This window comes from Quercus robur, chromosome 6 (genome assembly GCF_932294415.1).
Source record: "Quercus robur chromosome 6, dhQueRobu3.1, whole genome shotgun sequence".
NCBI classification, from domain to species: Eukaryota; Viridiplantae; Streptophyta; class Magnoliopsida; order Fagales; family Fagaceae; genus Quercus; species Quercus robur.
The window spans coordinates 33293490-33365578 of NC_065539.1; the positions used below are offsets into that span (position 1 = coordinate 33293490).

A 72089-nucleotide genomic window follows, 5' to 3' on the forward strand; every position below is an offset into this window, starting at 1 on the left:
AAATATCTTCATATAAGTATGCTTTACTTTTAATTTTCCTGTAGACAAATTACTGCGATATGCATTTCAGCATCACATATATTTGTGAATATTGCATGGTCTCTGTTTATATTGGCTTTCTCATATATGGACACTGTTATCCAAACCCATGGAAATGTTGGTATAATATTTATTAAATATACATAAAATTCTGGGAATAATGAATTTAGAAATTAATTCTAATTCTGTGATGCTCATGAATAATAACAAATTAGTGAGATATAAGAAAAAAAGTGTGCTAGTTTATGAATTGTTGGGATTCTTAAAAAGAAGTTTTATGAAATCCGGTATAGAGTTGTTGGGATGTGCTCTTATTGTGATCGGAGGCAATTGGAGATAGTTTTATTTGGTTGTGTATGTGGAAGGCCATTACCTTGGTGTCTACAGGGAGGGCTGTTGCTAATGGTGTCTATTTTAATATTTTAAATATGTATTACACTCTTATTTAGCTCTTACTGCAAGTTGCTTTTGGGACTTAAAACTGATGCTAGTTATAAAACACACTATCACAAGGTCTTTCTTTTTAGTTAGGGGTAAATCTCCAATTTTTCTTTTTATATTTTTAGGTAAATAGGGGGGGGAGGGCTCTTGGTGGGGGTTCGAACCCTAGTGCCCAGGGACCACAAGAGGTGCTGGAACCACTGGGGTATCCCTTGAACCCTTAGTTGGGGGTAAATCATAGATTTATTTCAATTGAAATGTTGAAGTGGACCTCTCTTTCTCCTAATGCTTTGGGAACTTTTTTTCCTCTTCATGTGTGGTAAGAAATTTGATGGGTTTCCAGAAATAACGATTATACTGAATAATTTTGCAGAAAGAAAATGACTAGCTTAGAGAAAGATCGCCAGGATTTGCAGTCAACTATTGATGCTCTTCAAGAAGGTGTGAATGTGTTTGTGTTTTTCTGTGCAGATTCTTATTATTTATCTTTTGATTTTAATATGTAGTTTATTTTATCAGAAAGGTGGGTAGAGTGGCCTTCATTCCTATATGGCTTCATTTGTTTCAGCATAAAACGTTTTCTTTGGCAGAGAATATTTTCATGAAAAGTGATCTGTTTTCCGTTCTTTGATTGTTACGCTGAAAATAATTTTCTAGTATTTGGTTGCATTGAAAATTTCCATATGTATGAAGTGGACTATTTAAAGGGAACAAAATCAGTGTACATATGAAGATGCGGAGTGTACGGGAGTCTGTTGTTAGAAATTTTTTTAGCTCTTTATTTGATTGGTCTCATGGATGGGGCTTTGCACATTGTGATTCTATTGCAACGTTTTCAGACTTGTATTTTCATACATAATCTTTTGTAATTTTTTTGGCTCCTTCATGTCCTTTGCTCATGAAGTAGTCTTTTCTCAATAAAATTTTCTTTTTTTCTTATCAAAAATAAAAAATAAAAAATCCATGTCAAAACCAACAAAAATTCACAAAAAGTCTGGAGGCAGTAGTGGTTTTGGCAGCGATGGTGGTGATGGCAGAGGGGAGGAGACAGGTGATGGTGGCAAAAGGGGTGTGGGCTTGGTAGGGAAAATGGTTTACACTTTCAAAAAGCGTAAACCATTTTCTGTTTAAGGGTGGTGTGATTTTCTGTTGATGATATAGTTTTTTTTTTGTTGACTAGCAGGTTTCATCAAATATCTGAAAACATGGAAATCACTTTTTGGAAAATTTAGGCCATGTTTGGTTCACTACTCACTCAAAACTCTAACTGATATCTCATATCCTCATTTCATATTTTTCTCTAAACTCACTCCCATTGTGTTTGGCTCAAAACTTGGCTTTCATTTCCAACATCTTTAACTCAAAATGGTGGAGCCCACTAGTTTGATTGGTTCAGAACAGCTATAGTCCTCTTGCCTTAAGAACCCGTATGAACTTCTCTCTCCCACACTCCTCTTCCATTTCTCTCTCTTACACTTTTCAGAAGAAAGAAGAAACGAGGGAAGAAGCTCAAAACCCACAGACCTCAAATAGCAAACAAACCCAAATGAACTGAAGGAGGAAGCCATTGAAACCCACAATAGCTCATCGAATCTTCTGTCCCAAACCCAAAGATCTGCAGCCTCTCTCTCTCCCTAGACTGGCAGCCCTTTTTCTCTCCCCTGTAGTGTGGATTTCCTCAAGTGGGTACTCTCTTCCTTCCCTCTCTCACGCTCTCTCTTGTTTAAGGGGTTGGTGGGTTTCTTACTTCTGGGTCTTATGTGTGTTGGGGGAAGAAATTTGTGGATTTATGAGTGGATGAGCATGGTTGTGGGTTTGATCAATACGCATGTTTATGGGTTTGATCAATGCACATGTTTATGGGTTTTCTCTGATCTGTAATATTGGGGTGAATTCAATAAACAAAAAAGAGAACACCATGAAAACATGAGTATTTTATATGCAAATATGTAAGCACTTCAAGGTTCATAACTTGGTCAAGACATCTGCACGTCCATACCCTTTTTGAATGTCACTTAGTGTAAGGATATAAATAATAGTGCTAATACGCATCTCACTGCAAAGAAACTGGCGTGCTAGTAATTACTGTATAAAGGAGGTTGACTTGAATTTTGAACTCATATCAGGTAAAAGAGAATAGAAAGGGTCATGTTTTAGGTGAAGAATATGAAGAAATGAGATAGGTTTGATGTTTTATAGAGGCAGTGTGTTAGTACAAGTTAAGTGCTGCATCTGCTGCCCAAAGAGCCGTTGGTGCTCATTTATTTCACCTGGCATGATGGAGACGACAATGGAGTGGGTCCCATTGGTGTTGAGTAATTACAAAAATGCCACTTAACTTTCCTAAAATTTGAAGACTCCCAAAAGTTGCTCTCATATCTCATTACTCATTACTCATTTTCATTTTTTGAGTAATGAGTTATTAGAATTGAGAACAAAAATCAAACCAAACAATAACCCAAGTGGTGGGGCCCACAAAATTTGAGTGATGAGTGATGAAAACATAGCAAACCAAACGTGGCCTTATTACACATGGAACAAACAAAACCTAGAATAATTTGCTTTTGTGCTCTTCTTTTTTGGGGGAATGAGGGGGCTGGGGGGAGGGAGGGGGTGTTGGGGATGATAAGGAAGCAATTGGATCATTTCAGTAATCTACAATCTTTGTGTCTGAACTCCCATTTAACTGTTACTACTTTTTTTTTTTTTTTTGATGATTCGATAGTGACAATGGCTTATGGCAAATTTAGCTTTTACTACTAAAACCCAATTAAGAATTTGTGCTTTAGCTTGTTTGTAAATTATGGAACATCTGAAACTTTTCTTCAATTATTGTATCATTTCTTGCTCTGCCGACTGTCTTGAAATCCAAGGAGCAGAAATTCCAGTTTTTTTTTTTAGTATTATTTTTATATGGTCCAAAAGCTTAGTAGTGCAGGTTTCTGATTTTTGATTTATCAAACTTCCAGAACTCTCATAACTGAAACATGACTAAATTGTTCAAGTTTTTGTTATTTTGTCTTTGAAAATTGGTGGTGAGATAAATTGACTTTGTCACATATTACGTATGTGGATATCAAATATGCTTCCAATGTTTGACTCTAATTTGTTTCTCTGACACAGAGAAAAAGCTGTTGCAGTCTAAGCTGCGGAAAGCTTCCACAAGTGCAAAGTCTATTGATATTAGCAACAGTCCTCTTATCAAGAGAGATATGTCTACCTCTACAGAAGACTTAGGTAAGATCAATTTGTGGCAGCTTTAAAAAAATTTCAATAATGGTCTTAATAAAAAATATGGTGGCCAATGAGCCACTAGCTCAAAGGCTTTTCCTCACATAATAATGTGATGAAGGGTGAGATCAAGTTTAAGACCCATTGGGTGCGTAACTTACCAATAAACTATATCAGGCCTAGTTGCCATCCCATTCTGGTTCCCGTAAGGTCAGGTTACAAATCAAGAATTGTTCTTAATGGTTACAGTTAAAGTTGTTTATAATTTGTGTAGATGCCAACTAATTACTTTTTCCTCACTGACAAATTTTTGATGTCAGAAAATTATGTAATTATACTAGTGATTATGGGGTACTGTTCTAGATTGGTTCTTAAAATACCGTTCATTTTAAATGATATTTAGTTTTCTCTTTTTGGGCGTTCCTACATTAATTTAATTTAATTATATTACAGATGCTTCCATCCATGAAACGCATGAAGCTGCATCTTCTCTTGAAAGTGAGGCCTCCAATATTTCATTGCTGCCTGATAATGGGCAGTCAACTCTTGAATTTTCATCTGTGAATATTCCTTCTGATCAGATGAGAATGATTCAAAATATCAATGCACTAATTTCTGAGGTATTATCCAACCCTCATTTTTGGAGATGGTCAATTTCTTGCTAGTTATTTGTGATTGTTTTTGAGATCCAGTTCTTTCATTGGATTTTGTCAATCTTTTTTTAATAATCTGTTTAGACCTAACAAGAGCATGGGATTTTCTTGCTGCAGGTAGCATTGGAGAAAGAGGAATTGATGCAAGCTTTGACATCCGAGTCATCTCATTGTTCCAAGCTGAAGGTAAATAAATTTTTAATCTTAATTGGATTTATATATTGCTGTTTGCTAGGTATTGAGTGTTATTTTGGTGTCTTCAGATAGAAGTTTCAGAATGTTCTGGATTGTAGTCATATTGTTGGATACTTGGTAAAACAACTGCAGTGTATCTGGATTAAATCTCTAAACTTATTTTGAAACTCCCACCCCCCCCCGAAGCTATTTAACTTATTTTGAAACAAATAATGTAAATCACGGTTCATGCGTATAACACTCGTAAGTCTCAAAGTCAAATCAATAATCTATCGAAGTCCAATAAACATTAGTTGCTTGGTTATATAAATAGAACATGATGGGGAAAAGGGGGGGGGGGGGGGGGGGGTGGGGTAAGGTTTGTTAACATGGCGAATTTTCAAGAAGAAAGGATGTGGGGGAGCACATCAATTCATTACGCATACATGTAACACATTACATAATATGTGCCACTGTGCTTGTACGTGTCTGTCTAATCCTTTGATGACTGTACCCCACTTTCTTTTCAAACTTTATAAAACCCCTTACTGTCTTATCCCTTTTATCGGAATCATACACACACATCTCTCTCTCTCTCTCTCTCTCTCTCTCTCTCTCTCTCTCTGTGTATATATATATATATATATATACACATATATCTAAATAATAATTCAACTTATTTAAACATTTTCTGTCATTGGCTTGGTATTGGCTAAGCTTATCCTTTTTTGTCATCCATATCATCGACGCTTTTGTTCTCAGTTAGAATCAAGGGTCATTACCAAGTTCTGGTCACACCTAAATTAGGCCCCAGATGGGGTGCGGTTTCAAAGCCTGAGTCTTTATTTTCAATTAAAGTGAATGCAATAATTTCATAATTAATCTGTTACCTGATTACGGATTGCTGTGGCACGCTAAAAGTAGTGGTTTTTTTTTTTTGGGGTGGGGGGGGGGGGAGAGTTGTTGGCTAATACTCGTTTAATATATCAAATTGCTATTTTGCCAAATAATTCATATCCTTCAAGGTTTCAAGTCATTATTTTCAAAACAACTTTTAAAATGGCATAATTTATGTTTTTAAAGTTTTCTGGTAGAAAATGTGTTTAAAGTTATATTATTGAATAAGTATTCAGTTAGTTTTTCATACCTATACCTAAAATCAATGTCTTGTTTAGGTATTAACTGAATATTGTGTATTGAAAACTTATCATTTCTGTTTTTCATGAATGAAGGAGTTGAACAAGGAGTTGTCCCATAAACTTGAAGCTCAAACTCAAAGACTAGAGCTTTTGACTGCTCAAAGTATGGCCAATGAGAATATTCCTACTAGACAACCTGATTCTCGTATCATGCATGAGAACACACCATATGCAGATGAGGGTGATGAGGTACCTCTCTCTCTCTATAATTTGATTTGTACCCTGTTGGCTGGTTAAGTTTGTGTGTGTGTGCACCTATGATTATTTATTTATTTCTATTCTTGGGCCTCTATTATCCATATTTGAGAGCTTGCTAACTTCCTCTTAATATTACAAGAGCATTGTTACAAATAAGAGGAATATAAAATAATTTGGCATTGCAGTAACTTTTTATATGTTATTGAACAGTTCCCTGGCATTTTAATTGGAAGCTAAAATCTCATGTTTCTCCTTATTTATTTATTTATTTTTTCTTTTAATTTTTTTTTTTTTTGATCTTTTAGGTGGTGGAAAGGGTCTTAGGATGGATCATGAAGCTCTTTCCTGGAGGGCCATCAAGACGAAGAACCAGCAAGCTTCTTTAATATGCAAGTCCGAATAGCTGTTGGTAAAGTCCTTTCAGCTCTGTTTTTGTCATCCCTCACCCGCCCACCAGCCATTGTTTTTGGTTATACATCAGAGGTAGTAGTCTGTATATTTGAGTCAATATAAAGCCATTCTTTATAAAAGGAAATGAGGTATGTTTTGAGAGGCCTTCCATTAATTGGTAAATTCAATTGTCAATTGTTTGACTGATGACAATAAATAATGTCCCTTGTTGCTATCATTGCTTTATGTTTCTATCAAAGGTTACTGGGACATTTGTTGGATATGAAATTAAAGAAAGATGTTGGTACAGACAAATATGAGAGGTTGTAATGTGCATCGGTGGTTTTTCAGTTTATTACTGGCCATATCTATTGTATTTGAGATCAACAATTTGGGGCTTAAGCCTGAGAAATGAAACAAATATGATTTTGGCATTTCAAGAATTGTTCTGCTTATGGTGCATTTACCCACATGCTTTAGGGATAACTTCTTTCATGTCATTTTTGTAGACATGTTACCCTTGGCAACTTGATGGACATTTGAGTGATGTGATTATACAATAATGACAGGCGGTTTTTTGAGTCGGTTACACTCCTCTTTTCTTCCCGTCCCCCCTTAGATTAATAATTTTTTCCCCTTACATCTGGCACAAGATTTTAAAAGAAAGGAAAATGAAATAAACATTACTCTAGACATGTAAAACATTGAGGCAGAGGCTCTAAAAGAGTTGAAATTAGCTGAAATTGGTTAGATAAATGTTGGGGACTTTGGGGTAGCATTTGGAAAGCTGGATGGAGCAGAAAGCTAGTTGCAGGAGAGGTGAAAACTGAAAAGGGTAGGACTTGTTTAAGACAGTGGGTTTCAGTTCCTGTACTTGGTAGTAGGGAAGCACCCCAAACGTTCTTATAACTGGTTTGCTCTATTCCACAATAAAGTATTTTTGGGCTAGAGGAAATTTTTCAATCAAGAAGTATTGTTAGGTCTTCTCAGAAGTACAGGCTGCAGAAAGGGGATTCTATCTAGTTATGGAATGATGATGGGCATCCTCCAGGTCAGGTATAAATATGAGCATAGTCTTTCTGGTTCAGCAAAGCTTAATGCTAGCCAAAGTTTCCAACAATTTTTGAATTTCCTTCCATTTTGGCCAGAGTATTCTGTTTTGTTATATAAACAGGTGCACTTAAAGACTAAACCATCTATCATCTATTCCGTCTTGGCTAAATTTTTTTTTTTTTTTTTTTTGGGTTAAAAGGAAGCTTCCTTAACAAAACTAACCGGCCTCAAAAACAGAGGGAACAAAGCGATTGTACAACATTCCAGCCGAATCAAGGCTGAGCAGGAGAGTTACATCAGAAGGGGGGGCAAGAAAAATGATAAAATCTTGACTAAGGAGAGCACCTCGTCTAGCAAGGGTGTCGGCACATTTATTCGCCTCTCTATAACAATGTCTAATCCTAACTTGAGGAATATCTTTCAAAAGCTTCCTACAATCAGCCACCAAAACATCAATACCATTAGGATGATCTAGTTCCTTCTTCATAAGATCCACAACCAATTTTGAGTCAAGCTCAATTTCAACCGCTGGAAGTTTAAGAGTAATACACAAGCGAATGCCATCACGAAGGGACCAAAGTTCTGCAGCAACACTTGTTGTAGACCTGATAGCTCGTGCAAATCCTTTGACCCATTCTCCCTTATCATTCCGAATTATACCACCTCCGCCAGCCAAACCGGGATTCCCCAATGAAGATCCATCTGTTTTCAACTTGAACCAGCTAAGAGGAGGAAGGTGCCAACGAACCTGAATTTTTGTTTTAGCTCTAATCAGCTTCCCATTAATTCCTAGGTGAAGAAATTCAGCTGCTTTGGCTACTGCTTCAGTTTTGGAATCTTTTTGGAGACGAGCTCTTCCAAAGACAGTGTTGTTGCAATGAAGCCAGATAGTCCAAAGAGTGAAAGGAAAGAGTATACCCCACTCCATACTCGAAGAGCTGCTGGACTTGGAGCTTTGACAGTTAAGTTTCAGCCACTCCACCACATTAGTATCATAAAATAAGCTTCTTTGGATCAGAGGAGAAAAGGAGTTCCAATACCTTTGTGCCATGGGGCAGTCTCTTAAGGTATAAATAATAGTTTTAGGAGCATTATTGCATATAGGACATAGAAAAGAAACATCCATACCTCTCTTTGCAAGAATGGCCCGGACTGGTATGATTTGGTGACAACATTGCCAGAGAAAATGTTTTATCTTCGGAAGGGATTGCACTTTCCACACCCAATCTCCTCTGAAAATTTGATTCGCTGTATCGTTGCCAACCAAATTTGCAAGGTGATATGCCTCCCTCAACTTGAACTCGCCATTGGGAGAGGAGAACCAAGAGAGCCGATCCTCACTATGGTTTGAGAAAGGGACAGGGGTTGCTTTTATTTCCAAAAGAATTGAGGCAGGGAGATCAAAGGATAATCCCGCCCATCTCCATCCAAGGAAGCTAGCAATATCCATCACCTTAAGATTTTCTTCACCTTTGTTCAGAGGTCCAGAAATCAGACTTCTCAAAGGACCTTTGTTCAGCCACTTATCAAACCAGAGAGATAAGGAGCTATCCTTCCCAGCTATCCACTTGGAACCTTTTGAAAAAATTTCCTTGCCTTTTTTAAGACCAACCCAAGTAGATGAGCACGAAGTAAGGGTTGTTGTGCTTCTAAAACTTCTACGATGAGCTCGGTACTTGTTTGATAACACTCTTACCCATAAGGAGGATTTTTCCAAGTGAAACCTCCAATTAAGCTTCGCAAGAAGGGCAGTATTTTTCGGCTTGGCTGCTTGAATACTTAGGCCACCTTCCTCTTTTGCTTTTGTGATTTTGTTCCAACCAATGAGATGGACCTTTTTCTTGTTCTCAGATGAACCCCAGATAAAATTTCTGTTCAGCTTATCTATTCCCTGAAAAATTTTAGGAGGTAGAGCTATGCATTGCATCACATAGTTAGGAATTGTGGAGGTGACCGATTGAGTAAGAACGACTCTGCCTGCAGGAGATAAAAGGTTGGCTTTCCAACCAACCAACTTGCTTTGAATACGGTCCAAAATAAAACCAAAATCTTGTTGAGAACCTTTATGTTTAATGGGAAAACCCAAGTATTTTCCAAGGGAGGGGGTAGACCTAAATCCCAGCACATCACCTAGCTCAATCCTTGTATTCTGATCTACATTGGGAGAGAAAAAGACACGAGACTTCTTGCCACTAATTTTCTGCCCCGAAATCTCACAAAAGGAGTCCAAAACATCCTTAATGGCAACACAATTTTTCCGGTCAGCTTTGGTGAACAACATGAGGTCATCAACAAAGAATACATGTGAGAAACTTGGACCCCCTTGAGAAGCTTTAATTGGATTCCAAAGATTCTCTCGACATTTCCCCTTAATCAAAACCCCGAGGACTTCCATACATAAGATAAAAAGATAAAGTGATAGAGGGTTACCTTGACGAAGCTCTCTTGAAGGTTGAAAAGCATCCAATGCCCCTCAATTAAACAGAATAGAGATAAAGGTGGTGGAGACGCAGCTCATGATTAGAGAAATTAAATGATCAGGGAAGTTGAAAAGATTCAAAGTATCTCTAATGAAACTCCATTCAAGGCGATCATAAGCCTTCTCTAAGTCAAGCTTAATTGCCATAACACCTGTTCTACCCTTTTTCTTAGACATTGTGTGGATTAACTCTTGGACTATAATTGCATTATCTAGGCCCTTCCTTCCTGGGACAAATGCTACTTGGAGTGGAGAAATTAAACCAGACAAAAAGGGACGGATCCAATTAACAATAATCTTGGTCACTATCTTGTAGATTGTATTACACAAGCTAATTGGCCGGTAGTTGGACAAAGACTCAGGGCTTCTGCATTTAGGAATGAGGGTAATGAGGGTTTGGTTTATATAGTCTGGAATAACCCCTGAAGAGAAAACCCCTTTAACCTCCTCTCTTACAGAGTCACCAACAATCAGCCAGAAATGCTGGAAAAACCCCGCATGGAGACCGTCTAGGCCGGGAGCTTTAAAGGGTTTAAGTGCCCTAAGACCCTCAGAGATCTCCCTGTCTGTGATCGGAGCATTCAGAATGAGATTAGCTTCTGTATTAAGGCGAGTTTTCCAGACAGGGGGGGTCCCATACAGCCAGGAAAGAGCTGGCCTGACCTGAGGTGAAGAGATCCAAGAAACCTTGCTTGATAAAATCTACAATCTCTGTTTCCCCATTTAGCCAATTGCCCATTCTGTCCTTCATACAGATAATTCTATTCCGCTTCCGGCGCACAAGAGTTGAAGTATGATAGAAGGAAGTATTTCTATCTCCCTCCACCAACCAAAGAATCCGAGCCTTCATAGCCCAAAATTCCTCCTTGATTTTTGCCACCTTAGCATATTCAAATCTCAGCTTCCTTTCCAGATCAACCAGGAAATCATTAGGTCTTAGAGACAAACTAACTTGAATCCCTTTAAGTCTGGCTAGGATCCTTCTCTTCCTATGAAATAAGTTGCCAAAATGATTTTTGCTCCAGCTTTGCGCCTTGGAAGAGAAAATTGACAAAGCTTGATGCAGAGAAGGAGAATTATTCCAAGCTTCCCTTACCACCCTCGGAAAACTTGGATCCAAAAGCCACATAAGTTGGAAGCGGATGGGCTTGGGGAAGGGAAGACCCCCATCTTTCTCAAAACATAATTTAATAGGGCAATGATCTGAGTGAGTTTTTTCCCAAATGAAGAACAACTGCTTCAGAAAATAGGGAATTCCATTCAGCATTCACAAAGACTCTGTCTATTCTCTTTTGAACCAATTGCAAAAGTGGGCGATGGTTGGACCAAGTAAAGCGAGGCCCCGAATAACCAATGTCAATCATTCTACAATTGTTCAAGCAATCCTGGAAGCGAAGAGCTCTACTTATGTTGACTGAACATCCACCAAACTTATCTTCCCCCATAAGCACTTCATTAAAATCACCTGCTATTGCCTAAGGCATGGAATGAAGGTTGGCCACAGACTCAAGATTTTCCTAAAGCAGCCGTCTCTCAGCATACCTCGGACTAGCATAAATGGCTGAGAGAAGCCAGGGAGGCTTCGCTGTGGGCGTGAAAATTACATGAACTTCTTGCTTAGTGGAAGCTAGCTCAGCAACTTCAACTTGGTCAGAATCCCAAAGAACCCTCAATCCTCCAGATAGGCCAATTGAGTTTGCAAAAATTGCCCCATCAAGATTTATTCTATCCGAGATCCTCTTAGCTCTCTCACCACTAACTTTGGTCTCACTAATGACCATAATAGCAGGGGAATGCATTTGAATCAAATTATTAACAACATCACAAAAAGTGGGGTTTAGGGCCCCTCGACAATTCCAAATTAGTGTATTCATAATTAAACTACAAAGGGAGGAACAATTAGAATAACTAACAAGGGGGCAAAGAAACATCACCTCCTTGGTCGACTTGCATACCTGCCTCCGCTAAATCTACTGCATCATTTAAGCCAGACCCATTACTCTCCATCAATTGAAGTTGATCCTCCAGGAAACGTTCATCTCCTTCCTCATCTGGCTTCCCCATATTCTCAGCTCGGAGGGAAGGATCAATTCTCTTGAGTAACCCTTTGGGAATTTCAAGAGTTTCTGTCTCCATATTACAGCTAGAATTGCCTTCACTGGAAGAGTGGCTGTTGGAGTTTTCTGACAGGGGTCGCCGCACTTGAGTTTGACGGGATTGGGGTTGCATCTCATGATTCTTATCACCGTTCATAACCCCAGAGTAACCGCTTCTCTTCTCTAACTTGCTTACGGAGTCCCTAACTACCCGATTACTATTAATGGGTTTTGATGTTGGACCCGCCGGCGAAGGTTGCTTCAATTGAGACCCTCCAGCTTTAAAACCTTCGAAGCTCGACTCTGGGTTTAAATCTCCCGAAGTTTTCATCGCAAAACTATGAATTGGTTTTACCTTAAAAGGCTTAGAATTAGTTGATCTCCACTCAAAGGAAGGTTTTTGGCGTGAAAATATCTGTCCAGACTGGCCTTTCTGAGTTGACAAGGCTTTTTGACTCTTTCCTGTGGTTTTACTCTTAAGGGCACGACCACTAGTTTTGGCTTGGCTTGAGATGTTCTTTAAAACCGACACGTCATGCCCTTTGCCAGCTATAGAAGATTTGATATCTTTTCCTGCATCTAGGCCTGCTGTAGGAGAACCCATTGATGGGCTCGATGTGCTGATGGGCCCAGCCGTGCTATGATCAACATAACCGGATTGGGCTGGAGTTTCAAAGTTTTTTTCTCCTCTTTTTCCGGGTTTCCTTTTACGTGCAACAATAACCCATGGTCCAAAAGGAGTTTCGTCAGGTCCATCTTTCTCACATGTCTTTTCTTGAGCCCTTTGATTCTCCGTTTTGGCATCTCTCTTCTCCAACCCGTCAACATTAGTTGTTGTATGCACTCATAGCTGAAGAATTGACTAGTGGAGAAGAGGCAAGTCGTGTGAGAGTCTGAAAAAAAAAAAAAAAATAAAAGACAGAAGAGAGATCAAAGATGAGAAAGAAAATAATGTGAGGTAAGTGAGTGATATGACAAAAGTAAAAAAAATTTACTAGGGGTGAAGTGCAAATCACGTGTGTGGGGATGAGAAATGGGAAAAGTGTATTTCCAAGACGGTTCCTTGTATACAAGGACCCCTAATGTTAGTTTTATTAAAAAAAAAACCGTTAATAAATTTTAGTTAATAACAATATACTCATTATGTTTAAATTTTTTTTTTAAATTATATTAAATTCAAAATTTTATATAATTTGTAAAACATTCGATAACTCTGAAAATTGTACGCCGAAATATGCTGGTACCAAAATATTCCATTCTAATTGACAAACTAAAACAGATTTCGAAACGGTATTCAGAACATTAATTTTGTGGGATGGTTGATGAGTTTTGTGGGTTGAGGCGGCAGCGGCAATGTTTTGGTGGTTGGAATTGGTCGATTGCATAGTGTTTTTGGGTTTTTGTAGAAGTGGTGGTTGGTTGTGGTGTAGTAGTGGCTGTATATGCTGAGAGGAGAGAAAGGAGAAAGGAGAGATTTTTTTTTTTTTTTTTTTTTTTAATTTTTAATTTTTTTATTTTGTAAGAAATTAAGTATTGAGTCTGATGCTTATGCATATAAAACATCCTAGCTAAACTAGAAAAATTAGAGTTTTTTTTTTTTTTTTTTTTGTGGTTAATTTAGCTAAAAATCTGAGGAGACTGATGTGAATACTCTTACACATTTTATTGATCAATGATCTCCATGAAATCTAAGGGTGGAAAAATACATGCCAAATCATAATTGTCTTAGAAATTAGTAATCAAACTGCATTAACTCTCTTCAGCCTTTATCTTAAAAAAAAGAAAAAAAAAATTGTCAAGCCTTATGTTCGTTTTATTCTCTAAGTGGAAGTTACCTAGAGGAGAATTTACCTTTGAATTTCATCCTCTTGAGTTACTTCTTGCTTAAGAATAAGGTTGGAGAGATTTATTTAAAGATAAAGGTAGAAGAGAGTTAATGCAATATGATTACTAATTTGACATTAGTGTTTTTTCAACCTTAGAGAAGATGTAACTTAAACCTAGTTTTTATTTATTATTTTTTAAATGGTTGTGCACAATTTCTTATGAGTGATGCTAGGGATATTACAAATTCTACTTTATAAGACTTACAAATTGATGTGTCACTTGTCACAAAAAATTGGGAAAATGTTAAAAGTACTACAAGTTTTGTTATGTAATGCTTACAAATTGGAGGACTTCAACTACTTAATAAATGAATGTTTAAAATGTGTTTCGGTGATTGGTGATACATAAGTTTTAAGGTCAATTTAATAAAAGTTGTAGCATTCCTAGCATTACCAAACATTTTGTAGTGAAATGTATAGCACCTTTGGCATTTTCCATTTCTCATTTCTAACAAGGCCTCCAAAATATTAGATCAATGGAAATCTAATCCTACTGAAACTCTAAATTATTTGGGGAAAAAATGTTGCAAATGGGTTAGATCATCAATGATGATTAATTTCCTCAAATAGTTTGAGACTTTGGTAGATTATCAATGTTAAGTAATTAATTTCTCACATAGGAAAACATACCAAGCAATCTCTATCTCTCTCTTGACACCAAAATAAAGATAAAAAATTAGATTACAACTTTATTTAACAATGCATTGCCTTACAACCAAGGTAAAGTAAACCTTAAAAAAAAATCATTTCTTTTTGTAAGTTGGCATTATTTCATCAAATTAAACTTTGTTTTGTTAGTATTAAATAAATGGGCAAATTACACTTTGTCCACTTGTGGTTTGCCCGAAAAATACTTTACCTATCTAAGGTTTAAAAATTGGCACTTTACCTACTTGTGGTCCTATCTGTTAACAGTCCATTGCCCACCTATCCACTTGTCAATATTCTAACCCCTTTTAAATGAAAAACATATTACAAATTGAATCAAACACATTAGAACCTAGAGAAACAAAATTGAGGCCATCCTTCACTCTCTCTCTTCAATTGAGCCACTCCATCAAGATCATCATATGAAATTTCCATCATCACTTTTTATCACAATTCTGATCAAAACTCTAGTGATTGATTTTGATGAATTTCCCTCTGGAGTTAAATTCTAGGTACGTTCTTTAAATTAGGGTTTTTAATATTTTTTGAAATTGTTGTAGATGATGATAGATTACGAATTGAAATTTGAGGAATTTGTATAGGAATTATTATTAGTAAGGTTTCTTGAGCAACTTATGCAATGTCTTCATTGAGTGACACTTGTTCTACATCAACTCATTTTTACCATGCTTTAGATGAGGCATTTATATACTCATGAGATTTTTGTCGTGCAAAAAAGTCTTAAAGCTGGCAACTTTGGAAGGAGATTTCTGGGTTTAGCCAATTTAAGGTAAGCAACAACTTTTATTTCTATTTGATTTGAATTTTATGTTAATGGTTAGTGGTGATGGATTGTGAATTTTGAAATAACATGTTCTAAACTTTGTGGGTGTAAAATCAATTCTCAAGTTGGTCCCAAATGTGACTTCTTCTAGTGGGTGGATAACCATACTTGTAGATGTGAGAATGAAACTACCCCACTTGTCATTTAAAGAATCAATATGCTTGAGAATGAACTGCAACCTGTAACTCAGAGGAAATGTCAGCTAGGGAAATGGAAGAAAAAGCTAATGAGAGAGAAAGAAACGCTCGTGAACTGTATGTAGAAGTTAGGGAGAAAACAATGAGGGCAAAAGAGAATGAGAGATTGTGCAAACTTGCACTAGTGGTGTCATGAGGATTTTTTGTGTTTGTAATGTTGGTTTTGTGTTTTGCCTCAATCAACAAAACAGAATTTAAGAGATTAAGTCTAGCATGATGGTTGTGTTTGTAATGTTGTTTGTTTTGTTGAGGTTGGTTGGACCATTGAGCTTAATTTAGTGAATGGTTATTCACTATTTTGTAAGTTGAATGCTCAAATGGTCATTTTATAAGTTGTATTGTAATATAACAACTTTGGTAATAGAACCACTTGATTTGGGTTATTGGTAATAAATTGTTAGTATTTGTAAATTGATGACACTCAACTAACATAACCACACAATGTAAATTCTGCCAAAGTACAATACATAGTAGGATGGTGACAATCTCAAGATAGCAAAAATGTCACAAGAATCAAGACAACACAATAATTCTGTCATAAATGGAACATACCAAAACCTGTCACAACAATATATTTATCAAAATATTACAACCTTTTCACTAGGCATTCATTGTTTTTATTATGCCATCTTGATAATAGGCTTACAACCAAAACATAAAACATTGTTTGACAAAAGACAGACAAACACATTTTCCAACCAAAACATAAAACATTGTTTTTGGCACTTGACTATTTTAACTACTAATTGCACTAGGTCTGTATACCACCCAAAAAAAAAAAAAAAAAGTAATCTAGCTTCCTTTTATTTTGTTGGTTTTCATATACTGCCCTTCCCATTTACTAGTTGAAACTTTACTGCTCTTGATATATTGCCCTTTCCTCTGGTACCCACAGCAATACCTCCACCATTTCTTTCACCAGCCACACTAGCTACACTACTTCTAGGCTACAAAGTGAAGACCACTGTCAAGTTAATGTATGATACAACAATAACAAAAATTATATAAATATTAGCTGCAATACCTAGGATGATGATGGTCTAGAATCCCATGTCTCTCTAGATACAAAAAAGTTTGGCTAGGTAGATGAAGAGAACCAATGGGCCCTGGTAGGAGCTTGTAGAGTTGAAGCCCTATTAGCTGGTTGTAAGGATAAAACCTGAGATATAGAGGTTTCATCAAAAGGTTGATATGCAAGTTGGGATGCAGATTAAGTTATGGGCTAAGGCCTTGTTTCAGGATCATTCTTCCTAGTCCTACTTGTAGAATTACCTTCCTGTGCCTATACAACAACACTACAAATTATTGAAGGCGTAAATACACTTTTAGTCCCTACATTTTGGGCAATTTCTCGATTTGGTCCCTAAACTGATTTTGCTACTAGGTCAGTCTCTGAAATCAAAATATCGATTCTATTTTGGTCCTTGCCGTCAACCCACTAACAGAAAAATCTGATGTGGCAAACGGTATGTCCTACTTACTGACATGGCGCTGACGTGGCTATTAAAATATTATTAAAAAATACCACGTCAACATCCATGTCAGCGTTTTAATGACAAGTCAGCATTTTAATTAATAAAAAAATTAAACTGAAAAAATTCAAAATCAAAAACAAAAAAAGAAAAAACTTTTTCAGATCCTCACATTTTTTTTTTCCAGATCCTCTCTTTCTCTGTCTCTTCCATTTTCTCGTTGGCCACACGGACGAGGTACCGAATGAACTCCGAAGAGACCATGACGGACTCGGTGGTCCCCAACGGAACCTCCAGCCGGATCAAGCAGCGCATCACGATGATCAGGTGTTTGTTGTTCGCGTTGGTTATGTCGGATTCTCTGAACCTGGCCGACCTCGCCGTGGAGACTAGCGACTGAGCCGAGGCGAGGTATTTGCACTCCACGACGACGATGAGTGGTTTGAAGCGGAGGACGAGTTCAAACTCGAGTTCAGGTTCGGAGCGAGTTGGTGAGTCGGGGAAGAGGAGGGAGATGACCAAGTCGGGATCGGCCGAGTTGTAGGAGACGAAGAGCCAAGAGCCGCCTTTGGATTTTTTGTTGGGTTGGGTTTGGTGTATGGGTTGGGAGAGGATAGAGATACGGCCGGAGCAGGAGCTGGTGTATGTGTTCTTCTGATATGGGTTTGAGTTCTTGGTAGCTGGGTTTGTGCTCTTGTGATTTGAGTTCTTGGTTGCTGGGTTTGTGTTCTTATGATGGGTGAGTTCTTGGTTTGTATTCTTGTGATTTGAGTTCTTGGTTGCTGGGTTCGTGCTCTTGTGATTTGAGTTCTTGGTTGCTAGGTTCGTGTTCTTGTGATGGGTGAGTTCTTGGTTTGTGTTCTTGTGATTTGAGTTCTTGATTGCTGGGTTCATGCTCTTGTGATTTGAGTTCTTGGTTGCTGGGTTCGTGTTCTTATGATGGATGAGTTCTTGGTTTGTGTTCTTGTGATTTGAGTTCTTGGTTGCTGGGTTTGTGTTCTTGTGATGGGTTTGAGTTTTTGGTTGCTGGGTTTGGTTTGAGAAGAACATGAAGAACAAGCTGAAGAACATGAACAACATTATGAAAAAAAAAAAATTTTAATTAAAATTTTTAATTAAATTAAATTTAAGGTTTTTCTTTAAAATTTTTTTTAAAATTTTTTGAGGTGGCTTTTTCTAAAAATTGAAATGCTGATTTGGCATTTGAAAAAGGCTAAATAAATATTTTATTATTATTTTAATAGTCACGTCAACGCCATGTTAACAAGTAGGACACGTCGTTTGCCACATTAGATTTTTTTGTTAGTGGGTTGACGGTAGGGACCAAAATAGAATCGATTTTTTGATTTCAGAGACTGACCTAGAAGCAAAATCAGTTTAGGGACCAAATCGAGAAATGACCCAAAATGTAGGGACCAAAAGTGTATTTACGCCATTATTGAAATATTGAAGCACATGTGAAGCAAGAAGCCAAGTGGCTAGGGTTGAAGTCTAAAAATACTTATATCTTTATCCTTTTGAAGCCTCTATCTCCTCTGTCATGCAATCTCACTAATAATAACAACTTTGCAGCCTCTTGAATTGTGTCATTCTTTATGACACTTCCCCCATTTGATAGTTTTGTTTAGTCTAGAAACCCTATATGGGTTCCTTGGCTCATTAGGGGCTTTTTTCCTTAGCTTGTGAGGTCTACTAGGTGGCTTGTAAACATGAGAGGCAACATAAGCAGGTTGTCCAACCTAAACCCACTCTGATTGGCCAAGCATTGGTTGAATAATCCTTTGGTAAGTTTGAAGATATGTTTCCCTTAGGTAACAAGGATGTACATAATCCTCCACTTTCTCTAGGTTCATAAAAATAGTAGCAATGCCATATTTGCAAAGGACTCCCGTTAAATCCCATATCCTACAGCTGCATGTCCTATTTTTCAAATCAACCACGTGCCTTTCACGATCATTATTAACTTCATACATGAACCTACCATATGGAGTAGCACAAAAAGGTACACACTCTAGTTTTAACTTTAATTTGTTCTAAATATTTGGACACACCTTCTCAGGATACTTCTCTATACCTTTCCTCTTTGTATAGAGTTTGGTCATTAACCTAACTCTAATCCACTCTAACATTGCTAAGATGGGCTTGTCCCTAGCAGGCAAAATCATGGAATTAAAGGATTCACTCAAATTATTAGCTAAATAGTCAGTTAAAGCCCTATTGGTAAAATGAGACTTTTTAGACCATTGTGTAGGGTTGATGTCATCAAGATACTCCCTAGCCTTGGGGTCTTGATCCTTCAATTGTCGCATTCTCCTCTTAAACTCCCTAATAGTTGTGACTCTAGCACATCTCCTTCAACTCCAACCCTTTGTGGTCAACTTTGAAGTTATTGTAAATATGCTTCACACAGTACCTATGCTCCACAGTTGAAAACAACATCTCAATTGCAAGTATAAAACCCTATTTCACATAGAATTCAATAGAAACCAATATTAGTAATATGAATAATCAAAACACATGCATGTATTAGTAATATGAACATAGAAAGTTTATACCTTCTACCTGTCACTGATAAATACTAGATTTAGTTGCTTTGTGTTGGGAAATATAGACCCCGGTTGATAGAATTAACAAGTTTTAAATCCAAGTTGTTAATTAGATTTATTATGAATAAATTTTTTTAAAATAAACAAACATCAATATCATGTCAAAATCATGCAGCGGAAAAATAAATAAGACAATATATGATAACCTAGGAAAACTAATAAAACCAACCAGTTTCACAGTAAAAAAAACCTGGGGGAAAACCTTCCCAAAAAACAATCCACTATAGAAAAGAGAAGTTTAAGATCTAGTACAAAACCTTTGTCCCTAGACTCTACAATCCTCGTAGATGAACTCACAGCAGAAACCTTCTACCGTTTCAGATTCTCTAACTCTTCAATATATGAAAGCCACCCTTTTGATGCACGAATCCCAGTACGTGACTAACCAATTGCGCGAATCCCAGTACGTGACTTAATCACCAACTAGAAGAAGATGTTGGTTGCAAAGTTCTTCACTTTATCAACAATGAAGATCAAGAAGCACTTGGTTACAAAACTCTAAGGCACAAAGACGCAGTAGCTTCTTTCAGAGAGAATAAGGCATCGATCACCTTTTGCATGTGTTCTCCTTATATTCTCATATGTGACGGCCTCTAAAATAAGCCTTATATAGGTCTAGGGTTGTGAGAAAAGAAACCCTACACATACACATAAGCCTGGCCCAAAAATCAGATTTGGAAATCTGAATTCCCGTAACCTCGATCGATCGGGAGGTGTCGAGCTTTAAACTTCGACAGATACAGCTATCGAGAAGCTATTGAGGAGCTGTCAAGGAGACAGAAGCTTTCTCGATCGATCCACCAGCTATTGAGAGGTGTCAAGCTATCTGTCTGCAGGTGTCGAGAAGCTGTCGAGTTATTTGTCCACAGGTGTCGAGCTATCTGTCCAGCTTTAATGAACAACTTTTCTTCACTTGTTTCTTGGTTCAATCTTCATGGCTTTAATACTAGACTTGAACAACATGTTTCTTGAAGTATTAAACACATCCTAGATCTATCCAATTACAAGTAAAGTGCGTTTTGTCAAAAGATAAGCTAATTACATAAAATAGTGACATATGTTTCTAACAAGTGAAACACATATGTCCTAACACTTTGGATTCCCAACACCATCTGAAAACTGTTGAAGGAACCAAACTTAGGAGTCCTTGTTTTCTTATTGAACCACAAACCAGGGCAACTGAAAAAAAAAAATATTATCATTTCCATCCCTAGCTGTGGCAAGTATTTGCCCACCAAATCTTCTTTTTAGGTGGCATTCATCCAATCCTATGATTGGTCTATAGCCTCCCAAGAAAACCAACCTTCTGTGTATTATACCTTATATACATCCTCCTAAATTTTTGGTTCGAAATTTTCATCCTCCATTTTAGTTTGCAAAATAACCTTACTTCCCATATCATTCAACCTTATCATCTCGCATAGTCTCTCAACTTCCCATATTGCAGCTGCTCATTTCTAGTAATCAAATCAATGGCTTTCCTTTTAGACCTATACACCTGACTCACACTTATGTCAACAAAAATGCTAGACCTTACATTGTGTTGCACACCAATTGTAGTCCAATTAGGGTTCTTGCTGAAATCCTGCATGTACTTCTTGACAACATAAGTTGATGTCATTTGGCTGTGTTGGAAGGTTTTAGGGCAGGTGCATTTAGGATTCTATATCTTTATTTGGAGGTCAACTCCCCATTAACTTTAGATGCATAACACCTCCATCCATATCCATTCTTATAATAGATAGATATCTTGTTCTTCTTATTCGATTTGAACCAGATATCCACAAGTTTCTTTATAGCATATTCCCTCAAGGCCTCCCTAAACACCTTAGAGTTAGGAAACTTCATTCATTTCCTCAAATCTGGTTTTCTCATATCAGTTTGAACATTAAACACTGGCTCTATTGAACCAGCAGCCACTAGCTCATCATCTTCCGACCCTACCAAACTTTCCATGTTATCCTTAACAAGTGGTTTAAGTCAATCATTGACTTCCACACTTGCATTTTCCCCTACATTATTCACCTGTGGAGCATTATTACTTGCTACATTACTACTCTGTTGGGAATCAATAGCTGCTGCATTACTCCTTTGTGAGGCTATAGTGTCCCTAACTCCATTCCCCCCAACTCCATTTTGTGTATATGGCCTAGCATCCTAATTCCCAAATACATCATCATCAAAATTTGGCCCTTCAAACCCTTCCTCCAACCAATCAAATTCCACACTTTCATTTTGCTCAACTACTGACACTTCATCTTCTTCACAATCACATGCACTTCATCTACTTCACTCACATCAGCATTATCATTATAATATAAATTACCACCTTCTACCACCCCTGCCTCAATACTATCTACATTATGTCTAGGTACTTCAACAACAAGTGGCTTCTCACCACCTTCCACATATAATACTATCCTATCGGCTGGCCATGCTACATGAATTTCACACATATATAACACCTCATCATCCCTAGTTATTAGTCTTAAGCCTTGCTCCAAATTACCTCAAGGAATTAGGTAATGATATGTATTTGAACTAGCTAGGTACCCCAAACTTCTCACACATGTCTTATATTTCAAAAAAAAAAACTTGGCTTATCAGGGTAAACATCTTCAATTGTAGTTATGTTACCACCTACATATTTTAGGTTTGGGTTCCACACAAAGTTGCCACCATAATTAATCTCAACAGTGAAATTTAAATCAACCATCTGCATAAAAATAAGTGCTTGAATTCCAAAAGTGTTAACAAACAAAATAATAAAACACAACATAGCAAAAACAGACAAAAGTGTTTTTTTTTTTTGGGAGACAACTACATGGGAATGGACCACAAAGCCCACATCTACACATGCTTTCCTCAATACAAAAAGATTCTTAGGGTCCACACAGAACACAACACAAAAAAGGGCCAAACCATTAGCAACTTTTAGCTCATTAACCAATATCTAAATTTTAGCTCTCAACTTTGGAAATTTTTTAACATTTTCTACCATAATATGCACATACATAAACAAACTCACAAATGTAACACATCATCTATTGCAATTTCAAAAATAAATATATAAATAAATAAAAACCCTAAGTTAGAGAACAATAGAACGTATCTGGAATTTAACTCCAGAGGGAAATTCCTCAAAATCAATCATTGGGGTTTTGATCGGAATGGTAATCAAAAGTGATGATGGAAATTTCACATCATGATCTTTTCATGGAATGACTCAATTAAAGAGAGAGAGAGTGAAGGGGTGGCCTCAAGTTTGTTTCTCTAGGTTCTAGTGAGTTTGATTTTGTTTGTAATATGTTTTTCATTTAAAAGGTGTTAGAGTAACAGCAAGTGGATAGGTGGGTAACAGACTGTTAATGGATAGGACCACAGGTGGGTAAATTGTCAATTTTTAAACTTCAAGTAGACAAAATGTTTTTTAGGCAAACCACATGTAGGCAAAGTGTAATTTGCCCTAAATATATTTATTTAATTAAAATTTAAATATAAAAAGTTTCAAATTAAGTTTAAAAGACTTGACACCTTTTTGCTTTTTCAACAAGCAAAGAAAAAAACTATTAAAATGATAGTATTGTCAAAATTTACCAAACATAAAAACAAAAACTCTTCATTTCAAGTGCTTCAACACCACCGCACATCCTTGGTATGATGGTCACTCCACATATACACTTAAATTAGGTTAGTGTAGAATTTCTATTTTGTAAAAAAAAAAAAAAAAAAAAAAAAAAAAGAAAGAGGTGCTTCAGCCAAAAGGGCATCACAAATTTATATACTCTTTCTTCACAACCCTTCCCCTATACCTAACTTTTGAACCCGATCTTCTCGGAAAAAAAAAAAAAAAAAAAAGTTTTGCACTGACTTTCCTTGATGGCCGACTCAAGAAGAAAAAAACCTAAATACCCAAAAACCCAACGACTTACCTTGATGGCCGATCCCTCTCAATCTGAATCATCAGAAGAAAAAGCAGTGGGTGGTGTGGATAGGATCAGCGATCTTCCGGACTGTGTTCTCATTCACATCGTTTCATTCCTCCCATTCAATCAGACCATCCTAACAAGCCTTTTGTCAACCCGGTGGAAGCCCCTATGGACTTACGTCCCAATACTCGACATCCGCAATAACTATTTCCCTAGAGTCTCTAGAGTGTTGCGTCTACTTCAACTCAAAGCACCCTGCATCCAAACGTTTCGCATGTTGTACAACTATAGTGTTAACCCTTACCAGCTTGACCGATTGGTTTCCACCGTTACTACGCCTAACCTCAAGGTATTCGATCTCAGGATACACAGTACTGAAAATTACTGGAAGTTGTCACCTAGCATATTGTCTTGCAAGTCATTAGTGGTTTTGAAATTAGCCTGGAAAATCGACTTTCATCCTCTTCTGTCATCGTCCTTATCCTTTCAATTACCAAGACTAAAGATTCTGCGTTTCAAAAGAATTAGTTTTCGAAACTGCAACTCTTTAACTAGGCTCCTCTCTGCCTGCCCGGTCCTTGAACAGTTGTCCTTGAAAGTAGTCAGTTTTCCCAAGGATGTTTGTTTAAAAATATGGGTACCTACCCTTAAACTTTTGCGTATCACGAATGCAAGGTTTTGGTTTAGGTTTGAGAGTGAATTCCCTGTGGTTGGTTACAAATATGAAATAGACGCCCCATCTCTCGAGTACTTTGAGTTTGGTGGTCCTTTGGGCGATATCATTTTCCTTGGAAAACTAGACAACTTAATTGAGGCAAGACTCCATATTTGGTCCATTGAGAATGATGAATCTCTGTATGATCTTGGACTTGAGATGAAATTGGAGAGGATATTCAACCTTCTTGTGCCACTTAATAAGCTCAAGTTCCTTTCATTCTCTTATAGTGCTAGAGAGGTAAGCTTCCTATTTCCTTTATAAACTAGAGTCCCACTTCAAGCTTTGATGTTGTTGTGATTATAATTATTATCTTGTCATGCAGTGTCGCGGCTTTGGTTCCTTCTGTTCTATGTTCCAAAATCTGGTCCGACTGGACTTTACATTTAATAATCGTAACTGGGATGTTTTACAAGCGTTGCTTCGAGTGGCTCCAAATCTACGAGTTCTTTTTTTTAAAAGGGTTAGTTTAGTTAGTAAGAATTTTTTTTTTCTTTTTTTTTTAATAGCAAATATTACCTAAATTTACACTTATCGTCATCTTGTCTCTGTCATCAGAGTTATGATTACCATAGGTGTCATCATTGGAGTCCTGCTCATGTTGAAGAACACAACCAGTTATGCTCTAGTGAGCCACCAAAGGATCCTAATGCTCTGTCTTCACACCTTACAACGTTTTACTTTCGTGGATACAGTGGAATTGAAAATGAAGTGGAATTTGTAAAATTTATTCTAAAGGAGTCAAGACTCTTGAAGACAATGACAGTTGAAGTTGAAGTTGAGAGTTACATGTCAGAGGAAGGTGTTCTTGAGAAACTATCGACGTTTCCAAGGAGTTCTAGCACATGTCTACTTACAGTTAAATGAGTTGTCTTTGTAAAAGGGTATGGTCTCTCTTCAAATGCTAGCCATTAAATAACTAAGGCATGTTACTAAGTTTTTTATTTTTATTTTAAATTTTATAAAGAGACCATTTTGCGGTGATAAAGTTGAAATTACTCTTTTCTGCTTGTTAAATGTTTTGCCCTCTTTATTTGATGGAGAGAGAGTGTGTTTTTGGGTGGGGAATCAATTATTTGTAGTTCTACAATTACTTTGATTAACAACAAAAGGTTCACAAATAAACTTTTGCTGCCTCTTCATATGCCTAAAGTTTTTAATTTTGGATATCTCAAAATTTTTTTTGCCTAATAGTGATAATTAAAAATAGTTAAATAATTAAATGTTTATGTTGGAAGTGTGACCACGAAAATTATATTTTGAAAGAAAAGCTTAGAATTTTAGACATTTTCTCTAAATTCCATTTTATTAAACAATTTTCACCAATATTTGTATACACACGAATGTCTCTTTGTTGTGACAGGTCAATGATTGTTAATATCCTTCTATACATCTATTTCTAATCATGACTATGTTCCAAGGTTTGTTTGCCTTTTAGTAATTTCTTTTAGGTGAATATGGAGCAATGGAGTTCGTTATGTACTCCCAAAGGGATTAGTTATAGTAAGATGCACTTCTTTGTGTGGAAGAAATGATAGAGTAAGATGTTGAAGGTAAATCACTTTTGGATGGAAGTTTTGCCTTTTTACTGGTTTGCATATATTACAAGTTTGGGTAGCATGTACATGTGCCACTCCTTGAGTGAGAAATTTAAAATAGAGCTTTTATTTGAAGAAGTATGAAACCATGTACTAAAATATGTTTATTATACAATATTAATATCATTCATATAAGAATTTTGATTACATACAAACTTAGTATAGCTATTTAACATATGAATATCTATTAAAAGCTCACTAAAAATTTCTAGGAATGATAATGAATATAGTTCACTAAAAATTTCTAAGAATGATAATGAATTTCATCTTCCAACAATTAGTAATTGAGTTTTGCTTAGATATTGTCACAATATTTAAATTTTCGCAATGAAGGATACCATATGCAATTGAAATTTTTCATCAAATACTTACAACCATCCACAATGAAGATATTTATTTATACTCCATTCTTTATCAACTTACATTTCATGTGTCTAGCTACGGTGTTTAGCTTATTTAGTTTTTAATAAACACCCTTTTAAGTAAGAAAATAATTTTTCTTTTTAAAAGGATTATAAAAGGCTTGTGTGTTTTCGAATTATATAAAGTTATAATTTTAGAAGATTAGAATCTACTAAATCAGTGTTTTCTGTGTAACAAATAGAACAATCTATATTACCATCTCAACTTACGAAGCATGACTACCACATAAAACTCAAAATATGTAAAGAAAATTTTTGGAATGTTAAAATTTAGTAGTTGTAGTTTAGACATTGCACGATAGGAATCATAAGATCCTGTTAGGGTTTAATTGAGAGAGTAACAATAGGGGGTATTCAATTATTTCCTAAATATAAAGGAATAAATATTGCTTGGTTTTAAATTTTAGGGGGGAAATTGTGCACTAACCTAAAACATAAAGGAGGAAGTTTTTTTTTTTCTCAGTGAAACTATGTTGATGCATAAAAAAAAAAAAAAAAAAAAAAAAGGCCAGCCTAAGAAAATTGTGCATGAAATAATGAATTTTGGCTCACAAAAATTGACTAAACCAAAAAAAGTTTAGAGACATAACAAAATGTCATAATATTTTCACAATAATTTTATTTTTAGTTGTTATGGGTCTTGGTCTAGTTTATTATTTTATCTTCACCTATAAGAAACTTAACTCTTTGTAGTTGTGAAAATATTGTAACAACAACAAAATGTTACAATATTTTTTTCACAATATCTTTATTTTCAATTGCGTTCAGTCCCGATCTAATAATTTATTATTTTATTTTATTTTGACCTATAAAGAACTTACACCTTTACAGTTGTGAAAATATTATGACAAAAACAAAAATGTCACATTTTCATAATACATTTATTTTAAGTTGTGGTAGGTCATAGTATGATATTTTATTATTTTATTTTATTTTGATTTTGATTTTTAAGCAACTGATAACTCTGTCGTTGTGAAAATATTGTGATAACAACAAAACCACCATCTACTCTCTTCCTTTATTCTAAAAAAAATGTACATAAATAATTAAAACTGAAATTCACAACAGCAACGCTGATATATATTTGCACAAGTACTATAGCTAAAATGCATTTGGCACAATAAATGCATAACTTGATGTGGGTAACTTTTGGGGTTGATTGAGCAAAATTGGCTCTTATGCCATTTTGCATGAGCTAATGTGAATGCTAGCTCTAAGAAACTTACGCCTAATTGTGAAAATACTACGATAACAACAAAATATCACATTTTTATAATACCTTTATTTTAAGTTGTGACACATCTTAGTATGAAATTTTATTATTTTATGTTGATCTATAAGCAAATGACAATGCTAGCTCTAAGAAACTTACACCTAATTGTGAAAATACTATGATAGCAACAAAATATCACATTTTTATAATACCTTTATTTTAAGTTGTGACACATCATATGCTGCCTCCGCAAATTATCAACAATCAAAATTTTCCCAAACATTGTAGTCCGAATGAAGAAACTTACCTTTGTAGGCACTTTTAGTTTCCACAATGGCATTCATGGAAAAGATGTTAGATTAGTGGGTTGTATTGCCCTATAATAAGAACGAACTTCAAACCCCCCCCCCCCCCCTCCCTCCCCTCCCCTTCCCTTCCCTTCCCTTCCCTGATAGTTTAGGTAGTATTTTCTTTTAACCATAGCATGTCTTCCTAAATGGATGATGCTCTCATAATTGATGGGTAAGTATTGTTGTGGGCTGCAAATTTAATCAATCTGTTATGATTCTAGTGTCCCACATAACTTAAATGCAAGCTTAATCATACATATATAAGTTGTTGGGCATCCTCTCCTTGCAAGTTAGTTTTCAAGAATGAGTTCTACTCACGAATTTGTAGCACAATATATTGGGAAATTGAAGTGCAACCATGTGCCAAGTTACTCTAGTGTAACATGACAATAGTCTTAACTATTAATATTACAATATATACAAGTTGTGTGTGTATATATCTATTAATTGTATATTTAAATATGTTTAAATCTCTATTGAAACCTAATTCTTTACCCCAACCTACATTCTGCCTTTTTCCTCACAGTGAAATAAAATAAAATATCTGCTTCAGTACTTGTGTCAAGCCTGACTGAAAGTTACTTATATTGGGATAATTTTGTTCCACTCCAAAATTCCGCTACCATTGATACACCATTTTGCAATTTCACCAAGCTTTGCCAACTCCATGATCTTGCATTTGATATTTTGGAATATCTAGCCAACTATCTATTTAAAATCAAGAACCTTAGTCATAATGATCTAAGGTTTTGGGCCTTCTGGCAAGTGGTGCATTCCTTAGGAAGGAATGAGAATTCTGTTTATTTAACCTTCCAACTCATCAAAAATTAAAATATTTATATTCATGTATTAATTTCTTGTCATGTGTTGATGGGGAAAATGCTTTGAATTTCATGTATTGATTATCTATAGATGGTGCACTAATTATATATGACAATATTATTTTATAGATGGAAAATATGTATTTGGATGTAAAGGGAAATAGATGAAATAATTTTATGACAATATTATTATTAGACCCCTTATTTTAAAATAAATCACTAAATATTTAGGGGTATTTTGAAAGTTTTAGTAAAAATTCATTAAATCTAATTTTATTCTCTCTCATTTCATTTTAAAAAATAAAGAAGAGAAAGTGTTAACTTCTTATCCATTTCATTATCTCATAGTCAAACTCTTAACAAAGGTTTATTAAAACACCCAAACAGAAAAAAGAGAAAAAACATTTAAAATTATATTTTCATACGTTTTCATTCTATTATATTATTTTCCTATAGAGATTTAAAGTAATACTAATATGGGTTCAACTGTGAGTCCTAATTAACTTAACTGATAAATTTTAGAATGATCAATCTTTGTGTGTAATTGATACCATCTTGGGATGAAAAAGGGACGCAATATCTTGAAAGTATCTCAAAAAACGTGGGTCCGACCAAATCCTTATATACGCATTAATTAACCTGTGGTGCATAACCACTCTCTACTTTCGTCTACTTCCAGCTCCCACTTTCTCTCTCTCTTCGCGCTGCTAGTGCTATGTCGTTATTCATTTCCAAGCTCTCTTCGCTTCCTCTCTCACTCTCCATTAATGCTTCTTCCTCTCCCTCTAAAGGTACTCCAAAACTCTCTTCTCTCTCTCTCTCTGTTTGTTTCCACCTTCAATGCATGCACATATATATATATATATATATATGACTAATTGACTATGTATGTGGGGAACAGATGGGAACTCAGAGTCTTCAAAGTCAGTGAAGCTGAGAGAAGACTGGAGAAAACGATCCAGACCCATTCCTCCAGGAGGCACCTACCCAGCCAAAGATCATTGCAGGTTATTACAAATATGATATATCTTTTCCTCACTTTATTTTGATAAATTACTGATTGTACCAAAAGTTTAAGTTGTGATCAAACTCAGGGTCCCCTACTCTATAATTCTAACATGTTTTGTTTCAATTTTGGTCATGCAGTCACTGCGGGTTGTGTGATACGTATTACATTGCGCATGTCAAGAATGCTTGTGCTTTCTTGGGAGATGGCATGTCTAAAATTGAAGTGAGTTGCTTTTCTTAATTACATTACTCCTTTAATCATAAATTTCCGCTTTTTAAATTATGTTCTTCATTCAATCATTTGTATAGTGCTCTTTAATTATATCCCAATTTGGACAAAAACCCATTTCAACCGTTTACTTTTAACTAAACATATCTTTCACTTCCTATCTGCACTGCCACTGCTTAATAAGGGAAAAATAAATGTATTTAATTTCATGTATAATTGTGTGTTTCACATTTATTCAGTGTTTCTATGCATGGTGATGGAGTTTTCTATATTTAAGGGGTGAAAAATGAAAACATAATTAAAAGTTTGCCTCATATGAACTAGCAATGCACCGATTCCAGTTTTCTATTTACTTAAATTAGCTGATGGGGTCAACGTGGGTTCAAAGTTTAGGCCACAATTTACTTTGCACAATCTGATTTTTCAGTTCTTTTCTTGAGAGTTTAGATTTTACATTTTAAGGGAAAAGGAAAGAGGATAAAAGAGAGGCCATCTTCTTTTCACATTTGTACACTGTTTGTATGCATGTTGCACTGAGGAAACAAATGTGTCTTTCATATTTACAATATAATTTTGTGTATTGCGACTGGGGGAAGACATAATTAAAAAATAAATAAAAATCCATATTTAAACCGAAAATGCATCAATTTTAAAGTAGCTGCTGAGTCATTTTCAACTTGAAGCTTGGATCATAATTAATGTTGCAGAATTGGATTTTGGGCATTACTTATAACTAGCATTGCTTCATTTGTTCTATATAGGAAGAATTAGAATGTCGATAGGGAGTTACATATTGATGATTCAAACTCATCATTTTAGGATGTAATCTTTACAAATTTATGCAAAACACTTTGGGGTATTACCAGAAATGGTAATAAGGAGTTAGTGTGACCCTGCATTCTTGGGTCTTTTGCGCTTAAGGTCCTTTATTTTGCATCAGTTGCCTTTGAGATGCCTCTTCTTCATTCTTGAGTAGGTTTATATGCATGTCATGACTCGGGTTCATAATGGTATTATTCCCTGAAATTGTGAAACTGATTTAAACATAATTAGGATGTAAATTAATCTATGTATGTAAAATTTATTGGACTCATTGCGAAAGCTATATAAAACAAAGTGAAGATTAAATTCGATTGGGGGAACTAAAGCTGAATTGCCCAATCCCAACACCTGAATGCCCTTGAGTTATCACCATTGAAGTTCTAATGACCAGTTATTTAATTACAAGAATTTAATTACCAATCATCACTATTGAAGTTCATATGACCAGTCATTTAAATAAAAGAGTATGATGGTAATATACCTCTTCTCTCAAAATCTTAAGTTGATAGGAAGGTGTGAATTTAATGGTTGTTCCCATTATTCTAATAATCTCTCTTAGGTGTGAGCCCAAACTCCCCTTTAGGCCCAACACAAGGAATTTTATTTTATTTTTTAAATGGGAGGTAGAGTGGAGACAAGGTTTGAACTTAGGATCACCTATGTAATACCATGATAAATTATTACATCTCCCAAAAGCTTAAGCTGATAATAATGGGTAAATTTAATCATTTAATTGGCTTTCTGATATATATTTTCTTGGGACTGAGGCTATTGTAGGCCTGTGAGTTATATTGTCTCTTTGATATCATATTTGAACTATTAGATATGATGTTGCTAAATCTCAATCTACACTTGCAATACCAAAATTTTGAAACTTTTGAGCGTTTTAACTACATTCTACAACTTCTAGTTTAGCATTTTAGTAAATCAGTATAGTTTGTTAATTCTATCAAACTTGAGTTGTTGCTTTGATACGCTTGCTTTAGATATTTAATTATTTATAATTATTTTAATTAAATAAAAAATTAATTTTTTGTTACTCAAGCCTTGTATTAATCTTTATCTTTTCACCATTCAGGAATTGGAACCAATAGTGCATGGTAGAGGGAGGAAATCAAGTTCCTTAGATGAGACATACTTAGGGGTCTATAAGGAACTGCTGTATGCTCGTAAAGTAAAGCCTGTAGAAGGTAATTATTTTTTGTTCTTTTCTGATTTCCTACAATTCTTTTATATGTCTCATTTTGGGGGTTTCTTACTTCCTCTTGAATCTTGATGCACAAACAGCTTGTTTGAGATTTCAAGTATAATGATTTTGACATTTAGTGTACACTAGATCATATGAGGTTTGAATTGGTTTTAACTTGCTATCTTTATTTGGATTATACTAATTTGTATTCATATACAGATGGAGAAGTATTGCTCTTCTATATTATAATCCAAAAGGGCAGTATTTTTTTTTTTGCCACCCTTTTCCATTGATGGTGTCTTGTGACAAATATCTTAAAATATAAAAATAAATAATAAAAAAAAAAAAAAAGGCATCTGTCCATGATGCGAATAATTGTGGAGGATATATAGTGCTCTAACGAGAATAGCTAGTAGGGATTCTTTTGAACACTATATGTGTTCTCATAGTTTTTTTCTTTTTCACAAGGAACGACTCAAACCATCTGTTGATTCTATCTATTTATTCTGGTTTTCTAGGCATCCATTTTACCAAACATATTTTTTCATTCAAATCTTGTCTAAAATCATACTTTTATTTTTTGCATTTTTATTTAATATGATTTTAATTGTTATTTAGTTTTATAGAACTGTAGTTTTAGTTAGAGGAAGCACAAAGTCAGTTCTGCAAGTGCTACGTTTATTATTAATCTTTTTCATAATATCCATTAGAGACATCATGAATCTTGTCTCTTTTTAAGTTGAAGCTTTCAAATTAATGTCAATGTTATAAAAAAGATTTTATGTTAACACTGCTAATATCATTTTCGAGCTTTGTTTATGAGGCATTAATTTCCATACATCTTTTTATGACTTGAAAATATAGAAGAAAGCATGTTAGATGGTACAAATCTTGGAGAGGCCAGACTAATGTCAATATAGGGTCAAGGGTGACTGGTGTTAGCTTCCCAAACCTTATTTAATGTGTCTTTAATTCACTGTCTAAATATAATGTCACCGATTAGTTAAAAAAGATATGATATTTTAGGGGAAATTACACTTTTTCACCCTAAACTATACCCCATTTACAGAGTTATAACTTTGGGTGAACAATCATGCATTTCGATCGTTCAAGGGGCAAAGTGTAAAATGGGATATAATTTAGGGTGGTAAAGTGTAATTTCGCCTAGATTTTATGTGAAAGTTTCTTTGTGTATTCTATATCAGTTTTGATGGTTCCTTTGACAGTGAAGTATGGTTTTGCATTTTTCTTTGGTTGAACTTATGCAGACATATGCTACATTTTTACGTAAACTATTATCTGTTAGTTTCATTTCTGTTGTAGGTGAATTCTGTGAGAATTTTGGCCCAATTGAAGTATTGTTTAACTTAATTTTTCTTTGAACTTTCTATGATTATAGGAGCTCAGTGGACAGGGATAGTAACAACTATTGCGATTGAAATGCTTAAATCAGGCATGGTAGAAGCTGTCATTTGTGTGCAAAGGTAGTGATACAAATTTAAAATTGTGGATGGTAGAATTAATGTAGGTGTTTATTGATTATCAATGCCATTTTTAATGTATATTAATTTTTGGACTTCTTTGGTCATGTTATTTTGATTATGACAGTGATCCAGAGGACAGATTCACACCTAGACCTGTACTAGCAAGGTTTGCATCTAGCTCTTTTGACTTACACTTTGATCTAAGATACTCTTAGTCTCTTAACATAGTCAGTTGAGAGTTTTTATTTTGGTTGTTTACTTACCTTTTCATCAGAATATAATGCTTACATCTAATTTTTATTTACAATAGGACACCAGAGGAAGTTCTAGCTGCTAAAGGTGTTAAGCCAACATTATCTCCTAATCTGAATACCCTTGCCCTTGTTGAGGTGACTGGTATTCTCTTTCATTAGTGACAATTTTTTTTTTTACTATTTCCTTGTGCTTTTGACATCTATTCTTGGTTTTTAATGCATTTTTTATATAAGAACACCAATCTGATTTGAGAACTGAAACTTATGATTTTCTTAGATTTAATGAAATCCTACAACTTTCCTTATGTCATAGCACGATTTTAACATTTTATTTTTTAGGCCCAAATCATATCATAACTTCCATCCCTTGTTGCATGTATAAATTTTTTATTTTTTCAATGGAGACATTTCTTGTTTTTTATTGATTCATTACAGTTTTAGTTTTTACTTTTAGCTTCTTATTTTAATGGTGTACTGTTCCTCTCTTATATTCTTCTTGTGTACTTGGTACTCCCTTGGCATTCTTCTTGAAAATTATTTTACTCGCACACACATACATATAAAGAAAGAAAAAGAAAAGAAAGAACCTCTGGAGATGAATGATCCTGGTCATGGTGCTTATTGGAAACAAACGTAGGGTGAGTACTAAGCCAGAAATAAGGCAGGATTTCTCTAGAAACTCAGGTTTTAGAAGGCATATAATCTTCTGACTGAGGAAGGTGAATGTTATGTTTATTTTATTTTATTTTTTACTTTTCTAGTACTTTGTCACTCTTAATACAGTAACAAGGAGCATGATTAGTCTTTCATTTCATGTGAGGATTTTCCTTTGTTGATTCAGATAGTAATAATAGTGTGTTCTAGCTCTTCATTTGCAAATATTAGTGTTCATGGAGAGATCAACATGACAATTAGCATAGATCATTTCTTCTTAAATGGTTACAATATTGACATGTTTCAGTCTGTTTTGGCAAGGTTGATGGGAAAGTATTGGCATATTTTATTCCTTTTTGGTTATTATTACATGTGTGTGTGTGTGTGTGCTATGCTGACTTGTTTAAGAGTATCTTATTTTCTAGATGGTGGCTCCTATAAGCTCAATTTTATATATTGCTTCAAAAATCTAGTGAGTCAAATATTCATTTCTCCCTTACAACAGGCTGCAGGCGTAAAACGTCTTCTTTTCTGTGGTGTGGGTTGCCAAGTGGAAGGTATGGCATGTTATATGATCTGAGAATTTCTATTTTTATCTGTTTTCTCTATTGTGACTTGTACCCATTGTAATGCAGAGTAATTTCTTAAACTGCAGCATTAAGATCTGTGGAGCACCACTTGAATTTGGAAAAGCTCTATGTATTAGGCACTAATTGTGGTAATAGATTCAAATTCAGTTTGTTCTTCTTATATTTTGTCAACTTTATAGTTTTAGAAGAAAACTGTTACTCTAGGCCCCCCAAAAGATGTAGATATTGCAAAGGACATTATATCATGTTAGATATGAGTCAGCAATTTGCAAATTTGAAACATGAACGGACTGTCTGATAGTTTGGTAAATTTGTGTGGTTGAAAAGTCAAAATATTATACATTCCACCTTGCCCCTGTGCCTTGAAACTGGGTGTTGCAGCAAGTTTTGCACTTGGAACCTGCCAGGCATATAATTTCATTTTACGTACCCAACTGGCATATGTGGGTGACATTTGTGATGAGATTTGAAAATGTATCTTATCTTGTAATCAATATATTTAAGGACAAAGTTTAGTTACAATTTTGGTTATAACCTAAGGCTACAATCTTACTCAATATCTTTTTATTAGAAGTAAATTTTAACAAATCTACCATTGGATTATATTTTTTTCTTATATCCTCCATGCTTGCAAAATTTCTAAAAAATTAAAGATCAATAGTTATGTCATCAGTAAATTGTTTAAATTGCAAATTTTTGTAATTTAAAATTATGCATAAAATATAAACTTATAGATCATATAGTAAATAATATTCGATCGATACAAAATTTGACATGTGTATTAAAGGCGTAAAGAACATATAATTCAACGGTTAGATTTTCAATATATGTAATAATATTTATTTTATTGAGTAAGGTTGCAACCTTAGGCTACAACAAATTTTGTAGCTAAAGTTTGTCCTATATTTAATACATGAGCTATAGTTTTCTAATATAAAATTATTCAAGTCACCCAATGCACTTGAAAAATAATTTGAATAATTATTAAATTTTGTATCCCACAGTTGATAATGGAACTCGAGAAGGACTGGATAAGTTTCTAAAGGCTGCAAGTAGTGAACCAGAAACAGTTCTTCATTACGAGTTTATGCAAGATTACAAGGTTTGTGCTAAGAGATTCTTTCTTTTGGAGTTTTAACATTAGTATTGAGCATTTAGGTGGCTGAGTCAAATATATAAATCACTTAGTTATCATTGAAGCGCATACTTTGTTCTTTAGATGAGTCTCACTGTGATTCAAATGCCTAAGAGAAGTGGACAATGTGCTAGCTCAAGTGGCATCTCCTCCCCTTAAAGTTTAGGATGGTGGGTGAGGTCATGGGTTTAAGATCCACATGATGTGTGTAACTTACCAATGGCATTTTTTGCAGCCAACCTTGCCATTTAAAGGACACATGACATAAGTTGAAATCGCAACCACCAACCAACACCCCCCCCCCCCCCCAAAAAAAAAAAAAAAAAAAAAAAACTTGAAATATAGCTTGTTGATTCACTTTAATATTCCTTGAAGTTTTCTTCTTGTACTTTGATAGGTTCATTTGAAGCATTTGGACGGTCATATTGAAGAGGTAAAACAATCCACATATTTTCAGTTTGGCCTTACAAATCACAATCATGCTGCTTCATCCAGTTCAAATTTTAACTAAAGCAGGTTCCTTATTTCTGTCTACCAGCAAATGATTTGGTTGATGTTATTGCTCCTTCTTGCTATAGGTAATTTCTTCAAGTCTGTTATTTATCACTTCAAATTATTAGTCAGCGCTCATAATAATAATAATGGTAAACTCATGCAGATTTTCCCTTTTTATTGTTATGAAGGTTGAATTGAGTTATAAGTGTCAAACAGTGATCATCTAAGCAAGATCAAGGGTTTGACTGATTCATGAAGGGTCTGTCCAAACAAGCTGTGCTGCCATTCCTAGTGGCAACTTTAGAATGCTTTCTTATATAAAAGATGAATGGAATACTGAATGAAAACATTGACAGAGTGCAATTAATCCATGACGTCTCTTATCTAGGTAGTGCTCATGATCAAGTTGGGTGCTTGCATAGGCCTAAGTTTGTTTCTCTAGGCAAGCATATCATTGCACTCACCACTGGAACAGCCATAACTGTATTATTAACAATGAACTCCCTGAAAATCTGCTTCAGCCAGTGACTTTATATTTACAGGATATGTTTCATAACTTACAATTACCACATCAGATGTTTACTTCTAAAATAAATGTTTTGTGACCATTAAAGATTGTTCTAACCATTCAAATTTTTGTTGTCCTGCAGCTGTTTTGACTACACAAATGCCTTAGCGGTGAGTTTTGCTTCTCAACAAGTAATTCATCTCAATGTGCATCATATGATTAGAAGCCTGTGTTAATTCAACAATGAAAGATTGGTTTGCTATTACTTTGCAAATTTCGCTACTCAATAATTATTTTATGGGGCCATGTGTGAAGTCCAATTGAAGTAAAAGTCGTGTGGTTTTAAAGGTTTATGTATGGGTCTCTTAGGGTTAAAAACTTTTTTTTTTATTGATTATGGTCATATTTGTAGTCATGGTAAATATGTAATTTCTGCAGTTCTCGCGAATTACAGGTTTTTGGTAATTTATTGAATCTAGAATTTTCTAGGAGATCCTAAGTATCTTAGGTTTTACTTTCTTTAACTCCGAGTTAGTCTTTTATTAGGATTTATGTTCTAAGTTGGCCTTTGTGTGTTCTTTCCTCCCCTTCTCGTCTCTTCTTCTCTTTTGTTGGGTGCATGTGGGCACCATGGTCCAGCCAACATGTGATTATGGCTATAATAAGCAAGGGTGGCAGTCAAGCCATACCACTACTGTTCAGATAGGAATTTTTTTTAATAGCTAATGCTTGTGAGAATCTTTGTTCAATTAGGAATAAAAGTTTTAGATGGTTCTGTCTTATAGGTTTGTGCTGCATAAGAAGTATTAGAGAGGGTTGTGCTGCATAAAAAGAAAATAGAAAAGGAGAAAGACGGGAGTGCAAAATAAATAGTGCAGCCAAGTGTGTGATGCAGTGAGTGCAGTGAAAAAAGAAAAATTGTGTGTGTGAGAGCAAAGAAGATGGAGAGATTTTCTTTATCCATGAGACATACACGAGAAGATTAATTTGGAGTTTTCTTTAGGGATATGTTTTGGGTACTACAACCACGGGAAGTTGTTGTATTTAGAGTGCGACTGAAGATTCCAATTGAGTTTATATTATTCTTAGAGAGAGATATTATTGTATTTGGTGTGGATCTCAAGTGAGGCATAAACTTGAAAGGATATTTTAATTGATTTATTAATAGTGAAATCACTGCAGCTCCATGGAAGTAGGCCATGCAAATCTTGTCTTGTGAGATTGTTGGTGCATATTTTATGTATTTTTCGCATATCTAGGAATTGGGTTAAATTCCTAACATCTTTCTTGTAGTTCTGTTCACAGTTTTTGTTCTTACAGCCCCTGGACACCACAAAATTTTTTTTTTTTTTTTTTCAACTCCAAATCAAGCACTTTCTTTTACCTATCAAAACCCTAAAAGTCCACATATTTTCTTTTATTTTTGATAGGTAATATTGATATAAAAAAAAAAGTCACCCAAGTATATAGGGAGTATACAATCAATTACGAAAGTTACATAAATCCCCCAAAACCCCCCCCCCCCCACCAACAAAAATATATATATATATACATAAATCAAGCAATCAACAACTGAAAATAAAGATTTGACTCAAAGCTGACAACCAGTCCATTAGTTCTAAAGAAGAATAACTTGAGATCAGGCATAGTTCTTTTTTTACCTTCAAAGCTCCTGTTATTTCTTTCGCTCCAAATACCCCACATCAAACAATGGGGGACAACTTTTCATATGTAACCATTCTGATGATGACCAAATTGACCTCGCCAGCAACCTAGTAACTCAACAACAAACTTTGGCATCACTGGCATCACTCAACACATTCCAAACAAACCCAATACCATGGACCACAAGTCTATAGCAATGAAGCAATAGGTGATCAGTTGATTCACCATTACATTTGCACATATAACACCAATCCACAATCCATACCTTTTTTCTCCTTAAATTGTCAACCATCAGAATTTTCCCAAGGTTGCAGTCCATACAAAGAAAGCTATTTTAGGAAGGACCTTTGGCTTCCATATTCTTTTCCAAGGGAAAGATTGATCATTAGTGCCAACCAAGAGTTGGTGATAACCACTAACCTTAAAACCCTTTTTCTTATGTGGTTTCCAGCAGATCTTATCCTCCCCAATCCCCTTTATTGGCGTGCCATAAATGGTATCCATGAAGCTCACCAAGGACTCCAACTCCTAATCCTATATGGCCCTCATAAAATGCAAATCCCAATGAAGGATCCCATTGGTGACCTTCATAAGATCTGCCACACTTGCCTCATTTTCACAGCTGATCCTGAATAATTTGGGATAGCATACTGCAAGAGAACTCACCCTACACCACTAGTCTTGCCAAAACTTCACTTGTGACCCATCTCCAACCTCATATTAAATTGAACACGACAAAGAAGGCCAACCCCGTCTATTAGTCTTCCATAGGCGTACTCCATAAGGACTAGGGACTATGTTGGTACCCCAACCCTCCCATTCACAACCATACTTCACCTCTATCACTCGCATCCAGAGCATGTCCCTCTCAAGCCCAAAATGCCACAATCACTTCCTAGCAAAGCTTCATTAAAAAGTCTCAAACTCCTCATAGCCCACATATTTTCTTCTACAAAACAGCCATCAAATAACTTATCAAACCAACTTTTAATTACTAACACTACTCCATAACCCTTTCTTCTACAACTCTAAATCCTATTTTCACCCATCCTCCTAACCCTAAACTCACCAGAAATTACACACAGACAAATTCCCCACGTCAAGTCATTTCCTATGATACTTAATATTTGCTGAACTTTCTCTTTACGAAAGAAGAGCACCATGAGAGACCTTTTTTATTTTAGACATTTTACTGGCTTCAATGATGTCAAGCAATGCTGTTATCTCTGGGCTGTATTTTTTATGTGCATTTGAATTTCATCATGCCCCCCTTCAGCATCCCTTTTTTGGCAAGTGTCTTAATTAAATAATGGTAGTTTAAGTCTGAATTAGATTCAAAGAGGACAATGTAATTTAGTATATATGAGAAATCTAGAAACCTTGCCTGCTTGAATATATTAAAAAAAAAAAAAAAAAAAAATGAATGTCTGATATTTTGAGACTTTATAGATGAATTGGACAGTGTTTGATGTAGGCAAAGTTTAAGAGCCCTTCTAGACATATAAAATGCAAATATTAATAGACGCAGAACACAATGTCAATGAAAACCCCCGCAATAAATTCTTCCTAGCCATTTGGAATTTGATAAAATCCTTATTAATTTTTGCTATTTACATGGCCCAACTGTTGCTAACCATGGATGTCTAGTGCAATTTTGTCTTCCATGCTTAAAAATCTATTTATATGGATATTCTAAGGAACCTTTATGCATAATATTATTTTTAAGTTGGAAAGCTCTTACCCATTGCACACATATACATAACCTTTTTTCTAGTTTTGTGTTTTATACAATTCCACATCTGTATACACAAATACAGGTCAGATACATTTTTTCAATAACTAATTAAATTTGCCAGCCTGTCTCAAGAATCATGGTTACATGCATGTATTAGAATTCACCTTGGATCTGACTTTTTTGTCCTGTAAAGCAGCAGCAAGAAAGAAATGCTACACTTCATTGGTTTTATAATGCATGTCTCTCCAATTGCAGGATCTGGTGGTTGGATACATGGGTGTGCCGAAATATTCTGGAATCAGCATGACACAACATCCACAGTATGTTACAGTCAGGTAAATATCGTTGGATATTCTTTTCCCCTCCTTTGTGTGTGTGCTTATCCTTGATAGCTATCATCATTCTATGCTACTTTAATTTCTAATTCATGATGACACCAGTATATCACCATTTCTACAAGCTAAAATTCATTCATCTGTTTAAAATTTTTAATGGCAGAAATGAACGTGGAAGAGAAATGCTGAGTCTGGTGGAAAACCTTCTGGAGATTACTTCTACAATTAGTAGTGTAAAACTTTTAGCTTTATCATAGTTGGTTGGCTTTAAAGTTATCCTAAGATAATTCTACTAAAACAAATACACTACTATAGGGTGACCGACGACCATTCGTTGTGGAGACTGTTAAGGCAGATGATAATGCTAAGTTAGGTATGTGTGCTATGGTTTTTGTTATTATTAATTGGAATCTGTTGCACTTGAGCTTCAGAGGTATAAGCTCATTGACTGGATATGTTGCATGATAATGAAACACTTGTCCTACGGCTTAAGATAATAGGAAGAGGTGGGTTTAATCATTTAATCAACATGCTAACACTCCACATTTGAAACCAAACTCAATGATGAATGGGTCCAACACTTTAATTTTCTAAGTTTAAAAATATTAGGTAAAGTGGAGACAATGTTAGAATTTAGTACATGTAGTCTTTGATGCAAGGAGCACCAAAATCATTTAAGATTTGATTTTAGAATTTGATTTGATTTTTTGAATTTGGGTTTTCAATGTTGAGGCCTTCATGGAATTTAATTGGATATTTCCATATGACTGTTATCCTTGAAACCCTATTTAACTAATGCTCGTGTAAAGGTGAAAGATACTAGAGTTTGAAAAAGAATTTTATGAGTTGAGAATGTGCTCTCCTTTGTTTGGTACTGATGCCTAACTTTTTTTTTTTTTTTTGCTTGGTGCTAATTCTAGGCAAGCCCCTAAGTGCTGATTCTTAGGGTTTATCATTTTTTATTTTTTTGCTCAATTTTCCTGTTTATCCCCTAGTTGATATTATTCGACATCAGTCTAATACCATGATAAATTACTAGATGTTTTAAACTAATAGAAAATTGAGAATTTAATAATTTGGTCTATATTCTAAGTTTCTAACATTGCATTTGTTTGGATGTGTATGATTCTGTAAGATGAGCTTGATGCTAGAATGACATTAATATTGGACTATTTGTTCTGAAGGATTTACATTTCATTTATGTACAAAATTTTCCACTATTTCTAGTAAACATCATTTAAACTTGACTCTGGAGCACAATTTCTCATTATGTCTTGCTCTGCAAATTATGTAAGTGGTCATGAATATCATTTTCTTTTTGGGTGATAACTGATAAACTTCACTTAAAGGAAATGAAATGCATAAAACTTACTGAATATTCATACCTAACATTTTCCTGTAGTTTGTGTGCAAAGAATGCAGCTCATTAAAGTTCCTGAGTGAAATATGCCAGTTGCTAATCCTCTTTTGGGCTGATATGTCTCTTGTTTTTGTCAGGGAAAGGTCCTTCTGAGCCTGCCCCAAAGTTGATCGGAAATTTGATAGCTTTTATCCTAAACTTGGTGAACCATTTTTCCTTACTGCTTTAGTAACAGAAAGTATCTATCTTCAAGATTTTATTTTCACTTGGTTCTTTTGGTCAGATTGGCCCAAAGGGTCTGGAATTTGCACGCTACTCCCTTGATTACCATACCATCCGAAACTATTTGTATGTAAACCGCTCATGGGGAAAAGAAAGGTAAGTTATGATGAATAATGAACTTATAGTCTGTTTGAGCACAATCCTTCCACCAACACACCACACCCCCCCCACCCCCCAAAAAAAAGAAAAAAGATTTTTTATGTTTGAAATTTAAACAAATGCAGAGCTGATAGGCACATGCCTTCATATGCAAAGAAAATCGTGGATATGTACAACAAGAATGGTGAAATTGAAAAGATGTTGTCCAACAAGTAACTGTGTTACATGCTGAAGACAAGATCGGATGCTTCCATGAAAGCGAAATCATTTTTTTCCCTGGAAGATATAGTCAAAGCCTTGCGGAAAAGTAGAACTGTTTGATTCTCTCCATGGAAAGAATTTGGGTTTGAATCTCCCTTTGTTGTAGAAGACAAAATAGGAAATGTATGGCTATCTTCTAGGATCAGAAAAACCAAAAAGAAAGCGAAAAAGGTTGTTCCTAATACTAAATAAATAAAGATTATTACCTTTTTTGAGACATTTTGTGAATCCTAGAACTGGGTTAACCAACTATGATGTTGTCTGGCTTTACATTAAGAATGCCCATATATAGCTTTTAAGGTGTTTAAGTTCTTTATGTGGTTTTCCATGGGCGTTTGAAAAAATCCCAAAAGGACTTAAGGCTGCCCAGAAAGCTCAAAAACTGCATTAAGCTTTTTTTTTTTTTTTTTGTAGCTTTTTCCTTAATATAAGTAAACCAATCTGAAGTGAGAGTCAAGTGGGAAGCAACAAAGTCTTGAAATAAAGTGTTATAAGAATAAAGTCAACACACAGACACACACACTTTGTACTCAACATGTGCTTAATCGTAACTATGAGTTTTATGAGTCAAGAGGTGAAGCAACAAAGTCTTGAAAAAAACCCAAACGATTTTTAGGGTAAAAAACATATAAATATGTGTGTGTGTGTATATATATATATAGACACACACACTGCCCCTCGGGGGTCATTTTAAGACTTTGTTGCTTCACTTCTTGACACCTTAAAATATAGTGTTACATCTGTGTGCATGCTTTGTATTTGTGCACGACATTATTTTATGCAAGCACATTATAAATGCACAGACCAAAGGTATAAGGTTATAGTCCAACGTTAGACAACAATAAAGGAATGAATGAGGGAATGGGCTTTTGTGAGTAAGAAGGAAACTATGTGGGTGGTGGCCACCCCATGTCTTAGCTTCTCTCGGTAACAGCGATGTCTAACTTAGAGGTTGCATGGTTTTATGTAAAACTTAGAGCTTCCTGTGGGAGTTGACAAAGATGGAGTTATAGAATTCACGTTGCAATCTGAAAGCATTGCAAAATTCATGTAGTCAGTATTTATTTCTTTGCTTCGTATTCAAGACACATTAAAGAAAGCCAAGAGTCATGTAACACCTCCTCTTGGTGTTTCTAATGAAAATATTCATAATTCAAATCCTACATCTCCAATGTAACCATCCATTTAAAAAAAGAAAAAGAAAAAAAGGCACATTACAGAAAGAGTGAGCCGCAAAATATAATGCATTTTTTTTTTATGTAGAATTGGTAGACTTCGTAACTTTTTTATTTCATTTTCTTTATTTTTATTTATATATTGTTTTCAATATTTTAGTTTGTGGATGTAAAAAATCTTTTTTTTTTTTTTGGGTTATGGCTTTTCAATACGTTCCAATTGAATGGCATGGGTTCTCATATGGGTTGTCTTTAACTTCCAATTTCCCTTTGGTAGAGGACAAAAGCTTTTTCATTTTTAGGGGCATTATGAAAAGATATTTCTAGCTAAATTAGTTATGTAAAATGGAAATCATGAAAGGATTAGATTTTATTTTAGTTAGATGTAAACTCTTAGAATGATAAGGCTTTTTTGAATCCATAAAGTAAAAAAATGCTAAAAGTCTACCCTAAAATAAAGTCTAAAAAAAATTGAATTTTTATTTGCTGATTTAACAGTTTAAATTTCCAAGTAAAGCATTTCTAAAGAAATCCTAGTTTATACAATACTGCAAAAAGACTCAATTTGATTATTAAGAAAGCACTAAAAACACCTAAAATTAAATAAGACATTAATCTTAAAATCATGAAAATTACTCAATTAAGATATTGTATGAAAGTATGGTTTTTTCTCACCTAAATCGCCTCATTTATCCTCCTGATGAGAAGTTTGGTATCAAACCCCAATTTGAACGGGAGAAGTCCACCATGTTAATGTGCCTTAATCAAACATTGCAAGCTATTGTGGCTCATGACATCACAAAAAAGACAAAGCAGGGAATAGCTTCAATGGAAAAATGAAAAAGGGGGAAACAGTTCAAATCATTTTCATAAATACATAAAAATTACTCTCCTTCCCATATTGTTTGGCTTGTTTAGAAAAATCTAAGGAAATATCATTGGATACATTATTTTTAAAATTAGTAGTATTCAACACTACTCTTCTTAACTTAAATTCTAGTAAAAGATGAATATTGACTTTTTAAATAAACTAAAGGAAAAAATTGGGAAGTTATTATATCAATTGTTTTTTAAACAAGAACTATATTTTGAGACATCTTACCAAGAGTCTTATAGTTTAACTAGTTGGCTCTTCCTTGTGTTCCCAGTACATCCAAGATTCAAATCCACCCTCCATTGTTGTAACTATTGAATTATCCAAATTTTTTTTTTTTGAGATATCCAATAAATAACAAAAATAGATCTCATATACTATCATGCATCAACCAAATTAGAAAAGAAAATAAATTACCTAAAAGGGGGTTGGGTGTGGGGGTTGGTCGGCAAGAAGCTAGCAGCATAAGGTTGGATACAACATTTACTTTGTGCTACAATTTTTGTTACAATGCTAATGTGATTGACATTTATGTAAAAAAAATTGATAATTTAATGTAAAAACAATTGTGCATTACTTATAGTAGACTATTTTAATATATATTATAACATCGATTATGGTCGTAAAAGAACTGTTCAAAGATGAGACAGGAGAGTTGAACATGTTGGTTAAAAGAAATGTAGGTATGTTTTGACTCGTAAAAAACGGGAAAATTGAAAGGAATTTTGTTAGGTTGCACTAGAACTAAGAAGCTATGGAAATAGGATAGGGTTATGCATTCACTCGTGTTGATATTTATGCCTAATAGTAATAGGTGGTCATCTCATGCTTGGAGAATAGTGGTGTATGAATTAAAAGTTCATGTTATCATTGTTGTGACAAATTTTTTTTTTTTTTTTAATTTATAAATCACCTAATTTGGGAAGTGAAATCATAGTTACCTTTTTAATATAAAAATAATTGTGCATTACTTATAGTAGACTATTTTAATATATACTATAACATCGATTATGGTCATAAAAGAATTGTTCAAAGATAAGACAGGAGAGTTGAACATATTGGATAAAAGAAATGTAGGTATGTTTTGACCCGTAAAAAAGGGGAAAATTGAAAAGAATTTTATTAGGTTGCATTAGAACTAAGAAGCTATGGAAATAGGATAGGGTTATGCATTCAATCGTGTTGATATTTATGCCTAATAGTAATAGGTGGTCATCTCATGCTTGGAGAATAGTGGTGTATGGATTAAAAGTTCATGTTGTCGGGACAAACCTTTTTTTCTTTTTTTTTTAATTTATAAATCACCTAATTTGGGAAGTGAAATCATAGTTACCTTTTTCCCTTTTGCACCAAGTTTTTGGAGATTTCTTCGTAGCACAATGACAAAATCATATGAGATATATTGTTCTCCCCACAGTGGGCTATAGCCGTGTGCAGATTGACATGGTGACAAAAGATTCTGAAACCTATTTTATACATAGGCCTTTTGTAGATTGAAAGAGATACGTGGTGTTGGTTTAGTGGTCCTGGGTCCACCAAATAAATTGGGCGCTAGCTTACCAAATTTAGAGAGAGAACCCATCAGTCCTATTAATGGCTATCTGGACTGGGTCCGACTAAAAAAATTGTAAAAGGGAAAGAGAGGAGGCCCTACCCATTTGATTAGTATTTTATACCCCACACAATGCACTGGTAAGAAAATGTTTGAAAAGTATTATTTATTAACCGTTTTATCATAAAAATGTTTACAAAGTGACTCGGTAAAAAACCATGATTTATGTTACGTTAATAATATAATAATAAATAAGTGTCAAGATTATTGTAGTTCTAGCTTGTACTTTTTATTTGTGGTGCAGTAGTGGCGAAATCAAACTGTTACATATGGCCATTTACTAGAAGATAATTAGTATTTTGTGTAACCAATTTCAGTATTGTTGTTTTTGTTTTGTTTGTAAAGATTCTAATAGTATGGCAAATAGTATATGCTGAGGCTAATGCTAATGTCTTGATTTGATTGGAGGATCTCCCTTTTGCTTTTGTTGTTGTTCGAGCAGCTAAGGTATCATCTTAATTTCTATCAATAAAAATTTCTAATATTTCACTAAAAATATTTGTATTTATTTATTTATTTATTTTTTTTGTCTTTTCAACAAAGATGTCTAAAATTTTAATCTCCTTTCCCATAATTGTAACTATTAAATTATTTTTAAAAAATCATGTATTAATTTGTAAAGTTTAAATAGTAAAATTATAGTATCTATTACTGGTACAGGTATGCTTAGAACAAGAAAACAATAAGCCTCATCTTCCTTGGTACAAAAAAGAAAGAAAAAGAAATCCAATTATTTTCACATTTTGGGATTTCTCTAGGACAGGGCTAAATTTTGTGTGTTATATGTTCCTTTTTCTTGTGTTCTAACTTCTCTACACAAACTGATCTCAATTTGACTTATCAATCTCGAAACCAAGGAAACAAAAATAGACACAAAAAAAATAAAAAATAAAAAATAAAAAAGCATTCTTTCTTCTTTCCAGCTCTTGCTAATGTCATGTGCTACACTAATTGCATCCAAAGATGCTCCAGAGAGGCCTCTCCTTGTGAACCCAACTGCATAGAGCCCAGCTTTCCCTTTCCACCCATTAGGAAATGAATTTTTTGGAATCCCATCTTGGGAAAAGAAGTCATTTTCCTGTACAATACAAACATTCCAAACAAACAATATCAATCCAATGAGCTTGTTCTCTAGAAAATATATATTCCATGAGAAAGGACAATGTTATTTGCATAATTTTTAGTACAGATCGCTATTAAAACGAAATAAAGACACGAATAAGAAAGACTTATTTAAAATAAGTAAAAAAACATTTAGAATAATTTAGTAGGTATCCAATAAAGACAGGGTAAAAATCAATCTATCGAATTTTTATACATAGTTTGCTATGATTATGTTACTATTATTTTTATTTGAGTTCGCTTACCGTGCTTTTTATTAAATACCAATTCATAATAAACTATATATGTCAACATTTAAGATAAAAACTATGAAAAATATTGTAACTAAACTTATTGAAAATTTATAGGGAAAAAAGCGACAAACTCTAATTGTTTCTGACACCATTGATATCCAAAAGAGAGAGAACAAAACAACACAACTAGATCCATCGTTGCAGTAATGTCAGTATGCGAACTTCCACTCCAAGTGGAAAACAGAATAACCTTCTTATATTATATTCTGCCCATAAATAAGACAATGATATCTCCAAACAAATTAAAACTACTAACAAGCCGACTGCAGTTTCAATTTTTTGAGGAAAAGGATATCAAATGTAGTAAAAGAAAACAAAAAAAGAGCCAGCCAATAAACTATCCAACTGAAAAAAGAAATTAAAAAAATAGCCCAACTTCCATAACTGTCATATAGGAGTATATATTATGGATCCAAGTCAGAGAGCCTCAATTCAAAGAGATAAAATATGGGAACTATATATTTCATAAAAAGTTTCTCACCTTTAGCCATGAAGGAACATTGCTGCGATACCCAGTTGCCAGAATAACAGAATCAATCTCAATATGATCTCCATTAACAAGTTCAACTCTGCCAGGGAAGAACCTTTTGACTCCAGGGACCACTTTGATCTCACCAGATCTAATTTTTTGTAATGCACCAATGTCCAGCACAGGAGTCTTTCCTGCACTATTTTTGAGTTGTAAAGGACCTATGGATGGCCTTCTCAGACCATACTTTTCAACATTTCCAAGAATCAACCAAGCTAGAATCAGCAGTATCTTATCGACAAGCCAAAGTGGCAGCCGTTTCATTAACAAAACTGCTAACTCAAAAGTTGATTTTCCCATCACTTCCCTTGGCAAGACATGAACCTGTGGACCGAAATAAGATTAACCCAATTATTATTTGAACATGGAAAAACTAAAAGTGGTCGTAGAATATATGAATACAAATCCTCTATTTTACTGTTCCACTTAATACTCCAGTAATTTTTGTTGGTATATTACAGTGAAACATAGAGAGTGAGAGATAGTTTTACTTACAGAGTCTCGAACAACCATTGATGGTTCTGCCTCGTGGCTGCAAAGATCGAGGGAGACTTCCATGCCTGAATTACCACAACCAACAACTAGCACACGCTTCCCGCAATATCTCTTGCCGGATTTGTAGTCACAAACATGAATGACATGGCCACCAAACTCTTCAAAGCCTTCAAACTCTGGCACCACTTTCTCTGCATTCTCACCAGTGGCCACCACAAGCCACCGGCAAATGTACTCAACTTGATAATCACCAATTAGGTTTGAATTTGAACTGGTTTCTCTAATGGTTTTGACCCTCCACAAACCAAAAGTTTCATCATACTTAGCAGACTGCACTGTTTCATTGAAATGTGGGCTTATGTCAAAGTGCTCAGCATAGGATTCTAGGTAAGAGATAAACTGGCGTTTGGTTGGGTATTCTGGAAAGTCCTCTGGAAATGGAAAGTAGGGTAGTTGACAAAATTGTTTGGGGAGGTGAAGCTTAAGGCGATCATAGGTGCGGTTTTTCCAAAGAGAAGCGATGCAATTAGCTCTTTCAAGGATAATGAATGGCACGCCTTGCTTTTTGAGGCCAGCACCAACTGCTAAACCAGATGGACCAGCCCCAACTATGACAGGGCCGTTCACCCATATGCAGCGGCGAGCAAAAAAGTCATCATGGTCAAAAGTTTGAACCACTGATGGTATAATATTGAGACAAGTGTTACGCATTATTGGAGTATGTATGTGAGAGACAGGTTATGAAAGGTAAGAGGAGGGTGAGTGTTTTTAACCAAATGAAGGAACTAGAATTTGATGTGTGTGTACAAAGATAGATGAGACAAAGAGGAGTGGAGAAGAGAATAAATATGTAATTTGTTTGAAGTAATGCGTGGAGGGGGAAACAGGGATGGAGAGGTTTAAATAGGGACGGGTCCTAGCCACGAGAGCAGCATGTGATTTGGATTTGAAAATGATTTGAGAAGTCATTCACAAATGATAATCTTGTGGCCGCCTCCTTTTTCTGTTTAATACATTTTACTTAACTTTAAGTAATTCATTCATACAAAACTAGGCTCGACTGGGTGTGCTCCCCAATTTGAGTTCTGCTACCTGTACTTTGAAAAGAATTTTCTGGGCCAGTGCTTTGTCCCTTCGTGTGCCCACCCGGCAAAAACAATGATTAGTCTCTAGTTGAAAACTTTGAGAATAAACTATGGAAAACCAAAAAAAAAAAAAAGTAATTCATTCATAATCCACCAAAATTATACAAAATCTAATATTTTTTCCCTCTTTCAATTATGTCATTTTTAACTTCTCAACAATACTTAATACTCATACATAACAAATTTTAAATAAATTGTTGAAGTGGCCAATTTTGAAATTTTCACATGAGATTACTATTGATATCACTTTTTTGGGTAGAATACATCACTTTTATTGTAAGTCGATTATAGCTTGCTAAGTCAATAGATGTGAAAAAATTTGTTGTGTTATTAGACTAATTGAATTATGAAGCCATATTCATGCCCATAGTCCTTTGTAAGAGGGTCTTGTTTTAGTCAAACATTGTTCTAATTTCTCTTCCAATTTATAAAAGACATTAGAGTATATTGTCATTGTAACCACCAAACCCCAGCGACCCAAACTCGTGTCCTATTTTATTTAATGGCTTCCAGTAAGCACATGGTTAAGAAACCTCTTTTCAATGGTTAGTTCCATACTTCCATCAAGATAAGCCCCTATGAACCTAGCTCCTGAGAACCCAAGCTTGTCTGTAGCTAGTTAGTTAGCGGTCCAACATTTTTGTCCGATACAGTTTGAATTCATCATAGTAGTACATTTTGGATACATTGCACAAACCTACTTTGTTTGCATGCAATTTCATTGAACTGAAATTTAACTAAAAAAAAGAAAAGGGTAACTAGGACCATATATTGTTTATCACTTGACACTTAAGGTTGACACATTTTCAACCAGTTTAATGGAGATAGATTGAATTTTGGCTTCTTCAAGTAAATGATTATCTAGCGTTTTCCATATTATTTCAATTTATGACATCTACTCTAAGATAATTGTTTTTTATTATCAATTCAAGACACCAATTAGTTGACTCATTGAGCTAACTGAAATCCACTCGTATAAATATTTAAATAAATAATTGTAGAAATATATATTGTCAAAGTTGCTAAGTGATTGAGTATTTGTAAAAGAGAAAAATAAAGAAAGAGTGGAAACAAGATTTTAGTGTGGTTTGGCTTTATGGCCTATTTAAGTTCATAGTGGAAAGCCCTTGACGGTGCATATTTGTTATTAATTAAGTACTTTGGTTAAAATTAATCCAATGTAGGGTTTACACTTTATATACTCGATAATCATAAATTAACCCTAGACTAACTCAAGGTTAGTTTGTTTGTTTTACAAGTATAGAGGGTTACAATTAGTTTAGAGTTTTTAGACATATCATAAACCTTAATTTCTCTAACATGTTTAAACCCAGTTCAAAGAGATTCCTCCAACTCACTACATGATAATTTAGATGATATTATATATATATATATATATACACACACTAATCACACAACTCATTACATGATCTAAATAAGTTAGATATGTTTAAATATGTTATAAGATTAAAAGTATATATCATTTGCCTTAAGTTGTTATATAAATATAATATAGATTGAAATAAATTTTCTTCAAATCAAAATCCATTTAAAGGAAAGCTCTTTACATTAAAATATTTAGGAATTTCAGCTAACATGCCTAGGCAATCTTTAAGTTTGATATTGATAGGGATCAATCAAACATTCCTCCATATGGTCTATTTGACAAACATTTAGAATGTAAAGACTCATTAGATTGGACAAACTAGAACTTTTCCTGACTACAAATTGCCGTTCTCTTTTGATAACACACATAGTCCCACCATGATGTTCACGTCAGAGCAAGGTGGGAAGTTAATTGGATTCTCAAACATTGTATCCGATGGTTCTCAATATGGGGAACTCACAGAAAGATCATTAGTGTCGCCAATGAAACTACCAGCAAAAACTTGTCTTTTCTTGGGTCAAGTTTCAGTCCTTTGCGAATTTGTTGGTCTGATTCTAGAATCAACTTCAAATGTATAAGATATTGACAACAAAATGGATGGTGCCTAATTCATCCATTGTTGCCTCCACAATTACAACACATGCATGGCTATTTATGAGAGACTACCACAAAGAGACACAAGATCAAGTACAGAAAGCAATCAGATTGTTTGTTCTTTTAGAGCCTTAAACCAGATAGTTTAACCTAATATATTAACAAAGTGATTACTTATATTAATTATTTAGATCTAGGTTAAACAAGCATATATCATATCATACAAAGTAACGGAAAATAAATAATACCACGATATAATAATGTAGGAAAACCAATGAAACGAACTGTTTCGAGGTAAAAACCTGCGGTGGATTTGATCTAACTATTCTCAAAATAATACAAATCCACTATAAGAGAATTGAAATTTTTACAATCAAATTTAACCCTAAATCTATTACTACCTCTAGTAATAACTTACTGACATGACTACGTGCAAGCTCCGAATCCATGGACTCCTTCTCTTCTTGGATTTACACCAACACAAGCTGCCTTACTTGTGACTTTGAGATCCCACTCAAAAGTTTCAGATCACCATTAGAAATGATCTTGATGCAACAACTATACTCTACCAATATTTGATTGTAGTTCTTGCTCCGGTAGATTCTTGTGTAGTTAGAAGGTACAAAACCCCTTTGATCTCACAAAGACTAACACACAAGTCTTTTCAGCCGCTTCAAAACGTGGCTAGGATTTCCCTTTTATACGTGGAGAAGTTTAGATGAAATCTTAAACGTTTTCGCTGGCTTAGGCCTGTTTAAAATTCTGCAGAAAAAACTAGACCTGCAATTTTCGATCAGTCGAGCAAGGCAAAACCACACTCCTTTTTTTCTGCAATCAGCTGGACTTGAACCTTAAACAACCATTTTTAAGCACTGTCTAAAAACCTAGACTAGACATATTTTGTTCTCGGTTTGCCAACACAATACAAATATGATTCTAAATATTTAAATCTAAATCTTTAGAACTTAACATAGATAACTTCCAAGGTCATATCATTTCCAAAATGAAACTGAAAAGCTATTCCATAACTAACTTCTTGCTCCATCAATTTTTTTTTTTTTTAAGAAACAAACACATGCACAATAGAGAGAGAATGGGATATAACTTTAATTATATAAATTTATAAGATCATATAGATAGAATTAAAACTTAAATCCCTTTTAAGAGTACTATATCCACAACTAATCTTAAGAATCACAAGTAACTCCGCCGACTACTCTACAAATTAAACAAAGATTTCCAAGTCTTCCAGTTTAATTATTAGCTAGATATAAAACCCAATTAATCAGGACTTCATCTCGACTAATTAATAATTTGGATAATACGTACTTAACTTCTTTCTATGCAGAAAGTTTAAAGAACCCACGGACAAGAATGCCAAACTAGTGCAATTATACGAAATGTATATACTTTTATTAAATTATTAATAGATTTACGATTTTCTAATCACTAAAGCTTTAAGACAAACGAGAAACGGTCGGACATGTATGTGCTCTGGGGATGTCCCATTGCCAGAAACGTATGGGCAATGGCTCAAGGACGGCTGCAGAAGTGTGGAGCTGTGGTGCAGAATTTTTACCACTTGGCCCGACAGTTGGAGGATAGGCTTGCAAGGAAGGATATGGAGACTTGGGCGACGGTGGTTTGGTCCATCTGGAACGCCAGAAATAGGTTTTGCTTTGAGTAAAAACAATCCCAGCCAAAGGACATTCTCCAGGCCGCCACAACTCTAATGCAAGACTACCAGCGTTGGAATAGTCATCTAGCTGAACCAAACTAAGCAACCGAATGCACAGTGATGGGGAAACTACGTGTTCAGCTCCTGGCCATTATTTGCTTCCTTTTACTTTTGCTTGGTCTGTACCCTTACGCCACGGCAAGGCTTTGGTTTTTTGTCCTTGTCTTTTGTATACTTAATGGGGGTCTTTTTCAACCCTAATTTTCAATAAAATTTCTATCTTTACAGTAAAAAAAAAAAAAAAAAAAAAGACAAACGAGAATTTAACAACTTCAAATTAAATTATGCGCATCCAAGATATATCCTATGATAAGTTTGAACAAATCCATGCTTGACTTGTTTCGCACGGAATACTTCCAAAAGTGAACCTGTACATAGTACACACAGATAAGGTTGTACTATGCCATGCACACCAGTAGAAAAGTACTGTAAATTTTTTTTTTTTTTGGGATGGAAAGCCAAAAACCTTTATTAAAAAAAAGAAAAAAAAAAGAAAAGAAAAAAAGCTACATATCAATGTTAAGGTTTTGCTTAATAAGAATTACATCAACAAAAACAGGAGTAGAGCCTAAAACAAAAATACCAGTTAGGCATTTATTAAGAGACCATTTTGCAAGAATATGAATAGCTCTATTCAGATCTCTAAGAACCGAATTGAACTTTGTATTATGTGAAAGAGCTTTCAACCTTAATGTATTTGAAATTATAGTTGAAATTCTCCAAGGAATATGAGGGTCTGGCTCTTGAAGCACCTGAATGCACACTTTTGAATCACTCTCAATTAATACTTGGTTAATGTTGTGGTTGATTACTTGCTGAGAGGCCCAATTAATTGCTTCCATTTTTGTTTGGACAGAGACGCTGGTTTCTACTATAATCACTAAAAACTATAAGATTAATGTGTGTAGCATGATTAGTCATTTAGTCTAATCATACCATATGTGTTTCTCTTCTATAAGTTTTATAAATTTAAAAACTTTAAAAAAAAATTAAAAAGTTAAAAAAGTAAAAAAAATAATAATAATAATAATAAAAATAAAAAGAAGAAGAAGAGAGAGCCAAATTCTCCTTCAATATCTTTTAACGTGTAAAGTCAATATCAGAGAAGCACGCACCGAACTTGATCGTGTCACGTGGATATTCACATGGCAAATGACCAATAAGTACATGCAGTAATAAAAAATGGAAGATACAATATAAGTACAGAAAGGAAAAGAGACTAATATGGCTCAACAACCATGACCTAGTTCTAGACACCGAAAATCCGAATAAGTTACGATATTTTCGTGATTGATTATAGAATACATTGAACCCATTTTGTAAAGGGCTAAAGTCTTTTCATAACAAAAATTGGAGTCAAATTATGTTTAATTTACTTAATTGAACTACGAATCAATATTCAATTGATGGCTAAATAAGTGTTACAAGTGAATTTTGCTAAATTTTCACTCTATTATCAAGACAGACGCAATAAATAAACCCTTTCCGCATACTTGCATACTTAACGTAGACTAAACTCTGTGTTAAGATTCATAGATGTGTTGGCAGGTCATAATGTTAAAATATAGTTTTATTTGGGTTGTATTAATAGAATTGTGTTAGGGGTAAGTCTAGTAGACATCCATGACTTCAACATGGTTTTAAAATTGACCTAATTTGTATTTTAAATAATTAAAATATGGTCATTTGAAGTTGACACAACTGTGTTATATATCTCGGGCCAAACCAAAACTTTGGTTCCAAGGAAGAGATGAATGAGACTAGACATCTTTAACACTTAAAAAAAAAAAACCAGTAAGCATCTTCAGGCATGCCACCCTTATATCTCTAGAAGTAAAAAATATCTACTCTTTTGTTAGATGTATATCTGGATAAAGATTATCAACCAGCCAGGCCCCTTACTCAATTTGACAATTGTCAACTCATTTTATCATCTATCAGCCAAGACCCCTACTCTCTTGGACAATTGTCAATAAGGAGTTAGCCCTCCTCTCTAGAAGCTCATTGTACTCTGAATGTAAATTATTTCTGTAAGATATTGTCTATAAATAGGTCTCTTGTGCCTTTGTAACAGGCAGAATGAAGAAAGCCCTTGTAAGATGTTTGTTAGTGTCTCTTATGTCTAATGTAAAGGAGAGAGGTAGTCATTTTAAGACAATTGAGAAAGCTTTAATTTTCTTGAGCTTAAACTATCAAAAAACTTCTACCTTAAGTTTCTTCCCTAAGTTTCCTTAGGCCAACTATAGCTTGCATCCCTCCATCTATTGCGATAAAACTTGACTCGGGCAGGGGGTCAAGATGAGTCTTAAGGTTATGACCCATTTTTCATCATTTCACTTTTCTACATTTCTTACAAAACACGTATCCTAGCTAACAAGTGAGTCGGTTGAAACGGGTCTTCAGACAGCGCTAGTCAAAACACTAGAAGATAAATTTGAAAATTTCAGAAAACTCAAAAGTTTCTCTATTGAATAGCTTGACCAAATTTCAAGTCCTCAAAAGCCTAAATTTAATGAGAGATATCTCAAGACAACAAAAACTGAGACTCACAAGATTGTAGGACAAAAAGTTAAGAATGCTAAAAGTCCTAATGTGAATGTGTGTAAATGTTTGCAAAACAAAATGTTACCGACACAAAATTCGTCCAAAACATAGGAAGAAGAAAACACCATATCGTGGTAGAGTTCTCATTCATTTGGATCTCCTTAGCTCAATTGATAAGCATGAGTTTGATGACCCAGTGGAAAACATATGATGAACTTGTAACCTCCAAAGGAATTTCAATCCTTTTCAATAGAAGAACTTTTCCAAATCGACCAATAAGCACTCCACCTCCTTTTAATTCTCTACCTACAAAGCCATAGATTTGTGCTATGTGGGTGTGGGCGAGGAAAGATTCCTTGACATGAGTGATCAGTCGCAGTAGGTTTTTGTGCTATGTAGGTTTTTGTTTTTGTTTTTTTTGGGAAAAAAACTTTTGAGTTCTAACTTCTGTTTTTAGATTGTTTTTAATTTTCAATTATTGATGTGTTTTATTCTGTCTTGATTGTTCAAAAATAAAAACAATGAAAATTTCTCAAAAAAAGATAAAATGATAATCTATTTTATGTGTTTTTATTTTCTATTTTAGCACATTTTTTATTTTATTTTCTATTTTTTGTGTTTTAAATCAAGCATTATTATGAGCTTTGATGAAATTTTGACTTTTCCACAAAAGCTTGTAAAGATAATGGAAATGGCCGGCCACCTCTGATTTAGTGTGAAACTGCTATAATATATGAGTAATAAAGAGATCGCTGTCTATTTCAATAGTGTAAAAATTGTAAGAGTAGAATGTAAATATGGGGAGACAGTGATGAAGAAAAATAATGTGAAAAAAGTAAAAGATACACAGAGAGAGAGAGAGAGAGAGAGAGAGAATGAAATTCAAGCTTAGGGCTTTGATTGGTTTAAAAACCTTAAAATTTTATATATTTTTTTATTTCATTATTTGGCTTTTGATTTTTGTTCACAAAACACTTTAACACTTGAAATTCCTTCATTCTCATGCTTGAAGTTTTGATATATTTGTGTACGTGTCAGTAATGCATCGTCGGAAATAATTATGTTTGGAAGTTTTGATATCTATATGTATATGTACATGGGTCACATGGCGTTACATATGCATCTAATAATGGAGAGGAACTCTCATTGCTTTTAAAAGTCACTCTTCTTATGTACTTTCCTCACAAGTTTTTCAAAAAAAATGTCTTTAAGATCAAATGGTGTTTTTCACATGGGGAAAAAACCTTTAAAATCTCTAATTGCGTTTTTTAAAACAATTTTGGTAATTGACTTGTAAAGTGTGAACACTGCTTGATCTTGAAATTTTTTTTTTTTTTTTAAATACTATGTATTTTAACACCCACAAAAAGAAAAGAAAATATATTAAAGAAATTGACAATAAGGTATATTTAAAAGTGTCTGACTCTTGAATACATGGCTTGATCTTGTATATCTAAAAGTTCTTGAAAAAACTGATGGTGCTTGATCTTGTAATTGATTAGGATAGTTTGAATTGAATTGTATCATATGATTGATTGTTTATCTCCATTTACTCTTTATCAACTCGTGACAAAAGCAGGATAGAGTTGCAGATGAAACTAGGAATTTATTTTATTTTATTTTATTTTACGTCAACTAGGAGTTTTAATTTGAAGAGCATAGAAAATCCTCGTTACAAATCTCGTGCAAGCACAAATAGAATTTTATTTTTCTTTGATGAAAACCAATACATAGTATACTAAGGACCATGTAATGGACCAAGATTTTTCTTCCATATTACGAAAACAAGCATTGCGAAAAGCCAGATAATGAAAACAATTGGTAGAATTAACTCTTGGAAAGCACAATGCTCTTCACCCTACTCGAAGAACCAAGAAAAAAATTTTGATTCAAAGAGCCACTTGAAAAAAAAAAAAAAAAAAAAAAAAAAAAAAAAAAAAAAAAAAACCGGCAATCATTTTAGTTGAAAGTTCTCAATCGAGGCAATTCTGACGAGGATAGGCACGGTGACGGTGCACCCACGTGGAGTTGGTGATTTGATTCACAGCTGCACCTGGGGGGACTCATCAAACCCATATATTGGAATTTGGAACCACACTCACACCATCCATGGAATTGGAAATTGTAAGCTTCTTCTTGTATTGTTTTTGGCCCGCAAAACAAAAGTCAATTTTCTCACAAAGAATTCCAACCAACTATGGTATGACATACAGCTAACTTAATTTTTTCAAATTCTATACGTCCCAAGAATTGCGTTTTGGCAAATGGGAAATACATGGATAGAGATATATCTTGTGGGAAAAAAGAGGTGGCTCATCACGTGCATGGAACCTCGGTTTCACAAAGTAGATTCTTTTTATGCAAAAATGAGGTATTTGGTCTTCTTAGGTTAATTATAATTATTCTAGTCTTTGAAATGTACGTAGAATTTTCTTTCTAAAATTATTATGGGCTTTCCCATTGACAAGCTAAAATTGCCCCACTCATATTTGTTTTGAGTGCGAGCACATACGCATGCACGTATTTGTGTCTATGTGTGAGGGAGGAGGAGAGAGATTAAACCCTTGATGATCTAACAGGGATGCAAGATTGTGTGGTTATCTTTACAATAAAAGTGTAAAGAGGAAAGTAACGAATATAATTCACTCTTCCGTGGTGAGATCTTAAGTGTGTATATAAAGTAGCACTAACAGTGAGTTCATACAAAAATTAATAATAACCTTTCAACTCAAAAATTATAAAATTTATTGTGAAAATTTCTTTGTTTGTAGTATTATTGTTATCTTTATCTAGACTTTTTTTTTTCCTTTTTTTTCAATTAAATAGTTATAATAATAATAAGGGAGAAGAGATTGAAACCCTAATTCTTCTTCTAAAGAAAAATCATTAATATCTTAGCTTGTTGAGGATCTATAGCTAATCCTAGAATTACTGAATTCATAAGTTGCAACTAAGTACCAAGCAACACAAAAGAAATACCTCCAATTCCAAAAATTCAGAGGCCACCCAAAGAAAAAACACAGACACAGTTTCTCATCTCCACTTTGTCCTCAAAGGTTTGGCAAATCTATGAGCATTTACCATTTAGCAGTAATTTTTTGGGTCAACAATTTTATTTTTCCTTCTTTGTTTCTTTTCTTGCTTTTCCCCCCTAATTTATGAAGTCCCAAAAGAAGTGTAAAAGTTATTCTTTAATTAAATTTAATTACAAATGATATGGCATAATTAATTATATATATATATAAACATCTTTTATGTATAAAGAATTTTATAATTAGTTTCTCCTTCATGGACAATTTGGATATCATCAGGGAGTCTTTTATTGTTTGGGATGGATCCATATTAATTAGTCTTCTTATTTATTCTATAATTAAAAGATGAGAATTTCAAGGTATAATATTGATAAAATTAGAATCCGTAAAAAATAAAAATAAAAAAAAATAAAAAGAAGAAGAAGATGAAGAAGAAAAAGAAAGAGAGAAGAAGTTTTTAAAGAATTATTTAATTTTGAACGTTGAGGAAAATTATTGAATTTAATATTAAATTAATCATAGATTTTTCAGGATTTAAAAGAATGTCAAATTTCATTTTGAGAAATGATTTATTTAAAATATATTGAAAATCAATTATTTGTAACTTTTCTTTTGTTTATAGTTTGTTCACATAAAATGTATACTGGTTTTATTTTTCATTATTATATATTTAGTCTTGAATAATAAAATATTTTTATTCATACATTCTCTTTTCTTTTCTTTTTTATTGTTCATATTTTGACCCCTCAAATTCAAAATTCGGGTCGGTTCTGGTACATTGCCCCAGCTTATAAATAAAATAAATAAATAAATAAACATTAAAAAAGAAAATAAGAAAATAAACATTATTTATAACTATCAATTGAGATCTCTCTCTCTTTTCTTCAAAATTAGAGATTCAAGAAGCATACTTTCTGTGAAGGAGGTTGTGCTTAAGATTAAGCAAGCAAGCTCGTTAATCGAAGATCATAGATTCATATAATATTAATATTAGATCCAATTATGCATGCAAAGAAAGTTGCAACAAGATGGCGTTCCTGAACATATCATCACTTGGCGTACTCTTTGATTAGCTAACTGCATTAAATTAATTTAACCTGAGTGATATCCTTGATGGTACTATAGTAACAATAAGCTGGAGCTCATTAAGCTATAAGCAACACCCAAGAAGTTCATTAAATAATGTGTTTTAAGAAACTGAGCCTTGATATATATATATATATATATATATAGTAATTAGGCAGTTGTATTATAATAATAAGAAGGGTAACACAACTACAAAGCTTCAATGTCATGACCATATATACGTGTGGAAGTGATTGTTCTTAATTTCATGTCCTTTACCATTACTTTCATGCTGAAAATATGGTTCAAAATGGACAAACATAAGCAAAATTAGGGTCCGTTTGGATAGAACTTATTTTACTGAAATTAAAAACTTAAAATTTAAAATATTGTAGCAAAGTAATTTTTAAATATGTGAATAGTACTGTGGGATCCATTTTTAATGAAAAATTTGTTGAAAAGTGAATTTTGAAAGTCTGTAAACAGTGCACAAGTGCACTGTTCACCATGAAAAAATCAAAAAATGCAAGCTAAAAAAAAAAACCAAAGGAGAAACACAGGAAAAACAAAACGTAAACGTAATAAGTTAGATCCAAACCGCACCTTAATATTTGTAGAGAAAAAAAATTATTTAAATGAAACATGCATGGGAAACTACGTATACGTACAAGCATGACACGAATCCTTTTTGCCCTATCTTTTCCACTTTTTCTCCCATTTTGATAGAACTTCTCGAGTAGACATTTTCCCACTTGCTAATGGACAGCTGCACAAATCCTTTTATACTGCTTTACTCTATCCATGATAGAAAGCTAATGAAAGAATTGAATATATATATATATATATATATATGTGCGCAAAAAGCTCAATACAGTTTTCCGTACTATATATAAAATTTTTCAAGTGAGGAAAATAACGCGGTTTTTAGCAAAAAACTAGTGACAACCAAAACATGAGAAATCATACTTAGCATAATTAACCATAATGCAACAAGCACTAATAATTGAGCGATCAATTAATAATCAAATTTGAGACGAAATCCACTAGGAAACTATATATATTACCATAATATCTTCTTTATATGCTGCATGATCCTGCTACAAATTCTACTAATACAATTTTATCCCTATCTTGAAATCTCAGCTCAAATACTTACGGAACCATTTTAGTTGTAATTATACCATTTCACTATTGTCATTGCTAGAAAACTAATAAACAAAAACAGGCTAATATGTGTCGTGATTATTTTCTAATCCTTGTTTTGTCTAGGCTTAGTCTATATAATGGGTTAAGACTTTATATATTGTTAGTAGGAATTGCAATTGAAGACCAGCATTTTGGTACTCGTCCTGCCTTACCCTAAATGGGATGGCTTTTATCCGACCCATGGAGTAAATGGAGCGGGAGTGGGTACGGGTACAACGTATGAGGTTGGTGTGGGAGTTGAATCTCCCACTCCAAACCTGGCAACTATATAATATATATACACACACACATAACTCTCACTATTCTATCACAATAGCCTTAGCCGCTACCCCTCACCCTCAAGTATTCCCTCTCTCTCACACAACCCTTTTTGAAAATGCTGTTTTCCGCCTCTCTGTCAATGATCTATGCTCTCCCATATGTAGGTCCTGAGGAATCAAGAAATTTATACAGGAACTAGGGTTTTTTTTTTTTCATTGTTTTATTTAACTTCTATTTTAATTTGTTTTGTTTAATTTCCTTTTTTTCCTACATTTATCGGTGCTTAATTGATTTAGAAAGTCCAAAACCAAATTAAAACATGGAGTTTTGATTATTTTGAAGTTTATGCAAATATGAAAGTTTGGATTTTTAAACTTTTGTAGTACTTGGTTATGTGAATGAGTCCCTAAATTTGGCTTTGAGATTTTCTTTTTCTTTTTTTTCTTTTTCTTTTTTTTTTCTTTTTTGTGTTATTTATTTTCTCTAAATTTTTTGTTCATGCAAAAGTGGGTATTCGTGGGGGCTTGCTGGGGCGAGAATGGAGGTAATAAACACCCCTATAGGGCAAGGGTAGGGGATGGGGGCAAGGAATGGGACGGTTGTAGGGAATCTGCCCTATTGCCATCCTTAATTGTTAGAAGGACGCACAACTTGGGAATGATCAATGATCACACATTTTAATATTAAAAGTACAGTTATTCAACCCACACTTGCACTCAACAAACTTCCATGACATGTAGCGACGAAGACACACCTGGACTTTCGGGTGCAATTAATGCGCCCCCCCCCCCCCCCCCCTCCCCCCTTTTCCCCTTTTTTTTTTTTTTTTTTTTTTTTTTAATTACTAGTGTGTATATACACACACACTTTACCCTATTATTAGCAATTTGGTTCAATAAAATTACATTTTACTCTCTTAAAAATATCATTGATTCTTTTAAGAGTATTGTTACAACCATAAATTTTTCTATAATATTTTTACAAGCTGTTAAGGTACAAATTCTTATTAGTTTGCATCTATGCCAATCACTTACATCTTTTTTTACTTACCAATCATCACTCACCATATCAGCAATTTGTAAAAAAAAATAAATAAAAATTGAAACTCTAACATATTCCTCCTTTTGAAGGCCATAAAAAAAATAAAAAAATAAAAAATCATACTTCTAAAATCTAAAATAAAAGCTACAAGCCTAAAAAAATTAGCCCATCATCAAAAATTACTGATAGCAAAGCTAAAAAAAAATTAAGCCCAATCAACCAATTTTACCCAAGACAAACAACCCAGCTCTTTAAAAAAAATTTAACAAAATATTTTTATCTTTACCCAGTAGCAGACGCAAGCATCAAAGACCAAAAAAAAAAAACACACACACTCAACGGCTGAACAGCAGTAGAGCCAAATGTCAGAGCCTCCACATGTAGTCAACAGTAGAACCGCCGCCCCTAACTCTAAGTCTTGGCTCCATCCTTGATGATATGGAGACACTCAAGCCTAAAAACGCCACATTCAAGCATTGCTTTGGTTTATGACAGGTATTGCACCATTGAAACATGATTGTCAGGGGCGAAAAAGTTTTCCTTTTGACAAATGAGATCTATGTTGGGTTGGGGGCCTAAATCGAAACTCAATGATGGGCTTGAAGCATGGCCCAAAGGCTATCGGTGAAGTTTTTGAAGAGTTCACCTTCTTTTTATACCTTCGGCCTAGGATGGGACTGACAAGGGTTATGAGATGGCCCAAAAACACTTTCTACCGCAGACACATCAGCATAATAAAAAGCATGCTGCAATAAAGAAATAACCCAGCCTTAAAATATTTCAGCAGTAAAGTATCCCAATGGTAAAGTATTCCAGCAATAAAATGAAACAGAGCAGAATAAATCTCCAGCCGTTAGATATTCACAGATTAAAAAAAGTATCTGCATCTTCAAACTTATCATCCATGGACTCCAGAGAAGAGTCTTCTAATACAATAATATAAGGGAAAAACTCTATAGTAACAATCACGTCATAACCTTCAACAGTAAATGAATAAACAAATACCATAGGTTCCATTATAGCAAGTAATGAGAAAACTTAGTGTGAGATGAAGGAAGAGAGAGAGATTCCAACTAGCGCAGCAAGATCATTATAATGCCAAGGCATGCTTGTGGATATAGTATATGTAGTGAGTAGAGAGGGTCATTTTGAGTAGTATGAGTAGTGAGTGAGAATGTATAGTAAAACTGCTGGAGCTTTCTGTTGGGGATAGATGAGTGTTTATAGGTAGAGGTATTAGTGATATTTATGAGTTAGGATCTGGAGAACTTAGTTTCTAAGCTTGAAGCTAAGAACTCAGTGACTCAAAACTCTGCCAGAGCTTAGAGAAGGCTAAACAGAGAAGTTAAGAAAGAACTATTTTCTATTAGTGTATCTCTTAATGTGTATTGATCTGTGTTAAAGTGTTAATGGAGAGTTCCATTTATATTTGAGTTTGAGGGGGTAATTAGCAAATAATCCCTACTAAATCTTCCTCAATCTTAAAAAAATTCTTAGAGAATCATTCATATGATTTTGGCTAAGAGTGGTAAGCTCAACTTTTAAAGTGTTCTTGCTGTTTTGGGTAACAACAGCTGGGATCCTGACTTTGTATTAAATGCTGATTGGCCTCAGCTGATGGGATTAAAGCATGTATTAGGTTAATGATCTTGATTTTGCTGTTGTTAGAATTAGAGCTCCCTAGGGTAGGTTTTATCACCCCAAGCCAAGTGTCAACCTTAGAGCCCTTTGCTGGGAACTTTGCTGGAGACCCCTTTGGTGCCCTCCAAACTACATTTTCCTATGTTTCCCCATTTGAGTTCATGTGCTTCGTCCATGAACCAAAGAGTACACATTTTTGGCATGAAAATGAACTGACTTCTAGTTGTTCCAGGAACTTCCATGGTCTAGTTATGGCTACCTCTAATCTTTGACTAAATGGGTTGGAGAAGAAAGGAAAGACAGCTGGCTGAAACTTCCCAGATTTATATTATGTAATCCCAGCTTTATGTCACATGAGAAATGATGAAAATGAACTTAGCAAGGAAGGGTTTAACCCTTGCTGGACACGTGTCCTCTTCTGATCTAATTGGTCAAACTGGAACTGATGGTGATGGGTTCCGCTGTCAGGTTGTACTGAAACTTGACTAGACAGCTCACCTGGGCTTCAGTTGTTAGGATTTTCATATGAGCTGGGCTGGCTCAACTGGGCCTTGTAGTTGAGCTTCTTTGGGCTTGTCTATCCCTACAAGATGAATAGTTTTGCCATAGGTGATATACATGGGCTTTTGTAGTTAGTTGATTATGGAAAAAATAAGCATAGTTCCCATAAATTTTGTAAAAGAAATATTTTTAGGGATATTTTGAGAGATGAGTAATTTATATTTCCCATGAGTTAGGGAATTTAGTATATGAAGACATGTTTTTGCTAAGAAATAGTTTTGGGCTTTTGAGCATAATATAATTGTTTTTGCCAAAATAATATTTGGGCATTTGTAAATAGGTGCCAAAGTATTATTGGGTTTTATAAGTAGTTGCCAAAAATAATATTTGGGCTTTGTAAATATGTGCCAAAATAATATTGGACTTTGTAAAATAGGTGCCAAAATAGTATTTGGGCTTTGTAAAATAGGTGCCAAAATAGCATTTGGACTTTGTAAAATAGGTGTCAAAATAGCATTTGGGCTTTGTAAAATAGGTGCCAAAATAATATTGGGTTTTGTAAAATAGGTGCCAAAATAGCATTTGAGATTTGTAAGATTTTGTAAAAATATTGCCGTGTAGTAATGGGCTTTTAGAAGTGCTGTGTAGCAACAATCTTTAGAAGTGTTGTGTAGCAATAGGTTTAGAGGTACCATGTAGCAACTGGCTTTTAAGAGGGTTTTGTTGGGTTTTTTGGATTTTTCCCACAACGTAAATGATATTGGGGTTTTTTGTGGAGATAGTATAATTTTGTGGCCCAATTTGGTAGTAATGTGATAGGTATTTTTGTGGAAAGCCAAGTTGGATATTATGTGGGATATAATGGGTAGTACTTGTAAAAGGGCCCAAGGTAATTTATGGGGCTTATATGGGAAATACTTGTAGGAGCCCAATAACATGGAGAATATTTGAGTAATATGTGGGAAATATTTATGTGTGCTCAAAATAATTTATGGGCTTGTGTGGGTATTTTTTAGTGAGTAGGTTAATGAAATTAGGGCCTGAAAATTTGTACCTCAACAATGATCAATTTAGGTGTACCTAAAAATGTGATGAACACAACTTGTTCGAAGAGCAAAGCCAAAAGCCTTACTTCCTCTACCATTGTTATGCTATTGCAAATCGCTCTCCCTTCTATGGCTCGAGCTCCGCCTAAGACTCACTGAGACTTTTAGATGTGAAGATCACATCAATAGTCAAAAGATGGGTTAGTGGGAATTGGGATTGTGGGAAGGTTTTTTTTTTGTGGAATTATTTTTTGATGGGAACAGTGGGTTGTTGGGACATTTCAATCCTATTTTATAGGCAATGTTTTTGCAAGAGTTAAAAGATGTAGTTTTACTATATTATCCTTTAGTTTTGTCTCTACTTAATAGTAGTATAGAAATTTCTAATTTAAAACCTGTAGTGGCGGTTTCTAAACCGCCAAAATAGGTATTCAAAATGAAGAAACCTATAACGATTGTTTTAAAATCGCTAGAATAGGTATTTGAAATGAAGAAGTATATAGCGACAGTTTTAAAACCACCGGTATAGGTATTAGATATGAAGAAGCCTAAAAAGACGATTTTAAAACCATCGGAATAGGTTTTTTTAAAATAAAAAATTAAAACTTATAATTTAAGACCTATAGTGGTAGTTTCTAAACTGTCAGAATAGGTATTCAATATGAAGAAGCCTATAATGACAATTTTAAAACCACTGGAATAGGTATTTGAAATAAAGAAGTCTATAGCAACGGTTTTAAAACTACCAGAATAGGTATTAGACATGAAGAAACTTAAAGTGGTCGTTTTAAAACCACCAGAATAGGGTATTTTAAAAGCAAAAAGAAAAAAAATAGAAATAAAAAAAAAAATACTAATTTTAAAACCTATAGTGGCGGTTTTAAAACCACCAGAATAGGTATTCGAAATAAAAAAAAGTCTATAGCTGCAGTTTTAAAACCGCCAGAATAGGTATTAGATATGAAGAAACCTAAAGCGACGGTTTTAACCACCAGGATAGGTTATTTTTTTAAAAAAAATTAGAAATAAAAATACTAATTTTAAAACCTATAGTGGCAGTTTTAAAACTGCCAAAATAGGTATTCTAAATAAAGAATCTTATAGCGCGATTTTAAAACTGCCAGAATAGGCATTCGAAATGAAGAAGTCTATAGCGGTGGTTTTAAAACCTCCGGAATAGGCTATTTACAAAACAAAAAAATAATAAAAATAAAAAATAGTAATTTCAACCCTATGGCAGCGGTTTTAAAACTGCCAGAATAGGCATTTGAAATGAAGAAGTCTATAGTGGTGGTTTTAAAACCTCCAAAATAGGCTATTAACAAAACAAAAAAAATAAAATAAAATAAAAAATACTAATTTCAACCCTATGGTGGCGGTTTTAAGACGCCGTAATAACTCTATCTATTGTGGCAGTTTCTTAAAGTGCCATAGTAGGATATCTATAGCAACGGTTTAAAAAGCGTCGACTTTAAACTGCCATAATAGGTCAACCTATTGTGACAGTTTCTAAAAGCTCTGTTGTAGGTCTCCTATAGCGGCGGTTTTCAAAACTATCGAGAAAAAAATGCTGGTGTAAGATGAGTTTTTTGTAGTAAACCCACATATATACTCCCAGGTGATAGTTAGTTGAGAGCTTTCATACCCATGCCTGAATTGGGTCGATTTCCGAGTTGACACTAAAATCAAGTCTGACCAACTTGTGAACACCCCTAATTAAAAGCATCTAATTTGTTAATTACCTTCCAGCAAGAGTTGGCCACGTTCAGCCATTCAAATAGTTACATAGTTTTCAATTGATAATAACTAGTCTTATACAATTAATGTGTATAAGAAAAATAAGCTAAATAGTAAAAAAAAAAAAAAAAAAAAAAAGGTTTTTGGCTTAAAAAGTCAATTTGTTTTACTATTCAGCCTATTTTTGTTACTATTTATAGGTCTCACTGCACCTTTTGACACTATTTATGAGTCCTATTGTACTATTTTAGCTACAATTTAGTTTTACTTACAGTATTTTTAACAAAAAAGTTTTCAATTTTAGCTAAAAAAGTTATTTCCAAATAGACACGTAATGAGTCATTCTCTCAACAGAAGTCACTTTCTTCTTACAAGAGAATATAAATTACTACGTACTAGCTTCTAGGATATCTCATCCAATGATTTCATACACGTTTTTTTTTTCCTCAAAAAAAAAAAAAAAAAGTATCATCGTTTTTCTTTGGTTTTGGTGGATTCCAACTTATACTTTTTTTTTTTTTTTTGGTTGCTTTCTAAATCATATAGGAGCTCTTTTATTATTTTTATCCTTCTTATGGGTCTCTTCTTCTCGTTATACTTGGGGTTAAATATTAATTCAATGAGAAATCTTTATTAGGTACGTAATCAAGGATGTAGACAGAACTTAGAGTTAGGGGGCGACTACTGGCTATGAGCAACAGTTTTGGCCCCTATATCTGATGCTGCTTAGCCAATGTGTGTGTGCGCATGCGCATCTATTAATGGGTAAAAACAAAATTATTTTGTTTAAAATTTTTCAAAGGGCCAAGTTGTTTGTTTTGGGTAAAATTGGTTGATTGAGATTAATATATTTTAGCTTTACTATTAGTAATTTTTTGGTCGATGGGCTAATTTTTTTTTAGCTTGTATATTTTGTTTTAGATTTTAAATCAATAAATTGTTTGATGGTCTTTAAAATGAGGAAAATGCTAGAGTTACAAATTTTTCTACAAATTGCTGATGGGTGAGTGGTTATTGGTAAGCTTGTATATTTTGTTTTAGATTTAAAATCGATAAATTTTTTATGGTCTTTAAAATGAGGAAAATGCTAGAGTTACAATTTTTTTTACAAATTACTAATCTGGGGAGTGGTTATTGGTAAATTAAAAAAAAAAAAAAAATGATGTAAGTAGTAAGCCCAAATGTGAACCAATAAAAATTTGCTACCTCAACAATTTGTAAAAATGTCATAAAAAAATAAAAAATTGTGACTAGGGTATAATCTTAAAAGAATCAATGATATTATTAGGGGGAGCAAAATGTAATTTAATAGAACAAAATTGCTAAAAAAAATTATTACTATATATATACACACTAATATTTTATATAAAAAAAAAATTTGGGGGAAGGGGGGGGCAGTCATTGCCCCCCAAGTACAGTAGTGGCTTCATCCCTGCACATAATAAATAATTGCATCTTCATCATTGTATTATTGTTGTAAGAGGGCTATTCATTGGGAAAAAATTTAGCTTCCAACTAGTTTGGAACTATCTTTTTCCAACTCACTATGTGACGATTAAAAAGATCATTCATATGTAATTTCAGTCAAATAACCCTTTTATTAAGTTATGTGACTTTTTCCTCAAAAAAAAAAAAAAAAGTCATGTGACTTGGTGAAATAATACATATGAATAGAATTATAATCCAAATAGTTTATTGGAGATGATTCTCTAAACTAGTTTAATTAGAGCTAATCTTTGTCCATTTCATTGGGGTTTTTTGGCATCATGCCCTATCATTTTCCTAGAATCCACCCATTTTCCATGAAAATTTGTATTGTATATACATATCAAAGGTTGAGAATGTTGGCAATTTATTGATACTTGTTTTTTTTAATACTAAATTGCAATTTATACCCTTAAATTTTGGGTGATTTTAATTTTACCTTCTTCAAAATTTGGTTTTGTATTATATGACGTTTGGATTTAAGGCTTTAAGCCCTTTTATCCATATATCTTGATGAGGAGCCAGTTATGTGATGTCTCAACTCAAACAATGTAGTTTTATAAATTCAAATTTTGCAATTTTAGGGGTATCAAAATTACCCCAAATTTAAGTGTGTAAATTACAATTTAGCCAAAATTATATCTAACATAGCTTTAATAGGGTACAAAATAACGTAGTTTTGAAAGGAAATATGGTATTGTTTTGAGCTTAGTTGACACTTAATTAATAAAGGATTTATATCCAAAAAATACGTAATGTTTAGGGGTACAAATTCATGATTATTGTTCTTTACCATTGCATCATAGCACATTTTTTTTTTTTTTTGGTAAGTAGGATTTGATTCTAGGTTCTTATTCGATAACAAGAGACTTTACTAATTAATTAATGTAATTAACTAAAAATCATTTGGTACCTGTAGAGTTGTTTAAAATTTCACCTTCAAAAAAAATGCTAAGATTATACCACATCATCAATATCCATTAACATACTCTAAAATAATGGTTCCAAAAAAATTAAATTTATTCTCATTAATTCTGTCCAACCAAATAAATGGAATAGAAGATTCCAAACATCTCTCTCTCTCTCTCTCTAAAATCCCATGGCTGGCCAATCTAGCATCATACTCTACGCTAGGTTGAAGGTACAATTTTCAGAAATTAAAAAGCAGTTCTCACTAGAAAAAATAAATAAATGTCTTTCTCACTTGATCTTAGTCAAAGGTCAAGAAACCAAAACATGAGAGCCCGCCATGCACTCCAAGAAATTGAATTTTTTTTTTTTTAATCAAAGTTTTAAGATATTTAAAATACTACTCTAATTAAAGGTATTTCAAAGACTTTTTAATATATATTTTAAAAAATTTTAATTCCTACTATAATTTTTGGTTTTACTAAAATTTGGTCCCGAATAATGTGTTTTTTTCACCTAACTAGTTTTTTTTTTTTTACAATATATTTTATTGTCAAATTATATTATGAAAATATTTCCATTAGTTTACATATGAATTTTTTTTTATTAACCTATATATCATATAGCTTAATTGATATCTCTTAAGGTCTGTTTGGTTGGAGGGGTGAAAAAGTGGGATAATAGAAAATAGTGGGAGAATGGAAAAATGGGAGAATAGAAAATATTTTAATTTCTCTCATTTTTGTTTGGTTGAGAGTGGAAAAGTAGAGAGATGAAAAAAGTAAGTTTGTATAAATCTACTCGTATACCCTTGTTAAAAAATTATTTCCAATTAAAACAAAAAAAGTGACAAACAACCACACACACACACACACACACACAAATCACTCAATTTTATTAAAAAAATAAAAATCATGTCTAGTTAAAAATAAATAAATAAATAAAAGAAGAAAAACAAAACAACTATCACACCCACAGCCTAGAAGAAAACTTTTTGATGGGTTCAGCTGTTCAGGGAGAAAATACTTGGGCCCACCAATTTTTTTCCCTCTCCTCCCTCTAACTAAACACCCACAAAAAATGTTTTCTCTCCCATTTTCTCTCTTTTTATTTTTCCATCATCTCTAAAATCCACCCAACCAAACATACCCTTAGTGTTTCCTATATATAGAGACATTTAAGATTAAAATCTTTCCTTCTCCAACTACGAATTATAAAAATAAAAATAAAAATCTTAATGTTGAAAATGTAGGTTGTTTTGACAAGTCTTTTTGTAAATTTTCATGTCAATGTTATAAGACTACTTTAAATATTATTAAAATTATAATAGACTGATATTAAATTACCATTATTTTCATCTATGTTTTAAAATATTTAAAAAACAATATCACCTATTTTTTCCTTAACATAGCCATGATATAAATCTGGAGAGTTCTTCTTGAACTAACTACTTAAAATTTTATTTTTGAACTTGTAATATATAAATGAGAGAAAACACAAAACTAGTATTTGTTGCAAATGTATAATGGTATATAACTCTAGTTACTGTTCAAAGTATTTTGTCTTTTGTTTGTGTTAAAGAAAAAAGAGTCCGTGGGATATTTTGGTCTGTAGTTATAGTTTTTTTTTTTTTAATGGATTTCAGGGTATATTTACTTATATGAATAAACATCCCTCTTACTTTTTTTTGCTTGACGAATATATTTTTTCTTTTAGCTCATTGGTTTTTCTCCGCTCAAATTCATAAAAGGGAATGGGTTAACTATCCTAGCTATCTACAGTGGAACAGAAAGACTTAGGAAAAAAAGAAAAAGGATATAAATGAGTTGGAAAAGTAATAGAAAAAAAAAATCACAAATAAAATATGATTCTACTTATTACCATACTATTAAATTGGC

At 33.9% G+C, this 72089-nt stretch overlaps 4 protein-coding genes across 8 annotated transcripts in view; 3 read left to right on the top strand and 1 right to left on the bottom strand.

Annotated features, from left to right (window-relative positions):
- Window positions 1-6759, top strand: part of LOC126688496 (protein BLISTER) — a 16418-nt gene extending 9659 nt beyond the window's left edge. For all 4 annotated transcript variants that reach the window (XM_050383203.1, XM_050383204.1, XM_050383201.1 and 1 more), the window contains exons 7-13: window positions 1-16; window positions 854-921; window positions 3604-3717; window positions 4165-4331; window positions 4482-4550; window positions 5771-5926; window positions 6241-6759. The exon at window positions 1-16 is cut by the window's left edge and continues 61 nt beyond it. In XM_050383203.1, the coding sequence (XP_050239160.1) occupies window positions 1-16; window positions 854-921; window positions 3604-3717; window positions 4165-4331; window positions 4482-4550; window positions 5771-5926; window positions 6241-6321 (671 nt within the window). In that variant the 3' untranslated portion in view covers window positions 6322-6759. The remainder of the gene's footprint in view (window positions 17-853; window positions 922-3603; window positions 3718-4164; window positions 4332-4481; window positions 4551-5770; window positions 5927-6240) is intronic.
- Window positions 6760-23455: 16696 nt separating this feature from the next.
- On the top strand, window positions 23456-25787 carry LOC126688497 (FBD-associated F-box protein At5g60610-like). Its single transcript, XM_050383205.1, has 3 exons — window positions 23456-24490; window positions 24576-24713; window positions 24809-25787. The coding sequence occupies exons 1-3, from the start codon at window positions 23486-23488 to the stop codon at window positions 25115-25117; spliced, it is 1452 nt and encodes a 483-aa protein (XP_050239162.1). The 5' UTR covers window positions 23456-23485; the 3' UTR covers window positions 25118-25787.
- A 3497-nt stretch (window positions 25788-29284) lies between these two features.
- On the top strand, window positions 29285-42978 carry LOC126688498 (7-hydroxymethyl chlorophyll a reductase, chloroplastic). 2 transcript variants are annotated; one of them, XM_050383206.1, is made up of 19 exons: window positions 29285-29445; window positions 29556-29661; window positions 29801-29885; window positions 31792-31903; window positions 33302-33386; window positions 33511-33552; window positions 33697-33775; window positions 34800-34851; window positions 34950-35012; window positions 35889-35986; window positions 36417-36452; window positions 36536-36597; window positions 37165-37213; window positions 40678-40757; window positions 40921-40990; window positions 41073-41130; window positions 42255-42319; window positions 42401-42495; window positions 42624-42978. In XM_050383206.1, the coding sequence occupies exons 1-19, from the start codon at window positions 29370-29372 to the stop codon at window positions 42712-42714; spliced, it is 1404 nt and encodes a 467-aa protein (XP_050239163.1). In that variant the 5' UTR covers window positions 29285-29369; the 3' UTR covers window positions 42715-42978. The 2 variants fall into 2 exon arrangements, with proteins under 2 accessions (XP_050239163.1, XP_050239164.1); XM_050383207.1 differs by having other exon boundaries at window positions 37165-37192.
- Window positions 42979-47080: 4102 nt separating this feature from the next.
- Window positions 47081-49697, bottom strand: LOC126688500 (probable indole-3-pyruvate monooxygenase YUCCA3). Its single transcript, XM_050383208.1, has 3 exons — window positions 48860-49697; window positions 48317-48688; window positions 47081-47498 (listed from the first exon to the last, which is right to left on the bottom strand). Exons 1-3 carry the CDS (start codon window positions 49568-49570, stop codon window positions 47175-47177), a joined length of 1407 nt encoding a protein of 468 aa, XP_050239165.1. The 5' UTR covers window positions 49571-49697; the 3' UTR covers window positions 47081-47174.
- Window positions 49698-72089: the final 22392 nt, after the last annotated feature.

Bases quoted from the DNA above. Each gene is read 5' to 3' on its own strand.
- LOC126688497 (XM_050383205.1), top strand. From the start codon at position 23,486: ATGGCCGACTCAAGAAGAAAAAAACCTAAATACCCAAAAACCCAACGA. The intron at 24,491-24,575 runs GTAAGCTTCCTA...CTTGTCATGCAG, and splicing joins TCTCTTATAGTGCTAGAGAG to TGTCGCGGCTTTGGTTCCTT. The intron at 24,714-24,808 runs GTTAGTTTAGTT...CTCTGTCATCAG, and splicing joins GAGTTCTTTTTTTTAAAAGG to AGTTATGATTACCATAGGTG.
- LOC126688498 (XM_050383206.1), top strand. From the start codon at position 29,370: ATGTCGTTATTCATTTCCAAGCTCTCTTCGCTTCCTCTCTCACTCTCC. The intron at 34,852-34,949 runs GTATGGCATGTT...CTTAAACTGCAG, and splicing joins TGTGGGTTGCCAAGTGGAAG to CATTAAGATCTGTGGAGCAC. The intron at 35,013-35,888 runs GTAATAGATTCA...TGTATCCCACAG, and splicing joins TGTATTAGGCACTAATTGTG to TTGATAATGGAACTCGAGAA.
- LOC126688500 (XM_050383208.1), bottom strand. From the start codon at position 49,570: ATGCGTAACACTTGTCTCAATATTATACCATCAGTGGTTCAAACTTTT. The intron at 48,689-48,859 runs GTAAGTAAAACT...TTCGGTCCACAG, and splicing joins CAATGGTTGTTCGAGACTCT to GTTCATGTCTTGCCAAGGGA. The intron at 47,499-48,316 runs GTGAGAAACTTT...TGTATTGTACAG, and splicing joins ATGTTCCTTCATGGCTAAAG to GAAAATGACTTCTTTTCCCA.